General features: G+C 43.5%; 1 long non-coding RNA gene across 1 annotated transcript; it reads right to left on the reverse strand.

Annotated features, from left to right (window-relative positions):
- Positions 1-24,637: 24,637 nt before the first annotated feature.
- Positions 24,638-36,963, reverse strand: LOC146176343 (uncharacterized). The gene is made up of 3 exons (XR_014701176.1): positions 36,708-36,963; positions 30,964-31,048; positions 24,638-24,817 (listed from the first exon to the last, which is right to left on the reverse strand). It is a non-coding gene; the product is annotated as an uncharacterized LOC146176343 (long non-coding RNA).
- Positions 36,964-61,220: the final 24,257 nt, after the last annotated feature.

The raw sequence follows: 61,220 nt of genomic DNA on the forward strand, positions 1-61,220 counted from the left end.
CCGCAATACAAGAATAAGGATATATATTCAGGACCAACCCCGTATTAGGAAAGGTATACTGATACTTCTGTTATTGATTTACTTTCTCTCCAAAACTTTCCTTTCATTTTATGGCAACTTGCAGTTGTGCCTTTGATTCTGTGTGTGGTTTGCACAGAATGGTAGCTGAGCCTTTGATTCTGAGCATGGTTCGCACGGCCTCCCATTGATGTCCAGCGAATGTAAACGAGACCGGGGTGATAGTCTGAATTTTAGGCCCTTTTATTGTGACTCAGAGCTCGTACTTTAGCTAAGCAGCCCCAATGATCTCAATGCAGACCATGCATTGAACGAGCGTGGTGAAATGAGCTGTGGCCGTTATAGCAGCATGTACCCATTTAGCAAAGTAATCATTATGCTTTTCTCCCAACCGCTTCCTCTGCATCAGGTTCGCAACAGTGGGCCATATTGTGATTCACAAATCGCAGCTATTAAACGACAAACTCAGGTGTGGAGAGGTGATAACCTGTTCTCTTTCAGTACAGTCTGGTGGATTAAGTATTCTTCGCTTGTTCAAACACGAGATAGTTTCGCTTTTTCCTTCTTTTGTTTTTAATTGGCGAATCATTGGGCATATTAGTTGTCTTAGTCCTCACTTACCTTATCTATTCGCACCGACTGGACAGACGCATGAAGGGACTCTATGGCGATTTCTTATTGGCGTTGCGGATACCCTGAAAATCATCATTCTGCGTTTTTCTCTATATTACCTGTATAGCCTATCCAGAAGGTAGATAACCTTACTTAGTCTTTGTTCCCCACACCTTTGTATCGGGAACCTTATCAGAACTTTCTTAACACTAGCGGTTTCAAGCGTGTTAGGCGCATGTATACATTCAGCCTGTTGCAAAAACATTCTTTTTTAAACTGCGCACATCAACGTTTCCTGATAAGGCATGGCCTCACACCAATCACACGTTTGCGTCGTGGACGCTGAATTGCCGCCTGTGTATCTAAGATGCCAGGGACCATTCACCACAACTTAATTGAGTAACGTTATGCTGTGTTTAGTTTGCTTTGGTAAAACTTTAGTTCCCACAGTAGGGGTGCTGAAGGACACTCGGCTAGGCGCCAGGTGTACAGGGCAGCTCCCACGTCGGCACAGAGAGTCCGAAGCTCTCCGCCGCCGCGCGGGCCTCCTGCAGAGTTCTTTCTCTAGGACATATTAAAGCGGGTGCTAAAGAAGGACACCGAAATCATATAGTAATCGTTTTCACCCGTTCGAAGGAACTTTGATGTGCCTTATGATTTGTTTATGTTGATAGGGTAATTAGTTTATGGAAAAATTGAAAAACTGAATGATGGACCGTCATGCTGAACCACCGCGATCATCGAAGTCTTTATACCGAGAGCAGTGCGATTTGGGGCGGGAAGTGTTTGTCGCCCAAGAAGAGCCGCCTAGCTGGCTGCCCCATCTCGATGCTCGCGTGTGCCCCCCTGAATTTTGATGTTTGTTACGGTACAGAATTATTGGTTTATAACGGGCTTGCATTATGCAGCCCGGTGGTTTGAAGCGTGATCTGTTTGTTACTGTTCCTCTTATAAGTTTTCCAATGCAATGAACAAAAAAAAGTCTTGGGGGCACTTTGGATTACTAAACTGTGATGCGAAAAAAGCCTCTATCACGTAGTGGTCCGAAGCCCTCAACTACGGCACCTCTTTCTCTCTGTTTTTACTCCTACCTTCGCGATGACGCGATAGCGTAAGATACCAGACAACATAGAAAGCCCCGCTTTAACCGAGCCGTATGAACGTGCCTGCGTGGCCTAGGGATAGCGTGAAAGCAAGGGTGTTGGCAGGCTGATTCTGATATCACTCTCCTATATAAAAGGAGAGGTCAGAGTTGTCGGCTCCCGCCAAAAGTATTGTCAGGAAGCCCTACGTCCAGTTAGTGCTGGACCATGTCAGCTGCTAGCTACCACCTTCCACGGCGACGAATTCGCATTGCGCCGTTCCGCGACTGCGAGTGATTAAAGGCTTTCGTCTTTAAAAAGCTGCTGCGACCGCTCCTATATTCCGTACTTGCGTTTCACGACAAATTCCAGAGTTTGAATTCTTTGCGCTACAACGGTTATTTTTTTCTTTAGTGTGAAAATATTACAAGAATACACGAGCAGTTGACGATTGCTGAAACCTGCGAAGTAGAGCTTTCGCACTAAAAAGGCCGAAACTTGCGGCTGAAAAATGTGGCTGGAAAAGATTTGCGCTCTATCAAGACCTCTATTCGGCTTTTCTTAAAATGGCCATCTCTTTGTGTTGGTCACAGGCTGGAACACTGGCTCAGTTTTCCTTATACTTAAGCTTGCACTGCAGATAAATAAAGTACAGCTTCCGGTGATCTACTCTAGCCTGCGCAGATCTATCTAATCTGCGCCGTCGTTGTCCACTTCTCCCCTTTGTCTCGTCTCTGTTGCGCACGTATATTACGATCTACTCTACGCTCACCAGAACAGCGCTCAAAGGATTTCCTACATAGCCCGAAAAAGCGGCTGTATTATTCATTTTCCTGTCTTGAATCCTGCTTTCTCGGACTCTGCCGCCACGGAATAGCTTTTTCTTCCGCTTACAAGGAGAAACCCCCCAATACGGCGCGACAGCAAGGCAAAAATACAAATTTCGCCAAAATATATGATGTTTGTTTTGTGTACATTTGCTGATAGGAAGTGGAGAAGACACTGTGGACATGAGACGAGACGTGCTAGAGCTTCGAATAGGTTTGCCGCCTCCCATCCGAACCATTGCGTCTAAAGCTGGAGCAACAACGTTCTGTTTCACTTAACGTCAACGAGAGCAAAGGTAGGTTGGCGGCTGAGGTCATCAGCCCCTAGGGAAAACGCCTGCAAGCTCATTGTCGAATCTTTCCTTTCTTCACGTAGACCAGACAGCGTGATTACCCTAACTCTACCTAATGTCGCATAGCCTTATATTATTTCTGGGCAGGAGTAACTACCCCAGGCGACATGCGATAGAACGCTAAACAAGTTAGTCGACGAAAGTTGCCGTGCAGGCTTGACAACCCTAACGCATAATGCGCATTGTCGTTGAAGCTTCTTTTGCTAACCTTACAAGACAATGCCGAATCTACTGACGTCACATCACTGCAATTTTTATCACCCCAGGGAAGAAATGTAAGGTCGTTGGATGAGAAAGTCCGAGCTTATTGGTCGCCAGCAGTACAGAACGGTCTCCCGTGGAGAACATTGGCATGAATACTTCTTTCGGTCACAAATGACTAACCGGTGCCCAAAGAATTGAATATATATCAAGTGCTGGCTTGCATAGTTCGTGCGTATGTTTGACAAGAGTTGCCACACACAAAAAAAAAAAGGGCGTCTAATCTACTTCACAGCTAACAACAACTGTTTCTTCGAAGCATCGAATAACACATCGCTCTCGACAACACGCTCAATCAAGGCAATTTTAGCATGAAAAAAAAAAAAGGCTTAGAAAGGCAACAGCGTAGGTTCGCAAATAAGCACCGCAAATAAGGGAATGTTACTAATTTACTTTTCTCCTCACGTGAGACAGAAGAAAAAGCTGTGGTAGCTTCACGTTTTATTTGTAACGCGCATCAGTGTGCAAGTATTAATACTGTACATACCGCGTTTGCCAAAAGCGCAGATAACAAACGGGTTCCTTTTAAACCATGTAGCCTGGCGTCTCTCATAGCCTGAGTTGCTTTGGGACGTTAAACCCCACAAACCACCTAAACCATGTAGCCGGCCTCCTTCACGTCCATGCAAAGCCACGATTTGGGAGGACCGTACCTTCCCTCTACTCAAGAAAACGACAAACGCTGACAGTGCATAGCGAGCAATGTTGCATTGTTTGGAATAAAGAATTTCGAGCTCTTTACATAGGATATACGTTCACGGACGGGACGACAGAGATGCGAAGGCTCTCTTGAGCAAATGCAGCCGTAAAACTTCGCTTATTTTTAACGCTATGCTAATACTACCACCAGGAACACAGCTGTTTGTGCCAGTACAGGTGTTCTCATCACCGTCCACAATAAAGCGACATAAAATGCACATTTGTTCATTGCCCTTTGTTCAGACAACAAGTGAGGACTATACGCATTGAAAACATTCGTCCGAAATTGGAGTCCTCCATACTGAAGTGCGTCTTAATGAGGAGGCATGACCATACAGCGCAAGTGAACAAACGTTACGAGATCACGAAAACATGTTCACGCAATGTGAAGAGTTTACTAGCGGTATTTTGTCTCATGATCGGAGCAAGCTATTGAATGCAGTCACCACACGTGCTGAAAAGTAGTGAACATCACATGACTGGGGATATTTAAACCGGTAATCTGTACAAGATAGACTGATCATAAAGATTCTGAGCGGCCAGATGGGTTCTCACAGTCGACTATTCATACTTAATCTTTCTACTCAAACATCCTTCTGCATTTACACAAAGTATTTGACAGGGCTTCAAAAAAAAAAAAACACAGCTGCACATGAAAACCGAATTTCTCGTGCGCATGTGTTGAATGCATTACTAAGTAATATTGATAAAAACTGCAGTGTTGGCGCATTTCAGCGTACCCTACTTTGACCGAAGGGAATCAGCTTACCATTGAAATATTCAAAGACGCCGTGGCATCGCTGAAAGCTTTCACTGGTAGCATATGCATCGCTTTCGGCGCTTTCAGCGCTTTACATCCACGTCAGCAGGCCGCATTAATACTGCCTAGCTCCAATGTTGTATAACTCGACCCTGCTTAGACGCCTTTTATGTTATTACTCGCTTGGAGTCACGGATTAGAGCCAATACGTTCTGTCATCGTCGTAAATAAATTGCGCGTAATCTGAGCCGATTTCGATGTCAGTGTCTTCTCTCGTCGTCAAACTTAGCGAAGACTGCCTCAAATGTAAAAAGTGAAATTTTTGACGAAAAACAGAGAATAAGTTATCGCCACATGTTCTAGTGCAGTTCAAAGGATATTAGAGAAGGAAGTTAGATAAACAAGAAGATTTTCTTTCCTGTCTCATTCTTCAGAGCGAGAGATAAAAGACTGCTTTGTATCCTTACGGCTTAGTGAAGATACCCCGTTGGAGAAGTGATGCCCTGCACTTAGCGCCACTTTTTATTTTCATCTTTCTACATCTGGCTTGGCTGCTCTCTTCAGGCTTGCGTCTACTTCCATCGTTCCCTTGTTGTTCGTGTTTCCTATTTTCCAATTCGTTTTGGCACTGATCATGACAGACGGGATTTATGCGATAAACATAACCGCTATATAACCATAAACATAACGAAAGTTTGGAATCCTACAGCCCTTGGATTATTTAATTAGGACGAAAACAGGCTCAGGATTCCAGAACGCTCTTTGAAGCAAATGGGGAAGAGAGAGAAAGCGATTTTTTTTCCTGTTCCTTGTCATGGGCACCATCCCAGGTAGGAGAGACTTTTTTTTTTTTTTTGTACTCAAGCTTGCCATAAGGCATATTATAGAAACGCATGTAAATGGCTTTCCTTGAGGAACCGAAGCAGGCTCCCGCTCTTAGCTTTGTCGGTGAGCCATCTAGAAAAGTCCTCTTCCCTTGTTGTGGTTAGTCTCACTTTGCGCAGAATCTGTGTCCTTGATGCCCTTGTCCCTGCACAAGTCCATAGCAGGTGGCGAACATCCACTTCTGCAGCTGGTGTGGAACAAGTCGGAGAGTCGTTCTCTCATTTCGCCCAACATTCGGCCGATGCGAGCCATGAGCAATGGTCGTAATACTGGCCAGTTAGAAGGAGAGGTCGTCTATTCTTCTTACAAATATGTTACGCATGGGGTTAAGATACGCGACTGTGCAGTGATTGTGCAGAGCAAAATGAAGCAAAAGCGCATAGGAGGCGCAATCTTGATTGCAGATTCACGCGAAATTCTCACAGAAAATGATACGCGTAAAACACAAATACATACGATGTCCTCACCGGGCTAGAAATAATCGATCAAGTGAACTGAGCGGAAAATCGCGTCACGTTTTCGAAAAGCATAATCTTCATTCTTCCGAAACGAACGTGTTTTTTTTTAACCTTGATGATGAAACTACCGGGAACTTCAAAAAGGAAATTGTTACCAGTTAAAAGAGCAAATAACCGTAATAGAGGTTTTTGTGAAGTGAGTATCTATTGCGGCGGAGAGATCTGCCTGCACCATCTGAAGACTAACGCATATGTGACCGTTCTGTAAACACACTTAGCCTAGAAGACATTGGTGCACAAAGCGATGGTTGTAGTTACTGCGATCAATGCTTAGGCGCATTCCTAGAAGAACATTTCGCAAGGTTACCATTGTGAAAAAAAAAAAGGAAACCTCACTGTTTAAGTCAACACAAGGAACAAAGACAGAAAATCAGCGTGGGCGTGTTGGGTACCAATTTGTGACGAAGCAGCGCTGAACAAAAGGATATAAAAACAGAGAAGTAATGTCACAAAGAGCAGAGAATAATGAAGAACGATAAATTTGCACGAAACTAGACTATTTTAAATGATGAAATGTGACAACAACAGCCAGCTCAGATGAATGCCGCGAATAAAACATCGTTGACCCGACTTCAGTCCGTCGCTAGTTCTGGAACGCTTAGCTTTATTCACGCAAATCCCTTCAGCTGTTTCCACAGGGGAGACAACAAAGCTACTTCGAATAACAATGTATTTGCCCTCCTTCCCTCATGTCACCCTCTGAAACGTACGTCACACGATCGTCGGTCACATACGTTTATTGTTGGTATCTAAGGCTTGCTATCAGAAGGTTTTTTTATCGACAATTTTGTGATTAATATCTAATCATAGGCAAAAGTGTCCCCGAGTTGACACGAACCAAAATTTGAAACCTCTTATAAAGCTCTAATTTCATCACGATCTGACTTATGCATTGTTGCTGAATATGGCGAGCCGACCATTGTTAGGCCCAAAATATGGGTTTTGTTTGAACCGCTAAATATGTTCTTCTCATGCAGTCATAGGGAACCACGAATCATAGAGCACTAGACTTAATGCGAGTACATCACCCACGCTAGTTACTGAGCTTGCTGTTCGAAACCCGCAAGCGATCTCTGGGACATAGCACCATCCACATACCGCACAGAGCCTGAATGCTCACCATTTGAGCCTATTATTCCGATATCTCTAACAATCTTTATGCTGGCAGAAGCACAAAATGGCTGCATAAAAGCCTAAAGACAAATACAACCAAAATGTCCAAAGAGTTTATGGGCGCAGACGAACGAAAATATAAACAAACCTAAAGCAGCACAGACCGAAGTCAAAGAATTGAAAGGCATATGCCACAAAAACAAATTACCTGTTTCACCGACTAAATTAAGGAAACGTTTTGGTGACATGTTCCGCTTTCAAGACCTTAGAAAGCATAATATCATAAGTATTCAAGTTTTTCTTTTAAAAAAAATATTTAAAACATTGTAGTAACATACACAGCATGTACTGCTAATGTGCTCTATACAATGCATGCAAGCATAGTATTTACTTTAGGGCAAATACACACTATGCAACATTCGTTTTGGTCCAAACCTCGGGTAAAAGGTTTCTTTAAAACATGCAAACAGAATGATTAAAAAGCGTGGTATAATATATCTTAATAGATGAACTGCGGCACACTGCCCAATTTATCTCTTTCGAAAAATACAGACATCATATCTTCAAGTTTCATTTTTTGAAAGCTTTTTCGGAATCGTCAGTTAAAGAACAGGTCGCTTTTAAGTGCACCAGAAAAAAAAAACTATTTTATAAATGAGACATTTTCAGAAATTCCTCTATAACATGTAGTTAAATGTACCCATTACATCTGTCTTTCAAGCATAAACAAATTCTTACATTTACCATTCCATTACACGACGAATAATTTCACTCCGCTAAATTGATAAAAAAAAGCATATACAAAGTCAGAAAACGTATAACCGTCCCGATAAAAACCAAAGTAAAGACGCCGTACTTACACGGTTCTAAGCGCCCCCTTTTATTCAAGATCTCGATGCCCCATAGTTTGTACGACTCGTGGAAGGAGAGAGGGGGGGGGGGGGGGGGGGGCTGCTTAGATTCAAAAAATATAAAGGGGAACTCCCCCGCATACATTACTTCTAACAGCGTATCTCGACAAGACAGATGCAAAAAATAAGGATTTATTTCGCAAATATCTTCAGCAAACGCCATTACACTTGGCTTAGACTTCATACGCGTATCGACTTCCGCAACGGGTCTCAAACAACTAGCACAAAACCAAAAAAAGCGTGCCCGCGTGCCCCTTCAAACCTGCCGGGCTCAGCCCTGGCCCACCTGACAACACGCAAATAGACATGGAGTTGCTTGTTTCCTCCAACCAAATAGAGTTACCAGGGCAGCTTTCGGCCGGCTTTTGGCTTTCCGTGCTGCCATCTGTCGTGTAGCGTAGCAACACATGAAGCCAGAGATGACGCCGCGGACGTCACACCACCTCGGGACTTGGACACATCCGGTTCGAAGTTGGACGGAGAAAAGACCTTGGTTGCCTCAAACAGAGGTCTTACTTAAAACAAAGGGAGTTCCTTTTTTGTTTTTTTGTTTTTTTTTTAGTGGCAATTCTGCGTGCTGCAGGAGGTGCTTCTCATTCTGCTATAGAAATAACTTGCCATGGTAGCAACCGCTTTGACCCAATCCCCTTCCCGAAGAACACTACCTTATCCCTTCTTTTTTCTTCCCTTGGAACCAATCGAGTTTGTCTGCGCGACCGCCAGCCGAAACGCACTGGGCTGGCAAACTCGCTTCGGCGATCCGGTGGGTTCGCAACGGAAGGCGTCAATATTTGCTCGGGCGTCCTGCAAAGAGAATGCAATACTCTCGTGTCACCGCTTCTCGCCGCAGCGCAAGTATTTTTCCTATTCAAACCTTGTTTCCTACAATGACGCCATTTCGAAGCAATAGAAAAAGATCGCCTCGTTGTTTACCCTTTCCCGGACGCGTCAGATGAAGAGCTGTGTAAAGAAGATTAAAGGAGGGCAGAGCCAGAGCGAAACGAGAGTCAAAGCTACGGGTGCAAAACGAGATCACACTATGGAAAACTTTCTCGGAAGTCTTTCGAGATTTTTTGATGCTCCGTTTGCCGTTCCCATTAAGAAAAGTTTCTGCCTCTCACGCCCTGGAAAAAAAGTTTCTACGGAAGAAGGCCTGCCGTTTGAGCAGAACCAAAAACCCAATTGTGGTGACGATCAAACGTATTTGATCATGTTGACGCAGAAAAAAAAAACACGACTGGGGCTAAAAGTTTTCGAACTGCATGTACTACGATCAGGTGTTTCCCACAGCAGAACGTTTTTTCGTTTTTTGCTTCTACATATATAAGGTTATAGTTTGAAGTATTAGAGCGATTCTGCACTCATTTAGTAGGTTGAAGTCAATCGACAACTCTGTTCATTCCTTTGTTAACTTTTACGTAATAGTAAGCTGCAAATGTGTTTTCGACATAAGCGCGCAATGCAATTTTTGCTGAGGTATAAATAGTGTGGCCCCCTTCATGGATCACTGCCTTGTCGTGGCGGAGGGGCTTGCGAAACTCGATGAAGTCGTGAGCTCTGCTGTGTAGGGCCACCCAAGGTAGACAGGTCACGGCAGAGAGTTCTGACAAAATGTGATTCACTGGAGAAGGTAATGGCAACCCACTCCAGTATTTCCTGAAAAGAAAACCCTATGGCCAGTCACAATACCATTAATGATATGGCGCCGGAAGATGAGCCCCCCATGTTGGAAGGCGTCACACATGTTACTGGGGATGAACAAATGGCGATTCCTAGTAGCTCCAGGACGAATGAAGCGGCTGGGCTAAAGCCAAAAGGACGCTCAGTTGTGTATGTGTCGGGAAGCGACCGGAAAGTCCGATGTTGCAAGGAGATGTATCACATAGCAACATGGAATGTAAGATCTATGACGCAAGGTAAACTGGGTATCGTCAAGCGAGAAATGGACAGATTGAACGTTGATATCTTGGGTATCAGCGAGCTCAAGTGGACCGGAATGGGATAATTTAACTCCGGCGACCATTATGTCTTTTATTGTGGGCACGAATCCAAGAGAAGGAATGGGGTCGCTCTCATAGTAAACAGAAGAATGGGCAAAGCAGTTCTAGGGTACAACCCCAAAAACGACCGAATGATTTCACTTCGGATCCAAGGTCACCCTTTCAACATAACAGTTATCCAGGTCTATGCACCGACCACTACTGCTCAAGAAGCTGACGTTGAGAGATTTTATGCGGATCTACAATGCCTTTTAGACCGCACCCCATCATCAGACGTCGTTTTTCTCATAGGAGACTGGAATGCTAAGGTAGGGAGGGAAGAAATATCCGGAATTACAGGCAAGTTCGGTCTTGGTGAGCCAAATGAAGCTGGGCAGAGGCTAGTAGAGTTTTGTCAAGAAAACAACCTGACCATAGCGAATACTCATTTTCAACAGCACAAGAGGCGCCTGTGCAAATGGACTTCACCGGCCAGTCTGTACAGGAATCAGATCGATTATATTATTTGCCGGCAGAGATGGAGAAGCGCTATACAAGCAGTAAAAACAAGGCCTGGGGCGGATTGTGGCACCGATCATCAGCTTCTTGTTCCCAAGATTAAGCTTTGATTGAGGAAAACGCAGAAAACTAGAAGGCCTTTCAGGTATAATCTGGATCAAGTTCCATTAGAATATGCTGTGGAAGTGAGGAATCGATTTCAAGAATTAGATCTAGAAGACAATGAGCCCGAAGAGATGTGGACAGATGTTCGTGATATAATACAAGAAGTTGCTACTAAGGTAGTTCCAAAGCAAAAGAAATGCAAGAAAGCAAACTGGTTATCTGAAGAGGCTTTGCAAAAAGCTGAGGAAAGGAGGATGGCAAAAGTTATGGGGGAAAGAGAAAGATACAAGGTTCTCAATGCGGATTTTCAGAAAATAGCAAGGAGAGATAAGAATGCCTTCCTGAACATACAGCGCCAAGCAGTTGAGGACAACAGCCAATTAAGGAACACAAGAGCTCTGTATAAGACAATCAAAGATATCAAAGGAAGCTTTTGTGCTAAGCTGGGCGTGATAAAGGACAAACGAGGGAAGGACCTCACTGAAGCCGCAGAGATAAAGAAGAGGTGGCAGGAATACACAGAAGAACTGTACAAGAAGGACCCGAATGTGCAAACCCAACATAAGACGGTTGTGATCACTGATCTCGAGCCGGGCATCCTGAAGAGTGAAGTTGAATGGGCCTTAGCCAGCCTTGCTAAGAACAAAGCAAGCGGAATTGATGGCATTCCTGCTGAGTTGCTTCAAAACCTCAACCATGACGCTGTTAACATTCTGCATACATTATGTCAGAAGATTTGGACAACCCTGCAGTGGCCACAGTATTGGAGGAGGTCAGTTTGCATCCCCATTCCAAAGAAAGGCAGAGCCAAAGATTGTTCCAACTACCGCACGATCGCGCTTATTTCCCATGCTAGCAAGGTGATGTTGAAAATCCTCCAAGGTATGATGCAGCAGTATGTGGATCGGGAGCTTCCGGACGTGCAAGCTGGGTTTCGCAAGGGCAGAGGAACTAGAGACCAAGTTGCCAACCTTCGCTGGATCATGGAAAAAGCAAGAGAGCTCCAGAAACCCATCTACTTCTGCTTTATTGATTATGCGAAAGCGTTGGACTGCATAGATCACAGCAGATTGTGGCAAGCTCTCCAAGAGATGGGAGTTCCAATTCACCTCATCTGTCTCCTCAGGAACCTGTATGAAGGGCAAGAGGTCACAGTCAGAACTGGGCATGGTCTTACTGATTGGTTTCCGATTGAGAAAGGAGTGAGGCAAGGCTGCATACTGTCGCCCTGCCTATTTAACCTATATGCAGAGTGCATTATGAGGAAGGCGTGTCTAGACGAGTTTTCAGCTGGAGTGAAGATTGCTGGAAAACGTATCAACAACCTTAGATATGCGGATGATACCACTTTAATGGCAGAAAGTGAAGCGGAACTCAAGAGACTTCTGATGCACGTACAAGAAGAGAGTGAGAAGTTTGGGCTTAAACTGAACATTAAAAAGACAAAGATCATGGCGTCTTGCCCTATCAAGTCCTGGAGCATCAAGGGACAAGAAGTGGAAGCTGTGACAGATTTTCTCTTCTTGGGCTCCAAGATTACCTCGGAAGGAGACTGCAGCCATGAAATTAGGAGACGCCTGCTTCCGGGAAAGAGAACAATGGTTAGCCTTAACCGCCTAGTAAAGAGCAGAGACATTAGTCTGCCAACCAAGATCCGTATAACTCGTGCTATGGTATTTCCAGTTGTGATGTATGGATGCGAGAGTTGGACTGTGAAAAAGGCTGACCGCCGAAGAATTGACGCGTTTGAATTGTGGTGCTGGCGAAGACTCTTGAGAGTTCCTTGGACTGCCAGAAGATCAAATCAGTCAATATTGTCGACCATAAACTCTGACTGCTCATTGGAGGGTCAAATTCTAAAGTTAAAGCTCAGCTACTTTGGTCATCTGATGAGAAGAGAGGAGTCGCTGGAGAAAGATTTGATGTTGGGAAAGGTTGAGGGTCGCCGGAGAAGGGGTAGGCAGCGAACGCGATGGTTAGATGGCATCCTCGAGGCACTGCAGATGAAGTTATGTGATGTTAGGAAGATAGTGAGAGACCGGAAAGCGTGGCGTGACATGGTCAATAGGGTCACGAAGAGTCGGACACGACTGAACGACTGAACTGAATTGAACAAATAGTGTGGCAGGAGCTCAAAAGCGTGTAGAGAGAGTATTGAATGAGGGCGCAGTATCATGCCAATTTGGCGTTTTTGTTTCCTGTAAAGGAGACATCTCCTACCTATTAATAATCAAGTTGAAGCCAAGTTTAACCATGCCCAGCCTAAAAATGGGGAGATTAACAGGAAAAAAGTATTATACCTGCCAACCTGCTTTAAGGTAGTAAGTAAATGCGAACATTGTCAGACATTCGCACTCAGAATTGTGGTTGCGGCATTTTGCGATTTCGTTTGCTTGTGTCAATTCCTTGCGCTATGTTGGCGCTCCTTTCTTTTATAACATGTACGAACTATCCCAACAAAACATTATACATACATACCATACAAGTTTGTAGAAGTGTGTTTTATTAAAGGAAATGAAAAACAAAATATTACTATTCTCTCCAATTTGGAGCACTGATGAATAGAATCTTAAGCTTCCCAATTCGAGTATAACGCGACTGTATTATCAGCTTACGTCTGCAGCGCCTCTTATTAATCGTCGTTCGCGTGCACGCCCTTGGCGGCTAGCTTAAGAAATTATACCTTAATTTGTGGCTCTGTTATGTAACAGATAGCCATCCAAATACCCTTGTAAGCTGCCAATATGTGAAGCACCACCCGACAATAAGTCCCGCTTTAACCAAGCCCTTATGTATTTACCTGCGCAGAGAAAAGTAGCGTACCTGACTTGGCATTCAACGGTCCTGGTACGTTCGATCTCCGTCTATCCTTCACACCTCAAAGGAGTTACCAGAGTTTGCAACTCCTGCCAACTCTGCTATATCGTGTGGTCTCATGCTCCCACGCAGTCCGCCGGCCAATCAGTGCATGGTTATGCCACTTGCCAAATACTACCTCACGGATTCACGCTCTTGATTTGTTGGTCGTCATCACGCCGTCTACAAGACCGATACCGATGATTTCGCTGAACAGCAGCCTAAATCTCCCGCTTTGATAAATTACACATCAATCGGCGCAAACAGAGCGCGATCCCTCTTTGACTTCAGTACCTTGCCCTTCCCCTCTTCTTACACTTTTCAGCTTAAGATCCAACCTATTCCTCTTCTGCCATTAACCTGTTCACCCTAAGGCTTCATACCACTCCTCCACATTTATCAGCGTCCTTCAATGTTGTTCATTTTTACAAGTTTCGCCGTAGCCTCTACCTTAAACTGTAGCCGCCCTCTGAGTTAGTAATCATGGCAGCGACGTCCTGACTAAGCATTTTCCTCTCTCACCACGCAACCCAAACGAGTGAGCCAATCATTTTCTCTGTCCGCATCCTATCCCAAAACATTGCGTAACGGTATTTCTATAATGGTCATCTTTCCGCGATGCCACATTCTGGCCGTGGCAAGCGGCGTATCTCAGCTAATGCGTGATACTGCTGGCAGGTGACTTTCAATGCCGACTGAATCGAAGGTTGTGCCTGCTATACTAACGAAAAGGACGAGCAATCCAGAAACCAGCGCCTACGATATGCGCTGTATAAGAAAATGGTGCGAAGGGCTCTGTTCGAGAGCAGTTAATGGAACGACGCCCAGTCCATTGGCGTTACTGTATCATTTTGCAGTTTTCCTGGAAATCGCCAAGGCTAGCCTGGGCAACATCCAAACCATGTGGTGTAGGAAGTAAAAAAAGCGCAAGGAAGACAAAAAGGGCGAAAGAAACCATGAGGAAGGTACAATCAAAGCCAAGAGAGGGAAGAAGGAATAAAAGAAACAAGAATAGGAAGAGAAAAGAAGAATTAAAAGAGTAAGGCAGTCATCCTTGAGAGAGGAGGAAACGAAAAGAGAAAAAATTACGAGGGACTTTAGCAACTGAAGTAGTGAAAGGCGAAAGCCTGATTGCCACATTGTGCTACGCAACTGGCACAAATTAGTTATTTAGTAATTCTTTAAATAATTAGTATTTGAGTCGGTAAAGAATTATTTACCTAATTATTATTTATTGATTGTTTAAATAAGGAACTGCTTATTAGTCATACATTAGCAATTAGATAATTAAATCATCGATTAGTCGTTAAATAATCATGGATCATTGATTGACATATGGCCATATAAGGCACACATCGCGCATACTGTGATGGTTCTCTGTTGTTGGTCGAGACCTCTATGACGTCTTCCCACCTCGGCCAATCAGAGCTGCCGCAAAAGCGGGACACAATTTGTCCACGACAGCATGAACCATTAAAGGCTTTCGCCTTAAAATATAAACTAGGAAGCGGCAAAATATTGCGGCTGCGGGAAAATGCTTCGACAGACAAAGCTTCAGACAAAAAGAGGGCGCTTTCTCTAAGAATCAAGCCGGCGGAGTCTATGGTCCGCTGGACAATGACGTTACAAAGCCTCCTGCGCCGTCATAGTTCAGTGTCACATAGCGACGCAAGAGTATCCCTTCTCTTCCGCAAACATTTTTCCCTCAGTATAATCGTTCACACCTACGCCCTTTAATGTGGTGAATCGTTACCCCCTGCAGATTTAAGAACCTAAACAAACAGAAAAGCATTCAATAAGTATCGTTTAAAGCAAAGCTTCAAAGAAAACACGGAGGCCTCGGTCATGCTGAAACATGAACCATGGAAAAGCACAGTATAAAGATGGGTATGGTGTAGCGTAATTACCAGAAAAATTGTCGTAAACAATATCTCCGTAGGCCATTCATCCTTTGTGGGCGTCAGAGGAATAAAATATTGCTTGCCATTTAAGGTCGTCTAGCTTTCGTTGAAAAGAAGGAAGAAGTGCCCGGAGGGCTAGGCTTAAGCCATCCACGTAGAGCGACTTTAAATTATGCGCGTGAATGGAGCCCCTTTTGCGATGCCTAGATATTACATTTATGGCCACTCCGCCGCTCTGTACGATGTCGACCGCCTTTGCAACTGTTTTGGCTTACAGCAGGGGTACATCCTTGCCTATATAAAAAAAAAACAAAAAAAAAACATCCGCCTTGCCTCGCCCGCATCGCTTCCGTTCTATTACTTGTACGGTTGTCTGCCGCAAATGTTTTTCGCTGTGCATTTTCTTGTGCCTGCTAATCTCCCTCTCACCACTTTTGCGGCGAGGTGGTATTAAATACTGTTCTCCTCGCCTCCGGAAGGTACGCCCAAGATTCACTCAGCCCCTAACGCAGTTTGGACATTTTCTTGAAACTTGCGCAAAGCCTTCTGGTGCAATCCTTCACGCCGCGTACCCCCAGTAATAACCTGCTGTGTCGAAAGGGCGGCGCTGTGCACGTCCTAGCAGAGTGCCTGTCTTCCAAATTTTTTTATTATTTAGGTCGCTGAAATCATTGTTTTCGAGTTTAATGCGGAAAATACAGAAAGCGCAGTGAAAACTACAATTTTGTATTCATTCAGTAAGTTTGCGCGAATACCTGTTGAAGTAAAATGTACTTTTGCGCCCTGTTAATACTACCGTTATCGCTGCCTGTACCTACTGCGCGGCTCTAATTTACACCAAAGTCTGTCAAAGGCAAATTACTGCCTAGATGTGCAGGATCAGCGTTGTTTTTGGACGCGGTGTTTGGAGTTCCTATGCAATTCTTCTTGGTGGTACATATAGGTAGAGGGAGATCGGTGGCTGTTGAGTAACTCTTGTAGAGGGAGATCGGTGGCTGTTGAGTAACTCTTTCCAACAGGATGTTCCACGGTCTGTCCACTTCGTAGTAAAACAACTGCTGACCCAATAAATTGCACCTGAACTTGAAAACGTAGAAATAGCAAGGTGACCCACGTGTTTACTGGAAGGAGAGGCACTTTTCTAAATGTAGTGGAATCATTTATTATTTTCGCAAATCACCTAATTGGGCACGCGTGGTTATAACTGTCCCTGTGAAATGTGTTATTCAGACATGCTTAGGCATTTGCGCAGTGTTTCAAATGATACCTTTTTCAGTTCAGCTGGAGTTCAGGTCCACGCTTTAAAGCCACTGCTTCCGACCGGTGCTGGTTTATATTTGCAAGCTCAGACCAGGGCGAATCTTTAACTATGAAGCTTCTACGAGAGCTGCATATCTCTTGTTTGTGGCCATATGACTACTGTATGGAAGACTCTTTTGAGTAATTACTTGTTATTTAAAAATATCTTCCGCCACAGAAAAATGTATTGAACAATAAAATAATTCCTTACGCAGCTCTCGTAGATTATAAAAGAATTATTGTTGCTTTTTTCCTCGTCCAGAGTCGATGAATACATGTTATGCATTCAAAGAAGGTTGTACTGCGTCTATAGGGCCGTTCACAGAGACTGGAAGCCAGCCAACACTGTTAGCTAGCTCACTGGTTAACACCTTTTTTAATTCAAGCATTCTCACACTTGTTCAAGGTTAGACATCGTGCTCGTCTTCATTTGTCACTCTTTGTGTTTTGTTGTGCACCGAGAGCATCCGAATTTTGTTTTGTTTACTATTTTGCGTGTGCGCAGTTATTCGCAGCCTTTGCTCTGACTAGCTATAGGGCTTCATTACCCTTCAGAGGGCTCAGAAACTTTTCACGTAGCAGAATGCACGGATAAGTTGATGAAGACGAAGACGTCAAACGCAAATGCGAGATTATCATTTATTATTTATGCCTGGATTATCTATGGTGTCGTGGAAATAAGGTTTTCTGTGTGCCGCGCGGATATTTAGAACCCTGCTCAAGACAGGTGCATGATAACGTTCTACACCGAAATATATTAAACCCAGCTTTGCACGCCTGGTAAGGCCCTAGGCCATCCACATATGGTTCCTTGGCCTCATATTGATGGTTCTGGAACGTTGCATAGGTAAGGGGCTATTACATGACCAGTGCCGTCATCGCGATGGCCATCAGGCGTATGACCGCGTGCCATTTCATTTCATTTATCAGTACCCTCCGAGCTACTGGCATTACAAAGGGGAGTAAGTAAATACAAAGAAAAACAGAAACAAAAACGCAGCAAGCGAATAAAATACAAAATTATATGTTCAAATTATACAATGTTAGCTAAAACATTTTTAAAGCGTTCGTGATCTTCAAGGGCAGCTGCGAGTCAGGGAAGGTGGTTCCAATCCCGAGATGTGCGTGGAATAAGTTGTTTCGGAAAAGGCATCAGTACGGGAAGAGGTAATTCCAACTTTGTGAATGCGGTAGATGTGACCTGAATATTAAGATAGATTAGAGATTAGTTCACTCTGCAGTTGTGTTCTGGGAAAGTATATTTTCTGAAATAGGCAGAGACAAAACAAGCGACGGCGAGACGGGAGGGACGGTAGACCTCGGGTTTGTTTCATGGTGGTAATGCTGAAAGTCCAATTGTATTTGTGCAAAATGAATCGAGTGGAATTATTTTGAACAAGTTCGACTTAGTTTGTCAGCTTGGCAGTACTCGGGTCCCAAACGGCGGAGGCGTATTCACGTTTGGTGCGGACTAAAGTTTTGTAACAAAATTCTTATAAAGAAAGGTGTTAGACACGATCTCTCCAGTACTATTCCCAGCTCGCTTAGAAGAAGTATTCAGAGACTTGGAATGGGAGCAGTTAGGGATAAGGGTACATGAAGAATACTTCGGTAATTTGCAATTTTCTGATGACATTGCTTTGCTAACTAACTCAGGGGATGAACTGCAGAACATGAATGAAGACCTAGACAGGAAAAGTAGAAAGGTAGGCTTGAAAATCAATATGCGGAAGACTAAGGTAATGTTCAACAGCCTAGGCAACGAACAGCAGTTTACGTTGGGTAGCGAAGCACTGGAAGTAGTAGGCGAATATGTCTACTCAGGATAGGTAGTAACCGCAGATCCGCACCATGAAAGGGAAATAACAAGGAGAATAAGATTGGCAGGAAGCGCATTTGGCAAGCACTCGCAGATTATGACTAGCAGCTTACCGGTATCGCTCAAGAGGAATATACAACAGTTGCATCTTACCTGCACTTAACTATGGGGCTGAAACGTGGAAGCTAAAAAGGAGAGTTTGTCTTAAGTTGAGAACAACGCAAAGGGCTGTGGAAAGAAAAATAGTAGGGGTAACATTAAGAGATAGAAAACGTGCAGATTGGGTCACAGAAATAGCTCTAGTTACTGACATTCTAGTGGAAATCAAGGAGAAGAAAGGGGCATGGGCAGGAATGTAGTGCGAAGAGACGATAACCTATGGTTGCTTAGGGTAACAAACTGGATTCCAAAGTAAGGAAGGCTAGCAAGGGGCGGCGGAAAGTTATGTGGGCGGATGAGGTAAGAAATTCGCAGGGGTCAAGTGGATGCAGCTGGCACAGGACGGGGTAATTGGGGAATATGGGAGAGGTCTTCACCTTGCAGTAGGTATAGTCGGGCTGATGATGATGATAAGAATAAAAGTTTTGTAAAGAAGCATTTTTAATGAAGTGGAGACGGAAAAAAATTACGTCGCAAGTATCCGAGCATTTGATTAGGTAGCTTTGTTAATTAGTCACTTAATGAAGTGACTAATATAAAGGGACCAAGTAAGATTTGACGTTATATGTACTCTAAGGTAACGGTAGGATGTTAATGACTTAAGCATAGTATTATCAAGATGTTAGATTGCTGGGCGTGAGATAGAGTGCGATACACGTAATACTTTGCAAACTTTGTAACCATGGTCATAAGCGTGTGGTTGTACCAATAAATGATAGCGTTAATATCTGTATTCAATGTGTTAACGTCTAGGTCACTAGTGATCTTTCTAAACACTACACAGTCATCAGCGAACGTATAAATGTTAAAGGTGACATGCTGGGGTAGGTTTTAATGTAGATTAGGAAAACAGACGACCCGAGACAGAGCCTTGACACACTTCATTGTTGACTGAAGACCTAGCTGAAGTATGATTGTTAAATTTTACAAACTGAGAACGGTGACAAATGAAGTGTTCAAGCCAAGTTAGGATTTTAGTATCAAGGTTACCTTGCCCTAATTTTAAAAGCAGAAGCTTGTGGCATACTTTGAAATGCTCTGGAAAAGTCTAAAAAATGCAGTCGTCAAGCGAATGGTGGTCAAGGATTAGATGGAGCTTATGCTAAACGCAATTAGCTGTGTGTCACAGCAGACTGTCCTTTAGGATGCCGTGCTGCGGATGTGAGAAAAATGAATATGACTCAAGAAAATTGAAAATTTCAGGGTCTAGAATGTACTCTAAGATTTTACATGGAATTCCGCGACCGTAAAATGTTGACGTAGACTTCTACCAAGTGTGTAGGTCTTGGTCATTAGTGTTTAGCCATTACCAAGGGACAAACACTAGCAAGAGAGACTTCGCTCGGAGTACGACCTGGGCCCAGATGAACTGCGACACAGAACAGGTGGGATCCACATCAACACTCATCCTCATTTTCATGACGCAGGTCATGTTGGTCCCAGCCACGTGATTCCCTTTCGACACAACGATAAGAAATTTCAGCCAGATGCTCTAAACATCCCAGTCTGCGGATGTTTTCTAAAATTCGTTGAAGCTGATGCAGCTAGCACCAGGATGAACTACAGCCCTACTGAAAAACCATAAGTTCTACGGGGCAATAACCTCATAAAATCTCATTTAATCGCATAGAGTCTCATACGGTGCACATCATTAACATAAAATATCGTACATAATTTTTGATAATGTACAAGAAACTATGAGAACTTATGCAATTATATGCAACTTTTACGTGATTTCTTATGTGAATTGAGGGAGATTGCGTGAGAAAATGTGAGGTTATTGCCCCTTACAGTTTTTTCAGTAGGGAGGTTTCTAACCTCCGCCAAGTATTCAGGCGTTAATGCCTTTCTTAACGTGTAAAGAATTCTTTGTGATTTTATGTAATATTTAGGACTCGTTAAACATGGCACGTAACGACGTCCACACTGTAGAGCAATTTCAAATTTTTATTATATTATCGGCAAGAAACGCAATCACGCAATCGTCCTTGCGGACTCAACGCCACAGCGGTACCAGCGCCGCTGTCAGCTCAAAATTTAATGCTAACTAAGAAAAGGCAAATCAAGAGTCAGTTGCGAGGGAGTGAGTTAAGCAAGAAAGATAGTTGATGCACGAAATACTTGAGCTGTCAGTTTTATCAACAGCGTTCAGCATCTTTGGAACAATGCAATTTAGTATAAATTCATCGGAGAAGGTTTGAAAGAAGAGCTGGCCCCTCTAAATGCTTGAAAGGTAAATTCGACTGCACCATTCGCTCCGCTGATCTGGGGAGGAGTGATGCGAAAGCAATATTTAGCTGCTATATTTTTTTCCTTACTACAGCTGATATTGTCCCACGTCCGCCCTCCTGTGTTTCTCCGCCATTTACAGCGGCGAATTTCTAGATAGCGTAGAAAAATGCCGCAATGCAATGGTTATTATTCAGATAATTTATTTGTTGGCGAATATTAAAGTGATATTATTACCAGCGTAAAATGTCATCGCCAAGAGGTGCCTGAACAAGTAGTTGCTTTTTAACTTCTACGTTGAATAAAAGATAAAGAGAAAAAGGTACTGCACATGCTTAAGAAGAGGGGCTGTCGACCATCCCAAAGCGGAATGCTTTCTGCTTTGTAAAAGTACTCTGGGCCATAGGCGGCATAACAATGATGCGGTATGTTAGGTGCAATGCGAAGTCACAATCCAAGGCTCAGCGTACTGCGTTAGCGGTTGAAAAACCGTTCCTGTTCCACGTTGCTGATGCGGACTCCTGCGGCAGCTTACAAAGCCCGGTCGCCGCTTTCTCTTGTGATGAAGAAGGTATGCCGCTGCGGGCAAGTCGGGCAGTTTAGTTCGTCCAATGCTTTAATGAATATTGAGCAGCTTCATTCGTATGGTGCTTTTTTTTTTTTTTTTTTTTTGCAATGCAGCAGTGTCCTGGAAGCCAATAAAAGAGGGTATCTTGACTTTCTGCGATTTCGAAACGAATTGCACAAGCGAATTGCGGTGCAATGCAGCTTACAGACAGCTACGGACTTCTCTGTAATCACTGAAAAGAAACCATTCCTGTGCGGCTTATTAGTTCAGGATCACGACACTTGCACGGAGCAGGAGGAATGCACTGAAAAGCTCCATGACATGTATGCATTGCGACCAATGTGCAAGAACATGAAACGCAATAGAGAGAAAACAAAGATAACACTAAGACAGGATGGCTTGAAAGCAACTCAGCAAGGGTAATACCGCAGGGAGCTCCATTCAGAGGAGAAAATGCATGGGACGAGAGGTGTCCGGGAAGCAACACCACCCAAATGTCACGTCCGGCGCCTCAAACGAGGTGCTCGGACCAGACTGTGATGAAGGAGCCACTGGTAGCGAACGTGCCATTCTCTTGCTACCTCTGGGCAAAGAGAGGCACACGCACGCGTGCGTTAAAGGTGTAAGCAATAAATCGATGGGTGGGGTGTCGGTCAAGTCCTGAGAGTCCGAAATGCCATGGGGTTCGCATCGGGTCACTGATGAAGCTACCTAGTTGCTCGTGTTTTTTGTCCGAGGGTGGCACTGCTTCTTGCTCCAAGAAGGTATGCTTCAGCTGCTTGGAAAGCGCCGTTCTCAGAGAAAGGTCTTGTTTTTCGCTCACTTTTATCATTTCCTTATCACAGTAGCAGTGAACGTGAAAGATGAAAGCGACGGCCAGGCATAACATTCGCAGAAAGTGAGAACACCAACATGTCTTGAGGCAATGAAACGACCGTTTGATTTTAAGGTACTATTACCGCGTGCTATAACCACCGATCTGTCACAGTAAATGGCGTGTACAAAGTCCTTTAGCTCGAATAAAGCAAATAAAAAACGAGACTTACGTTATAAAAATAGTGGTCACTCTAACAAAAACTGTAACCTTACTTGATACAATGCAGCTGAAATAAAATATCTACTTTATTGCTTTCCAGTGGAGCAACTTGTGTCTTCAAAGCCACTAAAGAGTACAGATTTACGCAAAAGCATCCTCAAAATGTTGTTACGATCATAGACGTGGCAGAGGCAGGGATACTTGCGCACATTTAAGACCTCATTGAGTAAGGCAGAAGGAAGACTACGCAGAAGGTTGTAACGATACTTTACTTGTATAACATCAGAGGCCAATACCAGTAAAATAACACTTTACTTAATGTTTGCTATTCAAGAGTACAGGAAGAGCGTTTCAGGGAAAGGATAAAGGTGACCTCTTCCTCAGTCACTGGGCTCAACACGCAAAGGCGCTGTTGAGAGGACGGAGAAGCGAATAAAAAACAGTGTTCAACTATAATTCCTATCGTGAAAGAAGATAACATTCTGAAGAGGCTGTATATAAATTTAAACACTGTGTACCTCGCATCCTAACTCTGATGTGGGAAGTTTGATCGAATACCACTGCGTATGCCCTTCCGACTGCGTATGCACTTTTCTTTTTGTATGCGCCCCGCACTGAGATTTATACAATATGGGAATTTTTATACTGCCGCTTTAAACATTTAACTCGGCATTTTATGGCCTTAAGCTCAGGAAGAATGCTGAGTGTGATTCATATTTATCGGGAGTTGCCAGCATGCTGAATTTTGCAGAGCTTTCGCTTGATGAAATCTGAATAATATATATCCCACAAGGCGGCAAAAAATCGAATGACGTGAAAAAGAAAAGTTAAAGCGTAGTTGATCCCTTGCCTTCATAAGTTTGCCGCCAATACTCGCACACATTCCGGGAAATTGCAAACAGGCATTATTTTTCTGTACCCGCATTTTCCACTTATCTGTCAACACTAGCACTTCAAAGCTTCGATGCGACATGGTGCAAACGATCTCAGCGCTTTCAAACCGGGCACCCTCGTCCCCCTCTTTCTCAGAAGAATTCACACCAGCCTACAATTTCAGACAAATTACGCAGCTGTACCAAAACACACACAATCTTTACAGCCATCCGTGTAAAGGGTTACCAAGAGCGAAGGAACGCGTGTTTCTTCACCTCTTTACGAACGCCATGATGTGCCAGGAGTCGCTTAAACACTTTGACAGTGCCTTCTCCGGGGAGTGCCCGCACTGTGGCGAAATGTTTTCGGACCTCTTCCACATGTTGTGGGCGTGCCCCTCCGACCCTGCATTTGCACCTAACCCAAACCCCACCCGGGAGGACTGGGAGGCGACCCTACTCGCCTGCTCCGATCTGAACGCCCAAAAGGCGTTGATCAAACGAGCAATGGCTGCAGCGGAAGCTACTGAGGTCACGGGACTCCACCTAGTGTTTTTGAGGGGAAGGGCACTAAGCCTGACCCCAGAGCAACCTCCATGTAACTATTTTAATAAACGTTTTCACCACCACAACCATACACATCTTCCGAGACCAATTGGGCGATGGGTTAGTAGGTTGTTTCATCCTTTGAAAAACAATAAGAAGGGTTCTTCTACGTCTTCTTCTTTTTTGCGGCTGTTCAAGGTCATTCGTGACTGCGGCCACGGACTACGCGATGTGCCGAAACCTGGCGTAATATTGATAAAACACTAAACTGCTGAGAATTTCAACCTAGTTATTCTGTGATGCGCGCCCACATGATAGTTTTACAGGGCCTACCATAACCTTTGCAGTTAATATCTTTGCATTGGAAAAGCTTGCACTAAATACGTCTCGCTGAATGATCTTTTAAGCACATGAAAGCACAACGGGAAGCGAAACACGAACGGAAAAAGACAGTGGTCGGAAACATGCCGACGAAGGGAAACTGCGGAGCCCCGAAAACTGCTTCGCTCACCCTCCTCCCTCCATGCTCCCCGAGAGCAAGAAAAGGAATGAAAGCGAAAAAAGAAAATAACATCAAGATGAATGAAAAGAGCCAAATATAAAACTGGCCTAGTTCTGGCAGCGTAGTGGCTTCCTAACACTACTTCCCTGCGTCACCCGGCGTCCACTGACGTTAAACCCCACCGAAAAGCGTGGTCTCTTGCCTGAGGGTTATTGGTATTCCACAGGGACTCCGCCGAGTGCTTCTCGGAAACTCGCTTTGATGTATCTTCCTCTTTTGGTTTTTCAATCTGCGATCCCCCTTGCTTTTTGGATTATTTTTTTATTTGAACAGGTTTCTTGCAATTTGCTTCTCGCCTTCGTTCAACGTTCTACCATGCCTGGAGGTTCTGCAGAGGAAAAGGTGCATTGAATTCCAAGAAAAAAAGAAGGAGTGGATAAAGGAAAGAAGAGTGCTTTGCTTTTCTGGGGGTGGTTCCCAGTAGACCATTCGCGAGAGCATTGGCCGCGGCGTTGTTTTTAAACCAAACTGAGAGGCATGTGAAGGGATCTAGCGCAGAAAGAAAGAGAGAAAGAGTTGCCTACGTGGCTTACCCAGAAATTTGATTACCTCTGACTGAATGCATTCTCTGCAGCACAGTCTACCGTCTATCACAACAGACGTTCGGTAAACAAACGAGTTGTCAGTTGGGAAGCGGCAGAGGGAGTTAAGTTCCGTTTCTCCGCTCAATTTGTCGCATGTCTTGCATGAAGAGTGTCGTGACTTGCAGCCACGATAGTGTCAAAAAAAAAAAGAAAAAAGGCAAAGTGCTCACATTCAGAAGACAAAAAGTGATGTAAGCGTATTTCTTAGGTTCCAGTTACAACAGGGTCAGGTGGCTATTTATGCCAGCTACAATATGTGCAGCCATCAAGAACGAGAAAGAGTATATATATGGACGCTCCCCGTATAACTAGCAACTACGGACAGGTGCAGATAAACAAAACAGACCACGTCACTACCATCTAATCGTTTTCATGGCTAGCCTAATTTGAATTGGCAACTACTGTCTACACATCCTGATTGTGAAATTTAGTGTGCTATCTGAAATGCGAACATTTGTCGTTTGACTTTTATCGACTAGACCTGATAGTACTTAAGACACAATAACATCCTGTGTTTACTGTAAGCCGGAGCAGTTGGTTTTTATTCGCGTTCATTCGGTTTACTGACCTCTACAAACTTGTTCAAATTAGTAGAGGGATTGCCCGGTACATATGGTGGCCCCTGGTTCGGTCTTTGAGCGGGACGAATTTTTGTCAGCTACGCACGAAGTTTGGCTAAAATGTGCCAGCTTTCCTCTAACTGAGAAGCTGGTCAATCATTTCTTGATTTAAAAATGAATATCAATGTTGAGTCCCTTTTTATCTTCCTTGGAAGACAGTGTGTCAGATCACCGTGTCCAGACCAAACAACCAAGTGCGTTGCAAGGAATTCAAGCATGGCGTCACTCTACTCTTAGTTATCAGCCTAGAATAGTGAATATTCCTCTTTTTTTTTTGTCCGCTTAATTTCTCCACTTAATTTTACGGATCATGCGAATGGTACACAATCCAGGAACGGGCCATTAAAAGCTGTCCAAAGCCTCCCATGGAGCAAATTCTGCAGAAACTCTTAAAAGAGATGCACTACATATACGCAGCTGTGACAAGTTGTCGTTCATGGCTGCACGGACTAGCCGACCGCGCGTTATACCACTAACTCTCAGTGCCGGAATACTTGGCTTCGCACTGGGGTGAAAAGGCTCGTATTTCAGGAGGTGGATTTAAGTGCTTCATATCTTGGCTTGATTGCACGCCGTAAGAATTCTAAACTGCTAATGTTTTGTGCTACTACCGCTTCTATAATGGCTCGAATGTTTACGTTGGTTTACTTTATATTCAAGGATAATACAAATAGAAATAGGTAATATTTTACCTAGCCATTGACCCCATTATTCCAAGAATAAAAGGAAGCATAGAAAGTTTGTGCGCAATTTAGCATTTCACTTTCGTGACTTACCTTCGCTTCTGCCTTCTACGCTTCTTCGTCTTCCGACGTGTATACGCTTAAAGCAGTATAGTTGCAGATATTAAGTTTGAGCGGAAGTATGAGCGGAAGTCAATGAAGAAGCTCTTTTTTTTTGCGATATCTATTTCCTTATGGCATAAAAAGAATGTTATTAAGGATAAAGGGTGTGGTCAAATAAATGCAAAACGGTTGGCTGATGTAGTGAATTCGAGAAGGGAACGATGATGCGGTCCCTGCATCCAGTGAACATATGACGATTGATTATAGGGGGAGAGGCTAGCTGCCACTAGGTGCCGGATTCGCGTCAGCTTCAGCGCTAGACATTCCCATATCAGGTGGTCCATGTCGGCTTCTACATATCTGGACTTGCAGACGAGGCACCCAGGGTTGGGATACAAATATCGAAATTGAGGCCATTTTCGAATCACGGCAGGTGTTAGGGCAACACTAGCTCGAATCCTCCGTAGCGCCACCTGCTCTGCACGGGTTAGACCGCAGGGGAGGCTTACCGTACACAGCGTCGGAGGTGCTCTTTTCTTGTTAAAGGTAGGGTAGCGTTATCCAAGTTTAGCAGGCTCGTTTTATAACCACAGTAGGCCATCTGTGCAATGTAACACGAGCACGTTTTGTTTTCACAAAAATTTTATCAAATCCTTGGTAGTATCTTCATTGTCTTTTTTTACGCCTAGACCCCTTCGTTTGGAAGAGAGCTCAAAGCTTCAGTCGCAAGCTTCGAGTACGCAAAAGCAATATTCTGTTTTATTAATGGCAACAAACAAGGGAAGTAAGCCCCACAAATATTGTCTTCCTTTCTGTTATACTTCCATGGTCCTGCACTTTTTCTTTTTGAACTGTTTCCGGCTGTCTTAAGAATTTCTGGCTTCCACACCTTAAGCTCTCCTTAAACTTTTCTATGTTTGTCCCTTCCTTCAATTTAGCTACGAGACCCAAACAAGGCGGAAGCGTCGTACTCCTTCTGAGGGCATGGCTAAGCTGGGCACGTCGATCTCTTGCTCATTACTGTTTTTCTCTCCCTCTAAGCGCTTGGTTAGACTTACTGGCACTGAGCACTCGCTTGCTTGTATCGACTGGTCGTCCATTCCTTCCACATTCCTTCTTTGCTACCGCCTCAAGCCTTCTCTCGTAAAACGGATTTCTCGGGGATAGGCTTAATTGCGAAGAAAGTCTTAGCGACTGTAAACAGCCAGAGTAGCGGTGATCCATTTTAGCGAATGAGCCGTAAGCTCCTTTCTAGTGTGAGCCACCGCTCACACAAGGTTTCCTTTTACAATTTGAGGAATTGTTTTGTGCATGGTTCCAGCGTAGTGTTTTTTTTTTTGTTTTTTTTTCATCTCAGCAGCTTTTCACCGCTGCCGGCTTATAAAGCGGGTCAACTCAACAGTTAATGTTTTTATTTATTCAGGTCCTCCGGCCTCTTGTAGCCGTTTCTTTACCTTCGTGTAGTACGTGTGTTTGTTGATAAATTTGGGCGGGTATATATTCGCGCATTTCTGTCGTTTTTTGAGAAACTACCATCCGGTGGAATGTCCTTCATCTACCATGTTTTCAATAGTAACATGTCCTATTTTGTACATAATTTAAGTTTCTCCGAACTGTCAGGCAAATTATAAATAGAATTTTTCGCGTTTTGTGGATAACATAAAGGTTCCTCGCATCGCAATTATATGACGAAACCATATCACTAGTAATGGGCTGTTAAAATACTCTACTTACTGGCCATGTCATATTACAGAGGTTTCTGAGTTTAAAACCTGAAGTAACGTATTTCTGCGGGTATAGCTCTATTATAAATGCGCAGCTGGACTCAGAAACAGCGCATGTCAAGCAAGATTTGCGCCGGAGTTACATTTACTGTTAATAAGTGAATCTTATTGAATTGAATACAGTAGATGGATAGATGGGTGGCTAAAAGTCCGATTTTATATGCATTAACGATATGTTTCTGATCAGATGAAACTGCGATTTTAATTTCTCACTTGTTTAATAGTTCATGATTGCTATGAAGGGGCTCCCGACGAAACGAAAAACGCATGCTAAATTTCCGGACGAATGAGTGTAATGTACATTACCATTTTTTCGAACCTGTGGATGAAAAAAAATATTAGTAATATCAGAAGTTTGGTCCAAAATTAGTGGGTATTTGGCGGCAGCACGAATCGAACCCAGTACCTGGCAAATTTTAGAGGAACGCTGGGCCAACCTGAAAGCATACTATTAGTCTTCGATTTCATAAATGCAATATGAAAATTTGAAGAAACGTTATGAGATATAATAACGAGAAAACATTTGCCTCCTGACATAAGATCAATATTCACATTGTTACCGGTTTTATTTGCATGCGACCCACTCATCGAGTGACCGGTGCATCATTGCGGAGATACCTAACTTCTACCACCGTCTTCCTCTCTTGTTCGTTTTAGGGCGTTGGAGGTTACCACGTGCAAATAATAAAGTACTTCACATTTGTCAGCTTGTTCCAGTTACATGCATGCATGGCACTTGCATGCGTTTCTTCCGCCTTAAACGACTGAAGGCTGAGACGGTTCGTCTATTTGAATCTGCTATTATGCCCACGTATAGGTAGCATTTTTTTTTGCTTTGTTTCTTTATTTACATACGTCCATCGCTATAGGAATATTGTGGCAGGGCAGCCATTCCAAACAACATCGCCAGGTGGGAGATAAGTGAAAACCATATGTGTACAGAAAAAACGCGAGTGAAAAGAAAGAGGAAGAATGCAGCAGCACTGAGACGTATTCAGGGCAATAACACGCGTAATTTAGCCCATCAGGAATTCAAGGCCCACAAAATTCAAGAGCACTTCGTCGCATATGGTTGACCATGAGTAAAGACACAGGCGAGGAGGTGATAACATGGTGATATGCTAATATGGCAACTTTAAATATAATATCTATTTAAGCTCGCAACATGTTCTCATTTGCATAATTCTTACGGGACGCCCATTCAACAGTGCACAAGAGGCGAAAAAAATGTGTTCCGCAAAAGCGAAGCGCTACAGCGTATTTATAAAAGTTTAAAATCATGATCACATCGCTTAGAGATGAAGCGGAATGAAAGGTGTACACATCCTTGTTTATCACAGGGAAACCAGAGTGTATCTATAAAATGAATTCCAGGTGGGCGTTTAACCGAGGACGCAATAATATTTTCCATCTCAGATTTTCTTTATTATTGTCCCGCTGCAGCGGAAGTCATAACTGCGAAAGAGCAAGTTTGGCACCGCGGTTATGAATACGTTGGAGGTCTTTTACATGATACGATGCCTACACGATGCGAAACTGACTGTAGCTTCTTTAGTATGCAGCATACAGGTGGCGTTTCTTACCTCTTTCAGGACCGTCCCATCGGCCATCGTTCATATATGCCCGAATATGACAATGAATTTCGCGCTCTGCTAAGCTCACATTTTCGTGCCCTGGAGCCCCTCTTGCAATTTAGAAGCTGGTTTCAGATCTAAATTTCCGGTTTTAGACAGCTTGCTTTGTTTTTCTCAACAGGTGGGGACGCGTAAGCGGGTTTTATCTGGAGTGCGGTTGAAGCTGAGGAGAAAAAAATTAGGGCAACGGTCAACCTTCGCCTTAAGCGTCGACGCAAAGCGCCTTTGATCCCGTATTTTATTTTATTTATTTATTTATTTATTTATTTATTTATTTATTTATTTATTTATTTATTTATTTATTTATTTATTTATTTATTTATTTATTTATTTATTTATTTATTTATTTATTTATTTATTTATTTATTTATTTATTTATTTATTTATTTATTTATTTATTCATTCATTCATTCCTCTTTTTACAACAGAAAAATACAATGCCTGACGCAGAAACATTTTATTTCACTTCGTTGGGGGAAGGAACGCAAAGTATCTGTCTCAGCGCTTTTGACGCCGCCTATTTGTTCCGCGAATACATTAATGCTTTCTGTTTAAGTTTCTTTTGGCCGAACGGAAGCTGATGTACCTCACTTCTCAGTGAGCACCTACCCTTGCAAGAGGTGCATAGATTGTCGGTTCGAATCCATGTCGAAGACTAGCCTGCAACTTCGATAGAAGATCGGTGTTAAATGAAAAGCGAAATAGTATGACACCACCGTGACCGCTGTTCAAAGCACGGTTGAGTAATAATTTATGTACGAAATAACTTGCGTATTTTCTGCGACACCATTTATCTGAATTTTCATTACAGCGACAGCAAAGACAAAGGCGATGACTTCTTGACCGAAAGACGTACTCCGCGTAAAACTGCCGCGAAGCTCGCGTCAGGCCCAGGAGCATGTATAAGTTAGGTTAGTAACCTAACTTATGTGCACCTGGGCAAAGATACAGACTTAGCTGTCAGAACCGAATCAAGCAAACTTCTACCGGTACAGAAATTTCTTTTCACTCTTGTTTTTCCTTCGGCCAATGTATGGCAAGTGATTGGTGAAAACACAAGCACCTACCGTCGCTTCGGCAGAGATGGGAAGAACATGAGGCTCACCTGCCTCGAGGATACACTGTTATATTCGTAGATGCAAGCCTTCAACGCTGCGAAGAAAGAACAGCAGTCTACTGTCCGTGCAGATCTGGTCTTGGTCAAACTTCCATGTTCCAATTTACGGAACCACGTACTTAATTTTGAGCTGAACTCGTTGCAGTTCAAGATACACGCTGCTCCGTAGCCGCCACAACTGTGCCTCCTGTGGCCCATGTTATAATCCATACTGATGCCCACGAAATCAATACGGTTACTCTCACGTGTCAGCTGCTCCTCATTAACTTGTCTGGATATCCACCAGTTCGCGTCACGCACCCCGTAGTCTATACGTATGAGTAGGTCCGACGGGACATAGTACCTTCTCAAACCTATGCAGCTTTAGCGACCCGACAAGGACTGCAGGCTCATCATTGCATCAGCCCATTAAATTGGACTATACTACTCTACTTTTAACAAGACATGAACACCTCTAGTGCCGCACGCGTGCTCTTATCCGTCCATGTGAGGAAAACCTTCAGAGGACACTGGCAGAGATTACCGTCACTCCAGTTGTCACTGGGATGTGGTCTCATTTACGTCACTTATATCCCCGCCCAGAGTGTCCGATATGCAAATACGAAAACATTAAAGCCTACATTCACCCATTACTGTGGGATTGCCTAGCACTGAAACCTACCAGAATCCGACATCTGGCGGCCGCAGCAGGCCTTTCAACGAGGCTCTTCAGCTTCATATATTGACTGGACGCTGGGACCATATCATTGCGTACTCCTAGTATCAGACGGGTATCATTAGATACCCGTCTGATTCCCTGGAGCAATTAAGGTAAGGAAACACGTATGCTTGGACTCGGACGACGGGTCTTCGGATTCGAAGTGCACTCCAAGTGAAATGCTCAAAATCATAGGCCTCGCAATCTTCATGGGTACTGTGCCGATGTGCAGGCTCAAATTGCATTGAAGTGTGCGAAACATATACCGCGAGGTATTATTTCCATAGTGGTGACGCGTCGAAGGCGTTTCATTGTATTGCCGGTGTTTGTTAAGTTGCAGAGAGAGACGATGCGAACCAGCCGTCACAAGGAACTCTTAGTTATACTTAGCGGCATGTTTAGATGTCCTTTCTGGCACAGTCAGCCTAGTCTGATAACCTAGCTGTCACAGAAGAGCTTCTGGAGCTGGGGGTCAATAGTGATAGCAACCAAACCCAAAATAGCCGCCCTTCACCAAACATCTCTGCCATAAACCACGCAAAGTTCGAAGACACGAAAATTGTACTATGTGCTTTGAAAACAAGACCGATCGAGAAAGGAATGTTCTTGGTAAATTAATAATGTTGTTATGAGAGCAGCGCGTCTTCCCAATGGCTTTACGACATCATTATTCATGTACCAGAATATTTTGGTTCATAACATTTATTGATGCATTTCGGAAACATGGCACATCAGAGTCGCTGCAGTCCCTTCGGAGCTGGGTGGTGACCACTGGTACTTAATGACGCACGCACGCACGCACGCACGCACGCACGCACACGCACACGCACACACACACACACACACACACACACACACACACACACACACACACACACACACACACACACACACACACACACACACACACACACACACACACACACACACACACAAATACACTTACAGATCAGTATGGCAAATTTTAGAACTAAAATATTTCAGCGGAGCGCATATCATATATTCTGATTTATTCTTATCGCGGCTTTTTATCAGCCTAATCATGTATTTTTTATTTGTGTAATATTTTGGCAAGCTCGCAGATATTGTTTTGAGATTTAATGTATAGGTTGAAAGTTATTAATTTGTGCGTTTATTAAAGCACTCCTCTTAAGTTAGATTGTAGTATATGCTGTAGCAGGATATCGTCAATTTTTGGTTATTGAGAAATTTTTTCCAGGTCCCATTAGACCCACCTTGTTTTTCTATGGCTACAGAAGACTTAACACACACAAAAAAAGAAATTATAGATACCTGAATTATATTTCCAAAAGGAAGGAAAGAAAGTATTCACTTACAGTTTGATTTATTATGACGTTTTCGCATTCGCAAGTTTAATATAGCGCAGTAAGGAGTTTTGTGGTTGTCTACCAGGGACTCGCAGAGTCAATTAACTGTTCCTAATTCTTTCAGACATTTAGTATTTGGAAGCCCGAGAACCAAAATATCGTTGACAGTTTGTAATGCTTCCTACTATTAGCAGTTCGCTGGAAAATGTCAAACATGAAGAGAACTCCGAAGTTTTCGAGATAGAAAATAATTTTTATATTTAGTATAATAGTTACTTACATTGTTTTGTTGCCAATTTACGACCGACACCAACTTTTGAAAAATTTTAGCACTCCTGTTTGAAGGCACTTTCATCCAATGGCTGCTTAATTTCACGTCTCCCCTTGGGCACTCTTGTACTGGCTCCCATCTTTTAAAATCTTCCGCAGAGGAGTGTAATTATAAGTGATTTAAACAACTAGGAAGAAAGCCTCAATAATTTAAAGAAATACTTAAGAGAACGTTTATTGCAGCATAATCCTCCTCGCCATACTGTTATCCCCTGATATTAATCTGAAATTCTTTTAGCAATAGATGACGAAAGGTTTTCACCGCAGGATCTCCCGTGCTGCACTTCTATACCGCATCTAAGCTTAGCCTCTGCCGATCGATAACTCGCTCTACCTGAAGCATAGAAGAGGCAGGTGATTATGCAAGAAGCCCGTCTTTTCATAATGGCAGTTTTCAGGACAAAGGCGGCCGCAATACGGCGCTTTTGAAACCGCGCTGTTTCTAATGAAAGCATTGCTCTACTCTCCACCCTAGAGACGAAAGGAAGGCATTTAAAAGCATCTCTATTCAAATTAACTCACGAACAAAGCAGAGGTTAAAGCCCATGCAGGTCACAGAGTTTAAAAGAGGTGCAGCGCTCTGTTTTCATCTGCAGGCGTCTCCTTCGGAGCGCCTTGAATAAGTTAGCCGCCTTAATTACGAAAGCTCCCGGCTGCTTTCACCGCGTCAAAAACGTGCAATCTTTTATGTATGGTTCGAGCGCCTCGGTTCTTTGTAATGCGCTGATGGCCTGCCCGAGGCACTAATGAGCGACGTGTCCAAGTACCAAGCTCCTCTAGTAGTTTATTAATCACAGAAAATCTGGGCTAACCTTCCCCTCCTATTGGTGTAGCACGCTTAAAGTACTAGCGCTGTTCCCAGCTCGTGGAAACTGACACGGACCTACAGCCGCACTCCAGAGTCGTCACGAATTCACGTTTTATCTGGCTGAACTAAATGGTGCTCTCACAGAGACATGCTAATGGAACCGTGTGATGCAATAAGCATGTGTACGGAGAAGTGCTCTTTAATGAAAGGAAACTTTCCATGACTTACTGTGGAATGAGCGCAAATTTATCATGCAAAAATTGAGTCTTTTCCAGTGCCAAATATGAGCAGGGCACGAACGTTCCGGCGTTTTCGTTGGACCACCCGACCATAACACACAATTTTGAAACTGCAGTCTATGTATAGCCAAGGCGTTTTTAAACGCGAACAATTCGCCACAGACACTTACGCCTGTTGTCGTCTATGAAATTAAAAGTATTAAATGTTCGTGTGCAATCGGTATGAGTACTTTGTTATTGATAGTCCGGATAGCGACGCCCTATTCCCATTTGCGCAATGACATCATGTCGTCCCATGATACGATTCTCTCTTCCCTCGCACGACATCCGGCTCAATCTGTGTTCGCTTCCCTATCCTAGCCGGAAAGCCGAAGCAACTGCAAGCACGCATTCCAGCCTGGCCTGGTTTCCCATTCTACGTTGCTATATTCCTCATGACTGTCATGACATGCGTTTATGCATAGTGTATACGAGGTGTTCAATACATTCACTCTGCCATGGTCGTATATCGATGTAAGCCTATTTCATGACTCATGACTCGAAGGTTAATATGATGTTGCACGTTTCTTCTTCGCCTGCGTCTATTCCTTCGCCTACATCATCATGTAGTCACATAATAACCACGGCTGTCATTATCTGTTACAGTGTTACTTTCGGCATATATTGCTGCTTCTATGCGTTATGACATCATCCGATGACATGATACTGTTATCTGATATTTGGTGTCACTGTTCATGGAGACATAACAGGTATTTAGTACAGATACAAAGATACACACAAGAAAGATGACACCAAGAACGTACGTGTGCTTCTTGTGTGCGTCTCTATTTCGCTAAATACCCTGTTGTTATATCTGCCAATCAACTAGCTCAGCAGTTGACCCTCTTAAAGTTCACGTAGAAAGGCCACCGAGGCCTGCTTTTGTGTTAATGAGGCGTAGGCAATGTTTTTTTCTCGATATTGATATATGTTAGTGATGGACATCCCAACACTATATTTTTAGCAGGCACACTGCACAAAAAAAAAAAAGAATAAAATGCACAAGGAAGTAGAAGCCATGTGTCGTTCCTTATATGTGTCATAGTTCTTGATGAGTATTGCTAATTACTTCCAATGGTTCGGATATCTAAAAAACCTCGATAAGTATATATACAGAAGCTGTTTTTTCACCACAAGGCTAATCAGTTTCACAACACAGGTTTAGCGGACTTGACTTGGAACCCGGTTCCGAGTAGACTTTCCACTCTGGCGTTAGCTTCCGTCCTGTAAACTTCCAATCTTTGTTATATTTCTCAGTGGGGAAGCATCGAACAGAACCATAAGTCGCTATCGTCTCGTACACTTAAGGCGGACTCTCAGTTTCTCACTAATTTTTGATGCAGCTGCGATAGTTGCGTCACCTAGAAACCGAGAAACGAAATAAATAGAGAGAGAAAGAAAAAGCCCCGAAATGTTTGTGTGGCAATATTGCTGCTTGTCTACCGCAGTCTGTGGGGGTGTGCAGGGGTGCAACACTGGCGCATGCTTCAACTATATTCGCGCCAGGAATCTGTACCCAGAAATAACTTCAAAAGGAAGGTTAGCTCTCCCCCTCGCTATCTTATTTTTCTCGAGGCCCAGGACAACAGCTGTTAAGGCAGCTTCTCATTCATTGCCATTTTGTGTCTAACACTTGGTTCATGAATATTCCATCTCTCCTTTATAATAAATAATTGACCTCAGGGCACATTCTTCAAATATTGAGGGCCAAGGCTACACGTTATTACATTCTGCAAGACCACAAAACACGGCCCAGACAAGAAACATTGGTTGAAAAAAAGGGGGGGCTATGACAGCGTCGAAAGAAGATTGAGAAAATAGAGGACATAAGGAAGGCGTGGCCGCACTGTAATGTAATTACCCGCGAAATCGCTGTAAAACCGTTTTTCGTGGGACTATCAATTTTGTGTGGCCATCAAGGGGAATAAAACTTGTTCTGTTCTGAAGCACCTTTTTCTTCTACTTATATGGGTGTTAAATCAACGTTGAGCTGACCGCGCCAAAGCAGCAAAACCCTCCTGCACTCTTTGGGTATGAGGGCAAGCCTCTGCAATAGGTCGGAAGGAAATTTCAAGGTAGAATTAAAGTTCTATTTTAGGAGCCTCGTCGACTGTCTCTGCCCTGTGTTGAGCTTGGTGGACGCGTATTTTGACTCCTTAAAGGGAGAGGTCGTGTCGCGCTGTCCTACATCGTTTCTGTCAATTTCAAGCAAGCTATTCTTCCACGACGCATTACAGGAGTCAATTTACTTACGTCCTTTCAGAGCCGAAGATCACTCGTTCCTTCTTAGCCATGCAGCCGAGAGGAGCAAACTCAGTTTGCTGGTGTATACAAAGTTTCTTGAATATAGTCCGTAATTACAAGCGACGCGTTGGGGCTGCCGAAGTATCGATCGACACACTCAAACTATAGAATACTGTCCATGCCGGGCGTTTCCACTGTGACGAATGTATCTTTTTTTTTTTAGTTTTTTGTTGTTTTATTACAAAAGGTACCTCTTAGCAGGCTCTCAATTTCAGAGTCAAAAGCCAGGGAACTTAGAAGCCTTATATAAGGCCTGATATTCTCTCATATATTAGGCGATGCATAATTTTTGTTGAAGAAGCAATCGTTGCTGGTAATCATGGCTGTGTCTACAAGAACATTCAAGACAATGCATTGTGTCTGATCAGTGTCGATAATGAACAGACGGTTTGACTCTGCCACCAGCAATGTATTATCATACGAAATCGACCAAATCGCAGCTGTCCGTCGGCGTTCAAGAATTTTCCAGCCTAATTTGGGGGCAGGTGAAACAAAGTCATTCAGGAGTGTGCAAAGACTATTTGGGGCTAGGCCAACTCGGTATCGAACATGAGTCAAGTCAATTATAGAACTTGAATTTTCAATGCAATAGCGCTGCATTTGAATCCATTTTACGCTGAAGGAAGTAAACGAGGGTGGCAGTATTCACACTTTGAGATTCGGTTGCGGTTAGTTAACCGCTTCATGTATGTACGTTCTTTGCGCATCGAGCGAATACTTGCCTGTGAGCACATTAGGCTTAGAGACGGCACAAACATGTTGCGAAGGTGTTTAATTTGACAATATTATCATAAAAATGACGACAGTGGATGATGAGCCTACTGCTTGTTTCGTAATTTATTCTTGACAAGGAAAAATGGTAAATACTGTATATGGACGTAGAATTGCACCTTCCGCGTACAAAAATATTCTAATTTTGATTTTTTTCCCATATGCACTTATTTTCAATTTTTTAATTTTTTTTTGGAAAAAGGTTAAGTGAGGTACAAAACAGCTTCCGCCTTAAACGTATGTGATAGATCACTGCACCTAAATTCGATCATGACAATATATTTAATTTTAACGTTGTTATACCAAGGAATGCTACTATATTTATCGCTGTGGCCGCAATGCAAAGCGACGCTAGCTAGCGCTGGCCTCCTAGCTCCTGGTAACAATATCCTCGCAAACTCTCGAAAATGGAGAACAAAAAATGAGGCCATGGGAGCAAGATTAAAGCTGCAAAGAAGTTGGCGCTGTCCGTGAAAGCGTTAGCCTAGATTCATTCGGGATTTCTCTTACGAATCACTCTCTTGGAAGCACCACATATTTTACGTAATTCTCAGAGTGACCCTTTCACGGAAGCCCGAAGTGAGAACGCTTTTCCTTTCTCGTCGAGACTCCCCTTCAATTTTTCCTGTTAGCCCGACGCTCGTGACCTCAATGTCACCCTCATACAACTCTCCGCCCTGTGTCGCCTAAATGTCAACCTATCGTTCTTCCAGATGCGCGCTCACACAAAGCACAAATGCACATGCCGCACCTCCGCCCTGTCCGTCCTATCGCATATCGCGCTATTGATGGTACTCGGAAGCGGATATGTCAAAACGTGGCGCCCGGCCTATTTTGTAGCCTTCATGTCTTCGTCCTGCTCTCCCATGGAGCATTTTGCTTATCTCTTTATACAAAAGGATAGCGATTCGTTTTGTCGCCGCTCTGTCTCTGACGATTTATACGCAAAGATGCGCAAAGACGACTCCATGTCTCCAGCGTTTCCTGCGATTCGGTTCCGCATCCGTCTTCCATTCATGGCCTCAAACGGGAAAGCAATGTTTGCCTTTGGAGCAGAAATCGCAGGGCTACTGACCGGCCTTTATTTCGTATGTTGCAGTAGAGTTAATAAAACTATAGAAGATAAAGGAAATTTTCTTTCCTTATGGTCACCGAGATTTCTGGAAACGCATAAGTAGCTGGGGCAAGTTAGGTAAGCGTCACCGCCGAGCATCTGCGTCCATCGGGATGGTGTGTAGCGCGAACTTATGTTTAGCTCCTATTCGTATTCTATCTTATTACTCATCCGTGGCAATACTAACACATGTACCATCGTCTTACAGAACATTTCGCGTGCCAACCATTAAAATACATTGACCAATTATTGTCATGCATGGAATCTTGACCTGCAAGCCTACGTAGCCCGAGGCGTTTTGACTTATATATTGCTCAAACACGATGATGGGTTTTTCAAGTCTGGGGTTCATTGACAATATTCCTTCAGGGTAAGGTTAAAACGTCAATTTGCCAAATAAAAGTTTTTATCTATCACTTATCCCAGCACAACCGATATTCTGTAAAGTTGCAACATCTATAGTTATGGCCGACAAATAATTCGAACAGCCTCTTATTGCATCAGTGAACCTTCAGAATGCTGTTTAGTTGAGGTCTGTTTTGAATGATGTTCAGGTGGTACCGTACACACTTCAAAATAAATGAAAAGGAGTGGAAACAGATTTCGCACCCGACCTGCACGTCTGATGATGATGATTGGTTCACGGGAAGCGAAAGGCGCAGTATATGTCACACTTGTTTCTGCGGACACCTGAACCGCGCCGTAAGGAAATGGAGGAAGGTGGGAGTGAAAGTGAATAGAGAGAAATAGGAGCCGTAGTGGAGGGCTACGGAGTAATTTCGACCACCTGGGGATCTTTAACGTGCGCTGACATCGCACAGCACACGAACGCCTCTTCGTTTCGCCTCCATCGAAACGCTGAACAATGAAACCGGCTACGTAATTTTTGCAGTAGCCTATAATTACTCAGGCTATTTTAATCGTTTCTCTCAAATGAAAAATTCAGTTGGTTTAATTACTCGATATATCAGGAATTGACTGCAGATCCTCAGTTAGATACGCAAAGTCATAAAATGCCTTCCCAAAACATCTCAATAAACTATTTTCTGCACTGTATTATAAAACAGCCAACTAGGAAGGGCTGAGAGCCAGCCCTCTCCAGCTCGGACCTGGAGGCCTACCGCGCGATGGTCCAGAAAGCTCGGGCAGCGGCGGCGGCCAATGGCATCCCGGAGTAGTGTCTGCCACTCAGCTCCACAATCATACGCACCTCCCTTCCCAAATTATTTCATTTTACATTAATGTTTTCTCCTCCTCCTCCTCTCACGTGGTCATTTTCCCCGTTACATAAAAAGTCCCAAATGAGAATATAGTAATAATAATAATAATAATAATAATAATAATATTAATAATAATAATAATAATAATAATAATAATAATAATAATAATAATAATAATAATAATAATAATAATAATAATAATAATAATAATAACAACTAGGTTCACTGGAAGGGAAAGGCGCGGTAACTGTCTCACTTCTTTTCTGTGGACACCTCAACCGCGCCGTAAGGGAAGGTAGGAAGGTGGGAGTGAAAGTTGAAAGAGAGAAAGAGTAGCCGTAGTGGAGGGCTACGGAGTAATTTCGACCACCTGGGGATCTTTAACGTGCGCTGACATCGCACAGCACATGGACGCCTCTTCGTTTCGCCTCCATCGAATCGCAGCCGCCGAGGTCGGATTCGAACCCGGGTGCTCCGGCAATGTAGTCGGGCGTCTTACCACTGCACCACCCCGGCGGGGCACTTATTCACGTCGAGCACCCCGCACATTCGGAGAGGTTTGCGGGCGTGCCGGTCAGGTCGCAGCTGCTTTTTCTATGCTTCGGGAGGAGACATAGCTTCAAAATATAAATCTTAATGATACGTTTAGCTTCAGCAAATATGACACTATAAACTTTCACTCATCGAAAGAAAGTCAGATATAACAAGCTTAGAATTTGACGGGAATGAGTGATAACTGAAGAAAAGGGCTGCGTTGTGGGAATGTGAGTTTTCCTCAGGGCTGCTGCGGAAAAGAGCTGAGTTCGTTCATTGAAATCCGGGTTAAGAGCAGCACAATTGTGGCGCACGAATGCACCAGTCACGTGATATCTTCTTTTGTATTTCGCGGACTTCCTTTAGAGCTCGGAAAAACGATACACGTGAGGCTTTTTTTTATTGGAAATAAATGGAATGCGAGTTTTAGAAGGTGCTCTCCAACTTTGCATATTCATTTAAGTCTTACATCAATAGTGAGTAAATTAGGAAAATTATTTTAATTACTAATTAGTCGCAAAACAAAAGATTATTTTTCGTGCGCCATATCCCTGGCAGTTGCGTACATGTGGTGTCTCTGGTTACCTCAAATGTTTCCTTTTTAACCATTGGCTAAAGATACCTTGGATAGTCTGTATATATATGCGTGTGTGTATGTATTCCCGCCGTGCTGGTGCAGTGGTTAGGGCACTCGAGAGAAATGTGTTCAAGGATGCGGGAGCGAATGCCGGCCGCGACAGCCACTTTTCGGTGGAGGCGAAAAGCAAGGCGCCCGTGGGCTCCGTGATGTAAGTGTACGTTAAAGAACCCCAGGTGGTTGAAATTTTCGGAGCCCTCCACTACGGAGTCTCATAACCTGAGTCGCTTTGGGACAATAAACCCAAAAAAAAACAAACATGTATGTATGTATGTATGTATGTATGTATGTATGTATGTATGTATGTATGTATGTATGTATGTATGTATGTATGTATGTATGTATGTATGTATGTATGTATGTATGTATGTATGTATGTATGTATGCATGCATGTATGTATGTATGTATGTATGTATGTATGTATGTATGTATGTATGTATGTATGTATGTATGTATGTATGTATGTATGTATGTATGTATGTATGTATGTATGTATGTATGTATGTATGCATGTATGTATGAATTCATTGTTGGTTTTGATTAATGGGGTTTAACGTCTCAAAGCAACTCAGGCTGTGCGAGAGGCCATAGCGGAGGGCTCGAAAAATTTCGACCAACTGGGGTTTTTTTACTATAAGGAGGCTGACATCACATACACACGGACGCCTTCTTTTTCGCCTGTATAGAAAAGAGGCCGCCGCGGCAGGGTTTAGATCACGCAACCTCAGGCATAGCATTCAAGCGCCCTAACCATTGCCGCACCCCATGGCAGGGCGTATTTATTCAATGTTGTCTTAAAGTTAAAGAATCAGCCGAAAATGGCATTCAAGAACAATTTCTTAGATATTGTCAGAAATTTTCGGGTATGCATAAAAACCGCTAATATACAATGCTAATATATTGTTGGAATATCAGGAAAAAATACACATTTTCAAGTACGTATCACTCAAGTGCCTTTTTAGGTAAATATAGTAGGCGAACCATTGTAAATGATGAATTTTTAGCTATAAAGTTTCCGAGAAAACAGCATGGCGTTTTTTTTTTTTTTCAGCCATATTCCTGCGCTTGGGCTATGGATAGTAATGAGTAATTACTACCTTTGCAAATCTCTTTCGCCTTCGGGGATGCGCCTAAATGTTGGACCACACTTTCTAGAGACATTGTTAGGTTATTCAAGGTCATGCTTTGTGGCCAACATTTCTCTAAATTGAGGTTAAGGAACAACACTGCTTCTTAAGGCTGAACTGCGTCTTTATTTAAAACAAGACCAAGTGGCTCGACCAATTGAACGAAGCCGGAAATTACAACCACCTTATCGCAGTTTATAGGTAGGTTGATTAGTTGAATTAAGAGCTGGAACTATGGTATTTTAGTACTACCACCGTAAAGTATCCTAGCACTCTGTGGCAGGCTGTACAGTAGTGCTGTTTGTAGTAAGCAGAGTAAATCTATACAGTGAGTAGATATATACAGAGAGTCGAGAGACAGAACCAGTTACGGAAGGTGCTGCAACTGAACTGCCACGTGTATGTTAAAACATATTGATTTTGCCCGCCTTACGTAATTCCTACGGTCCACAAACTGGCGTGACACTGTCAAAATAATTTTGTCGGAGCTAGGGGCAGGAGAGAATCCACTCCGACAGTATTGCAGTTTGAACTGATTTGTTTTTGTTGTGCCCGCCGCACTTCAGCACCTCGTGTCAGCTTCTCTGTATGGAGCCATTCCGTGGCTTGCGTCCAGAGAGAAGCGTGAGAGACGCTACTGTTTCCTGTTTCCAAATATTTTCTGTAGGGAATTTAAATGGCTATATCTATGCAATGTGTTTCAGTTCTTCAATATGCATGCAACTGGCATTCGATTCGCAAATTGAGCTAAAATATTGTGTAGTGTTGATTCTTTATTTTTATTTATGTGCCCCTTCTGTAAAGGCCCGTGTTTGAGTTCATTCCTAGCTTTCGCGTTCAAGAGCGAGCGGTGTCCCCGACAGCAATGATAAAAATGGGACCGGCATAAATCATCGAAGCTGTCCATTTCGGCATCACCGCCCACTTCACCAGAGCCAGTAGACGCAACAAGCAATTTTAAACGTCGCATGCTTCAATTTTTAGTTCATGTCTGAACCAGACACTATGGCAACACATGTCACGCCTACCCACGAAACAACTCAGAGAAAAGTTTTAAAATGAAAGCTTTTCTACGCCATCTTCACCGAGTCATTCTCCTTGACCTCAGCCACCTTTGGTCCCTCCGGAGCTGCGCCGACTAGGCCACGTAACCCACCGCGGTGGTTCCACCGCCGCAGCTGCAGCCGCCGCGCATGCGCTCTCCCTATGTCAGACCACGTGACTCTTCGCGCGCTTGGCTGCAGTTTAAGGAGGAACGCACCGCTCAGCTGGCCAATGCGCACTTCGCGAAGCTGGGCCATCTCGGAACGCTACGCAGAGGACCTTGCAATTTCGTCGGCAAGCTATGTACTTCCACGTTCCTTAAGTAGGTTTAAAGCATTATTAAGGTTTAAAAGCAAGTTCTCAGCTATTTTCCGAATACAGATTGCTCCACGCAGCTGAGCAAAGGTTTTAAAAATGAAACCGGCTACGCAATTTTTGCAGTAGCCTATAATTACTCAGGTTATTTTAATCGTTTCTCTCAAATGAAAAATTCAGTTGGTTTAATTCCTCGATATATCAGGAATTGACTACAGACCCTCAGTTAGATACGCAAAGTCATAAAATGCCTTCACAAAACATCTCAATAAACTATTTTCTGCAATATATCATAAACTAGCCAAGTAGGAAGGGCTGGGAGCCAGCCCTGTCTAGCTTGGACCTGGAGTGCCACCGCGCGATAGTCCAGACAGCTCGGGCAGCAGCGGCGGTTAATGGCGTCCCGGAATAGGGTCTGCCACTCAGCTCCACAATCATACGCACCTCCCTTCCCAAATCATTTCATAGTACATAATCGTTTTCTCCTCCTCCTGCCCCGCCGGGGTGGTGCAGTGGTAAAACGCCCGACTACTGTGCCGGAGTACCCGGGTTCGAACCCGACCTCGGCTGCTGCGTTTCGATGGAGGCGAAACGAAGAGGTGTCCGTGTGCTGTGCGATGTCAGCGCACGAAGATCCCCAGGTGGTCGAAAATTACCCCGTAGCCCTCCACTACGGCTCCTCTTTCTATCTTTCCACTTTCACTCCCATCTTCCTCCCTTCCCTTACGGCGCGGTTGCGGTGTCCACAGAACACAAGTGAGACAGTTACCGCGCTTTTCCCTTCCTATAAATAAATCAGTTTTTTTTCTCTCCTCCTCCTCTCACGTAGTGATTTTTCCCCGCTACATAAAAAGTCCGAAATGAGAACATAAAGACGCCATGTGACTATAGGCGCTTCGATAACCCTACAGTGCTTATCTGAAACGTGCTCTCAATGTTGATTCTCTCGGACTGCCTGGAAAAGAAAATGTTCTTATTCGTGTCCAGGTAGACGCTCCCAAATACATCGCATTACATTTGCATCAAAGATAGTATGAATGCTTCACATGTGTCATTTTCGTTTTCTTCCGTGTTTTATTCCTTGCCTTGCTTTTTTGCTTTCCATATATCCAGAAGTTTAATATTCCGGAACCAAGTAAGCTGCTTGACTCAGGAATGGCCTTTTTTTCGATGAACGTCTCCTTTCATCTGAGGGGTTTATTGCGCTTTGCCTTACTTCCCCTTTTTTTTTCACTAATATTTCAGAAGAAACCCTCATCGCAGAATACTAAGGCGATTACTGATTTCTCACAGGTTTCCATGCTTCTGCGCGCTCCCACAAGGACTAATGGATAAGCTCAACTTAAATACGAGCTTAGATGAATTGAATTTAGCCACTGTTACTTCAGCCATAAAAATCCATACCTTGGCAATCCCTGGAAACTTCGAAATTAATCGATGAAACATTTGCGAAACTTGCTCCAACCTTTACACGCGTTTGAGCACATGGTAATTACTTAAATTGGAGAGAAACACGCGACGTGCTTGGGTAACGCTCCAGCTGGCTCCTAATACAATGTTTTCACAATAAAATGCAAATCAGAAATTGTGCGTTTCTCGTTCCTTCGAAGCTATCTCGTTCTGCCGAGAAATTAACATTTGTGGGAAAATTAGTTTTTGAAGGCCACCACACTTTGGAAAGCCTCAGAGTGTTCGTAGCAACAGAAAATACAAGTGAGACTTCTGTAAACTAAAACTAGAAGCAGGCGGTATTTTCTTTTCGAAATCATGAAGAAGGAATGATTTTATTGAAATGGCTAAAATGTTTTATTGAGTACCGCTACATAAACAAAGAACGATCTCCTTGACGTTACCGGACTTTAGCAGGGCATTTGAAAATGCATATGAAATAAATTATATATTCTGACAATGATAATTAAGTCCCGGGTGTCTGTTGTGGCAACTGCGACACATAGTCAGAAGCCTATATGCCGCGGCCTAAAAGCCTGGACATAATTTTTAAACGTTCCTAAATTTCGCGTCTTCACCTTCATTATGAGGTCTCAGAATGGCGTCAATGTTAGCTAAGAATACGAGATAAAACTTATGTGGTTAAAATAAAGAAATTCCTTTTTCCTTTTCCCGTGCTTTATTCCTAGTCATGCGATGTTATGTTGGATTATGTTGCATGTGTGGAGATATGTAGTAAAGGAAAATGCGAGGAGCCTTTGCGTGACGAAAACTCTTAATCTAGCTTCCATGCACAAATATAGAAGAGGCGTTAAATGAGTGGCGTACACCAAGACAATAAAATCTGGGAGTACTTGTAATGCTAATTCCGAACAATAAGGCAAAAAAATAAACGACGGAATGCACACGATAGTAAAGAATTATAAGGGTTTAGGCCAAGTGAAATTGAAGACAACTTCGAGAGACATTTTTTAAAACCTTCTAATTTTTATAAGTTGAGAAAAATAATGCTTTTGCCGAGTCGAAAAAAAAAACTATAGAAGAGAGTAAGAAACACGACAAAAGATTCTGTAATTTGGTTGTAACCTTAGAGTTATCTGCAGTATTTTAGTCTTTAGACACTGTCTAGTTCTGTAGTAGATTTCATGTATAACTACAATTCTATTATTATTACAGAAATGGCTGTTGTCTCAACATGCCCACAACCAAAAACTGCGCAGACGTATTGTTGTCGCAATAATAAAGTTACTGTGGGGTTTCTTTTTTTGTTGACGCTGACTGGACATCTAAAACATATTTCCAAGGGAGGGAAATAATTAATCTCTTAAGCTGCAGGTACTACCGACACAAATATGTAGTATTCTCCCTTAGAGACGGCTAAGAAACTAATTTTCTATTCTATTTTGCGTACTTTTCCTTTGCAGCGTCTGTATTCATATAGTGGAGGTGCCATTTCCAAAGCCTGCACAAGGGTGCATAGCACCAGACCATATTTAGAATGCGTCGTTGCAAAGTATACTCGCATTTTGTGTAAGCGTCCTCATTCCAGCTTTAAGATAATGCCTCGTACTGACGTCGACGTCAGTCCCAAGGACTTATAGTATTTGAGCTTTCCCTTCACCGTCCTCTACAACACGACATAATAGGATAATACGAAAACGGCAGGCTAATGAAAGAAACATGGGGGATAATTATTCATCTTTCCGGTGCGCTAACAATCTCTGCGCTTTTGCATGTTAATATAGGGAACGTAGTACGTAGTGAATAAAACGAAATAACATCTTGTCTCACGCAGGTAATTTCTCCTACTGATTGCATTTGAAGCACCATGTAAAAAAAAATAATAATAAATAAAACTGGCCAGCTTGTTCAAATGGTGCGTTGCCCGCTTCAAGCACTCATTATGGCTAGAGCCCACAAAGATAAATTAACTACGTAGCCTTAGTTTGCTATTTTGAAGCCGCAGTTCTGAAGGAAACCAAGTGGTACCGACGACCCCCTTTCGTAAAAATGGTTTGGTTTGGTTTGTGGGGTTTAACGTCCCAAAACAACTCAGGCTATGAGAGACGTCGTAGTGGAGGACTCCGGAAATTTCGACCACCTGGGGTTCTTTAACGTGCACTGACATCGCACAGCCCACGGGCGTCTTGCTCTTCGCCTCCATCGAAAAGCTACCGCCGAGGCCGCGATTCGATCCCGCGTCCTTGGAAAGAGTCGAGCGCCGTAACCACTGCACCACCCTGGCGGGGGCCTTTCGTAAAAATGGTCAAGAGGTTAAGGTTGACACAAAATGCTCAAGATTTTAGTGCGTCTGTTCGACTCTTCGAAATGAAACTGCCAAGGTCATTCACTTGCGCCTTTCATCTTGAGCCGAGGGGTGTTGTAATGGGGAGCTCCGGACATTTAGACCACCTGGGGTTATTTAACGTGCACTAATCACGTGACTAGGAGGGGGCTTTAACAACTAAGTCGCAGACATGTGGCTACTCATTCTCGCAATGGTTGAAATTCGTACCGGTCCACACATCAACGCTTCGGCGGAGAAATCAGCTTGATGTAGCCATGCTTAACAGAGCTGACGCCTGGGTAACTAGGTTTAGCGAGAATAAACATCCTTAATTATTTTCTACCGCATGCTACTCATATATCTCTACGATTACATAATCATATCACTTTGGTTCAATATTTTTTTTTATAGAGTTTACGTCCCAAAGCGACTCATGACTGAGGAGTGGCTAAAGGTGTGATAAACCGTCCCAATTTTTATGACTCTCTGGCAATTGCTCAAACCCGCTCATATTTGCCTTGGCAAATCACGCCAGGCTGTTAAAGTTTGGGCACATTCATTACCTCTTAAGAAATATTACCCTCACTAGGAGCCGCCGAAAGTAGCAGCAGCAAAGTAAAATGGCAAGCAGCAGCAGTATCAAGAGCAGCTAACAGTAGCGAAAATATTAAACAAACAGTAACAGCAAAAAGCAGTAGTGAGCAGCGTAGCAGCGTAGCAGCGTAGCAGCATGCAGCAGCAAGATCCACATACTGGCAGCAGCGAGAAATAGCACCGGCAGGAAGAAGCAGCAACAAACCAGCAGCACCAGCCTGCTAACGTATACCCCAAAAGCACAGAACCGAGAGTGGTAACGGTACAACATTGCTAGTAGATCACTATGCATGCATCTCAGTAGCATTTGTTTCTTGCGGCACCCCTCGCTCCCGTTATAACCAAACATAGCAGTAATCGGTCTAACCTTCAGTCTTCACGAAACAAGCACCATCGACTACATGCTAATTTGACGCTTAACCAGCTTCAGCGGTATTTTGTAGACTTGTGCCATACGTAAATGAGTCTTCTGTGTTTTGTTCTAGTGGAGAGCGCTAGCTTTCAACAAGCCCTGCCCAAACCAGCATGGCATACCAACTAGAGACAGTTTCCGGTATTTTTTACTTTCGCTAAGCTTATGTCGTCTACAACTCTGTTCTCATCACGTGCTGCGAACAGGCAAGTCAACAGATCACTTTCGTTCAGGCAATAATATCTACAGCAAATATTACCCTGTCATCAAATCTGGGTTTAATTTTGTCATTTTGTTTGACTTTGTTTTCTCGATAACTTCTGCCCGAAGGTGCCGTCGAAATCGGAGATTGTATCTATTCACGGTGCGCTTTTCCTTTCTGGACCATTTGTTTTTCTGTCTTCTGCCACTGGCAACGTTCCTACAGCTGTCAAATGTCTGCGGGATGCGGCCGCGCCATTCGCACGCTGGCCACAGAGCGCCAATAATTAGCCGATGCTCGCGGAAAGTAGAGATTCGATACTTTATAGTTTTTATATGATCTGATCTGCTTTGCACCTTGCACGTCAAAAGTGATGCCACAGATCGGATGCCTAAGCCATAGCAAACGGGAGGTAAACAGCTCTTTGCCCGGGAACTCAATACAGCTTTGTATATAGGACTGGAAATAAACAAATAGCAGAATGTACTTGATTCGATTTTATTCGTCCACATTTATCGCCGTCTGCACGACTAATAGGTATTGAATGCCCCAAGGTTTTCCTATATCAACTCCTTACTCGGTTTGTTTTTACACACAGTGCATAGCCCAAAATTCTGGGAGTTTTCGAGTACGGCGGAAAAGCTACCATAAAATGTGTAAGCCTCTGTAGCGAATTCGTATTTTCCTGACACGCTCGAGCACATCTGGCCTACTTTCCATGAACCCACGTGTAATCTCCTCAGTAGAATCATCAGCCTTGCGTCTCTGTCACACTGTTACGTTTTCTTTTAACCCACTACTGTACTGTTTCAATTTAATCTCCTGGGAGCACTCTCATTGTGCCACTGGCGGTGTACCGACGTGCGTGACCCGTGACGAATGGGGCGTGTTTTATGTCTGTGTTTCAAAAATGTATCTGGGTCATCCACGTGCGCCTCGTGCCAAACGATAAGGCCGGAACAACAAGGCCTCGTCGCAGCATGTTATGACCACTATAACACACGCTTGATTGTTAATGGGCACCTCTCGGAGTTTGTGCAAATTCGATGATCCCTGAAGCAAGGCTGTCCTATGTCACCGCTACTATTTGCCCTCTACCTAGAGCCACTTTGTTTGAGTGTACGGAGACACAACATCTGTGGTTATGTTGCCTTTGGTAATGAAGTCAAAGTGCTTACTTACGCCGATGATATGGCGTTTTTCTGCACTCACAAACCCAGTGTCGACAAAACTAGAACCACTATTGAGCATTTTGGCATTCTCTCTGGCGCCCAAATGAATAGGTCTAAAGGTTCGGATCTTCGGTTTGGTTCATGGAGATAAATGCGGACTCATTATGTAGGAATTGAATGGTCTTGTGTCCCCCCTAAATACCTTAGAGATCCCTTTCATCAATTCAAGTCTAGTGAGCGCTACTAAAGAGAGCGGGTCCCGGCCCTTCAAAGCTATGCTCACACTTTTGTTCCACACCGCCTATCAATTTCTGGTCGAGCGCAGGCCTACAACATGTTTCTGGCAACAGAAACGTATTATGTTTTGCATGCACTTTATTGCGCAAGGCACTACAATCGAAGCTTTCATTGAATGTATAAGGTCATCCAGTTTTGAGCTGATGCGACGCGATTACCTATACAGGCCTGCTTCTGCTGGCGGACAAGATTTGATACATCTCTATGTCAGACAGTGAGTTGCTCGTTTCTCCTTTTTCCGCAATAGCTTTCTAAACCTTCTTTCCAACTAAGTAGTCTCTTTCAATTTTACCAATCGACCCATATTATGTGGTGTTATGCAAGGTATAGTTTTATGAGAGAAATTTACTATTCAGTTCGTTTTCTGGCTGCTCGCTTTTCCTATGAGTATTTATTCTCTAGTTCAAGAAAAAACGTATACAAAGAACTGATATCTATGCTGTTTCCGCCTAAATTATATTATTCTCTCTACTCTAATTGTATGGGGCATGATGTGTTGAGAAGAGTACGCAAAATGCCGATCTCGTCTTGTACTAAAACGTTTTATTTTTAAACTTCATGCCGAAATTCTACCTGTTAAACTGTGGCTTCACAAAAAAAAAATATTTTTGTTTCTTCTGTTAATTGTCGGTCATGGGATACACCTGAAACAAGTGAACACTGTTTCAATGCCTGCAAATATGCAATATTGTTTAGGGATTTTCTACAAAACTCTGAAGAAAGGCTTTATTTTGAATTCTCACAGTGTGCGTTACCTAACTGTCTCCCAACATGCCCATGAATCCTTTGATATAATTTTTCTGCTTGGACTGCACAGCCTATGGAAAATGCATATGTTAGACCAGAATGCTGAGCCTCTCGTTTACCACTGCATTCATTTCGGCCAGATAGTGTACCAGCTGAGAGTCGCTTACGAAGATAGTGACCATCGATCGGACTAGCTCTCATCCTTGATGTGTTGTCCTTCATTGCCACAGTTTCAGTGAAGTTGTGCTAGCACGTGTTTTAGTTGTGTGGTTTGGGTCGTATATTTCAACTGCACTTGTTCGGCTATAGGCCGACACTAAACTTAAAACTGATACTCATGCTACAAGCGCATTTGTAGCCGGCAGAATAGGCAGTAATAATTAAGACCCTTCACAAAGCAAACGTTAAGCTGGATAAATGAAATAAATGGGCTTATGCAAACGGTCGACATACACATGCTCAAAACAATGGCGATGTTTTTCCAAACCAAAAATAAAATTATTGCAGCAAATCAACCAACATTATTAAATTTAATGACAGTTAAAATGGTATCTATGTTTAAGGCACTTGTGTTTTCTTTCAATCAAATCTCTCCTGGGACGCGCACGCCAATGATAGGCAACTAAGCTTCCTCAGATGACAGGACTAGTTGACCGTCATCGATGCATACTGCCGCAAACATCATAATGTTAATATATACTGCACTATTTCTCTCTAGCTTAATTACTGACATTTAGTTTGGGTTCACAACTGAAGGAAACATTCAAAAATATCTTTCTGTGACAAAAGAAGGTTTTCAAGAATTGTTAGAAACTTGCCGACCTGCTTTTAGACCAAGGAATTGTTCATGAAATACGAAGTACGAAGTAATGTCAGCTGCAAAGCTACAGAAATCTAGGATTCGTAGGATACTCACACAAGATTTAAATATTTAGCTTTTTTTGCAACACTAGCGAATTTGCAAATAACTGACCCTATTCACAGAGCTCGGTATAGCGGACCATGGCAAGTAAAAACATCTAGAACTACATATATGGACAGGAAATGTAATAAAACAGAAAGCTACTAATGCGCTTGGCAGTCAGAACATTCACATTAATGCAACCAGCTTCAAATTAATACGTGCCGATATTAGCAATCACTGCAACAATGACATTAAAATACACTGTTACTTTGCTTGCTTTGCTTTTTTTTTCTACCTGTCTACGTTAATGTTCTGTAAGTTGCTTATTTGTGTTTTCGATCATTTTGGTCTGGTTGGCCTCATTCTTTGTGTTTGAATCTCTTGCGCTCTATGCGGACATACATCGAGAATGGATAAATACTGCCATGGCTGCTTTTTATTGGTATCTGTGTTGTTGAGCTGCTTTGTAACTGTTGCGTGACGCCACTAGGGGAGCCTCGAGTTTTGGCAAGGTGCCCTTGAGACACCTTTTCCCTCGAGCTTATAATGTGATATGCACATTGTATGTGATATGATGCAAATAAACTTCAATTCAATCCAAACGCTTTCAGACTAAGAGCTTCGCGGTGGTGGCTTAGCGGCACTTCACTATTTTCATCTGACATGGCGGGTTCAATCAATCTGCGCCGACATAGTTTTGATGAAGGCTAACCACAAGGCGCCTGAGTAGTGTGCGACGTCGGAGTTAAACATTGGAGTTTCTCGTAGCTCGAGTCGACATAAGACACTAAACCAAATAAACCCAGCGGAACCTTTGAGCAGAACGAATAAAGGTGAATTAGACAAAATGATAATCATCAGTAGGGTCCGCTGAAATATTATCCAGCTTCACCCACTCGCTAAGCAATCCAAAACGACTATTGTATTAAACAAAGAGTGAATATACAAAGGAGAGTATCACATGGCACGCGCCTTGGAGAAGTATAACGAGGGACTTTAGCGACTAAAATAGTGAAAGGCGAAAGCCTGAGGGCCGCATTCTGCTACGCAACTGGCACTAATCAGTACTTAATTATGTATTTATTCCTTTTGTCAATTATTATTTAGTATATAGTTATTCAGTTATTACGCAGTTATGTAAACAGCTAATAGGTCATTTAGTTAATTATTGAATTACTAATTAGTGATTAACTAGTAATTTAGCATTTATTGCCTAATAGTCATATAAGGCACGCATTGGCGCATACTGTGGTGGTGCTCTGTGATTGGTCGAGACTTTTATGACGTCCTCCCGCCTCGGCCAATCAGAGCCGCCACAAAAGCGAGACACATTTTGTCAACGACAGCATGAGCCATTAAAGGCTTCCGCCTTAAACCGTGCAATCTGAGCTGGCGGTCGACTGCAATTCACTTCCACGGAGGCATGAATAGACAAACATATGCCCGTGTAGAATTCAGGTACCAGGACAACGACGTCGTAACTCAAGAACGTAGCGATAGTAGCGCTAGGAGAGGAGAACGAGAGGCGCGTTAAATATCTTGAAAGGGACCCCCGGCCATAATAAGAATTTAAAGGACGGGAAAGTCGGAGATGTTACCCGTGTGGATTTGCTTTCTTACGTCGAAGGTTCCAAAGGTTCACCCACCTGCTTCTTTGAAATCAGGTTTTGTGAGACCGGACAAGAATCGAAGAAAAGATAAAATTGGCCGGCATGGGCTTCAAGAAGCTGATGACTCTCCTTAGCCGTTGAACGAAGGGCGGTAACCGTAAATATCAGAAAACGACGAAATGTTACAGTCCTTCACCGTAACAAACCCGGATAATAAGAGGATCAACCCCGAATATGCAGCTCCCATGTACAATAAAGAAGATTTCACCTGACCCTTCACTGCAGCGGGGATTTATAAGCAGCCTTCATGGACAGGCCACCTCGTAACCAAGAAATGATGGTGATGAGAACATCTTGCGTGCCAAAGGTGTATCAATTTTCTAGCCACACCCATGAGAACAGTACGGGTTCAGCCAGTTTCCGAGCCTGCCATAGCTCATCGAGACTTACGGCTAATAAAGAGCGACTGCCTTCATCTCACAATTAATAAGGGGCCGTGATGGGCGCAGAAGTGCAGAAGCCGCTGCAACTTGCTGGAAACGACGACACAGTCTTCCCTGCCACTGCTACAGAAAACAACTTTTCATTTCGAGAAAAAAAAAGATACGGTCCATTTTTTATATCGTTTTGCTTTTTTACGGTCGCATAGAGATACAAATGTAGCAGGGAGAGCAGAAAGTAAGGTGTGCTGAAGAGAGTGGGATAATTCTATGAAAAAGGTGGCTGCGAATAGCACAGGTCCACCAGCGCCACATATAAAATGTCATCTCAGATCCCGAGTATAATGGGTTTCATCGGCGCACGCGATAACTGGCGCCGAAACAAAAAAGCAAGAAGCCTCCCTTTTATTTAAGCGAAACACGCACTCATTTTGAAGTAAGTAGCGAACAATTACGACATTCAACGTTAAAGCTTCAACTGGGGACGGCCTTTTTGAGAGGCGTTAAAAGGATGAAAAAAGCAGCTTATAACAAGAACGCATCGTAAACAGAATCGAAGTCTCTCGATAGCCAGTGTGAGCGCCTAGAAAAAGTTTGATATTCATTACGGTCTCAGAGGAGAGCTTTTTCCGTGTGCTTGGTTCTTTTCTCAGCTTTAGCGACACTCTTTTTTTTTTGCGTATTCAGGGCGTACTTCAATAGTATATTTGTTTAAAATAGCCTTGGTGTTTTCAGCTAGATCGTGCCAAGCGCTAATTATGAAAACATTTTTGTTTCTTTCAATGTTGCTAACTTATCGGAAATGACTGCACAGCGCTAACAAATGCGATCGGAGGGATGACGGACGCTGGCGTCGTTTACTCCTTTCAGTGAATTTGGCTCTTTAGCCTTGACTCAATGAATCAATCAGGCTGCACCCTGCATCTTCTTGAAAACCAATTCACGTGGATGTTTATTTAGCACGCGATACTAGTATTGGCGACATCTTTTTTTCACAATGAAGGAAAGACCACGAGTGGACGCACTAAGTCGAACACCGCACCTTCCACTGCTGTTGTGCGCTGATTTCCAGGCTATTAAGTTTCGCATTATCGTTACTATTCATTTATTTCCTATACAGTTCAGTCTGGGCCTGTTTAAGTTTACTTTGAGGTATTAAATCTATTCATTCCGAAAAAGAGTACTTCATCAAGTCATCATCATCATCAGCCTGGTTATACCCACTGCAGGGCGAAGGCATCTCCCATATTTCTCCACTTAACCCGGTTCTGTGCTAGCTGCATCCACTTGACCCCTGCGAACTTCTTAATCTCATCCGCCCACCTAACTTTCTGCCGCCCCCTGCTACGCTTTCCATCTCTTGGAATCCAGTTTGTTACCCTAAACGAGCTTCGGTTATCCTCTCTTCGCACTACATGTCCTGCCCATGTCCATTTCTTCTTCTTAATTTCTACTCGAATGTGGGTAACTTGAGTTATTTCTCTGACCCACTCTGCACGCTTTCTATCTCTTAATGTCAGCCATAAGCCTAAGCGTAGCCAGGCAAGTTGTTACTGTGACTACGGCGCACGCTGGCTCACGTTGTTGGTGCTGTTATGTAAATAACTGAACCTGCTACACAGCTAGTCAGAGGTCAGCGTTCATGTAACCTCAGCAACAAAAAGGTTTCTGTGAGATGAGCGGCGCTCTCAGGTGCCTGACAGAAGGTTAACGCATTCCGACACTTTGGGCAGATGAGACGCCGTGCTACTCCTACCTTAAACGTATTGGAGTAGGCAAGTGGGGCACTGAAGACGACCTGGAGTAAGTGTTCAATGCAGAAGTGCACAGGTCTGTTCTACCCTGCATATTGCTGCACACAAAGTGCGATCATTGACGCTCGGACTTCGGTCTGATGTCTTTTCTCGTGCAGAAAAGCTCTGCTGACCTGTAATGTTCCTGCTCATGTTTATTTATTTCTAGGTCATTTCAAATTACCACGTCAGTACTGCTGAAGCTGCCCAAGGCGATACTTGTCATGAATATTGTGGTGTGTGGTGGAAGGATGTTCTAGTTTGCTTCAGTGAAACATTTTTTTTTTTCGGTCGTGAATGCCTTCAGTGGGAAGACGTTTGCGCCCTCCCTGTTTTTGGACGAACCTTCCTTACTCTGGGAAGGTAATTCTGCTCGAAGAAGGCAGCATATTTTCCCTAATTCCCGCTGTCAGCCTTCATTACCTTCACAGGTAGTAAGCCCAAAAAAGTACATACTCGCGTCGGTCCATCAGCCGCTTCTCACTGAAGTGTTTAGCGTCGTATTCAGGGACTAAACTTTGCTCGCTGAATTGCTCTCTGTGCTCGTAAGAATGATAGCTGGTTTTATTTCCCAGTCGCAGCTTATCCCGGGTTACGTTTTGGTGGGAATTGAAGCCTCTACCGAGTTCTCTGAGGTACAGTGCGAGGGTGGCTGAACGGGCTTAGGAATAAATAATGTCTACTAAAAACGCCAGGACATTAGAACACGGCCGACAGAAATACTGAACACTGACTACAGCTTGTACTGGATACCTTCGACCTGTACAAAAATCGCGGTGTAAAAGTTTGTGTATACTGAAGTGTTTCGTTATGGGTTACGTTATGACCAGAGGTGTTGGTTGTGGGAGGCGCCTGCAAATGCTCGCGAAATAAAACAGTACAGAGAGAACGTGATTCGGAGAAAGTTATCAACGCACATTCAAAGTATCGTAACCATCGTCTTAAGCGCTATTTCATTGCATCCACTGCTCCTTCGGCACCCCTGGTCGCACGATGTAAACTAGGGTTCAAAAATTATCCGGCATTCTCGAGCATAAAATACTTCCTAGAGGGAATAAGAAAACAAGTTGATGCAATAGTCAAACCCAAGTGAGACCGCCCCAAAATTGCCTTGCCATATTATATATATCGTTAGACGAGCACGTTCCTCCAGGTTCAAGCAAAAAGGCCAACACACTAAAAAAACTCCAGGCTAGAAAGAAAACTGCCACCAGGAACATTCAGCAAGCCACTATTTTGTTGTGAGCACCACAAAATTATGAGATACAGGGAGTAAATGATGGCGATATCGACAGAAATAGCCCATAGACCCCGTAAATCAAAACCACTAACAGTCTCTTTCCGCCAGTATACGCCCTCCAATTTTTTGTCCTGTAATACTTTACAAAAAAGAAAAGCATAGATTCGCTTTTTGAAAAGACAGGGCTGCCTCTTTTGGTTTGCCTCAGGTCTCCGGGTTAAGGTATAAAACATGACAGCAGAGCTCGCCAGACCATGCGGTTTTTTTTTTTTTAAGAGGTACAAAGCGGTGCTAGCAATCTTGGTTTACGTGATACTAAAATTGAAACTCAAACAGTCAGTGCACGGCAAAGCATCTTGTACGTACGCTGGAACCCGAGTCGGCGTTCAACAGGCGTTTCATTTTCTTCTGTCTTGCGACTGGCCGAGGGCCTCTCAGTATAGGGGCCGCTCTAAGCCGCAGCGGAGCTCAATTTATCTCGGTGCGCACGTTCGCAAACGATTAATAACCTTGCTATACATAGTATCGAGAAATTAACGGCAGATAATTACGTTTTAGTATGGGTACGCCTTTGTTAGGCGCTCTGTTTTTTGGCGGCTGTTCCGCGCCAAGCGTCGCCTTATTTAAATTTTTCATTCATCGTAAGCAGAGCCTCTTGTCTGAATTTTAACAGTTCTGAAACAACCGAACTACGCCCGTTTACAGTGTTGCATCAGAACTAAGAAAAAAAGAACACGTAAACAGCGGCGGTAATGAAAACGACAGTGTAGAATGTTTGAAAGAAGAAACTTAGCAGTACGTGTTGGTAGATCTCTTGGTTCCCAGTTCATAAAATAAAACGGAAACGCAAGCTGAAGACCAACTCCGAGCAGACGCGCTCAGTGATAGTCAAATCAAAGTGATTCGCGTTAGATTACTATGCCCTGGAATGAGAACCGATGAAACGACGCAACTAGCAAACTAAATATCCTATTTCAATTATTTATAACGTCGAACTTTGATAATTATAAGTTACCACACACACACCCGTACCTGCTCCTATCTTGTTCTTAACCTCATTGTACGAGGGACCTCAACAAGACTTCCGGTGTCCTCCCTTGAACCGTTGACTTCTACTTTCGCTACCAGCCTTCTTCGAATAAAGATACTACAATCAGGACACCGAACTGGGCTAGTGGGACGGGATTCATGTTCAAATAAAGCCATTGCGAAAAACGCGGACTTTAAGAAATAAGGGAAAAAGCGAGCTTGAAGAGCATTGTTCGCCTTCTACTCTCAAAATCCGTGCTTTTCTTCCTCATTTTTTGCGAATGCCAATACGTAAAACACTTGGTGCCAGAAATGTATACAGCTAGAGTGATTTGCAATACACAGTATTCAAGTGCAGGAAGTGACCACAATAGGACGAAGAAGAATTACTAATGAATTGAAACAGAGCTTCGTATGTAAATACAAAATTTCTATTTCACCACTCACATCTTTCCAAGCTCGAATATCGCCGCCTGGTGCATCCAGTGACCTTTGCAGCTTGAAGGTAAAAACAAGCCTGACAACACCTCTCCTCTAGTGTGACATTGTGGAATCTAAGACAAAAGATGCGAAGGTGATATTAGGGTTAGATCTAAAGAAGAGGGATTTCTTGAGAGAAAGGAGAGCCCAGATAGCGCTTCAGGAGTACACTTCGGAAGTGACTCAGCTAGGAAGTAGGGGGACACCGCTGGCGGCGGCCCTGTCGTTCCTACTGTTTAATATGGCCATGAGGAAGTTGCCAGGACAGCTAAATGCGCTTGGTATACCCCTAATCTTCAATTCAGAATGCATGCAGATGACATTAATTTATGGATAGATAAGGGCAGTGATGGAGATATTGAGCAACCTCTCCAGGTGGCAGCCGACTGTATTGTAGCATACGAGGGGGAAATAGAACGGAGAGATGATGCTCGATGACAGTGAGATAACGTTTAATAAATGTTGGCGGGCCTAGCGCGAGCACTCTCTCTCTCTCTCTCTCTCTCTCTCTCTCTCTCTATATATATATATATATATATATATATATATATATATATATATATATATATATATATATATATATATATATATATATATATATATATATATATATGTATATATATATATATATATATATTTTTTTTTTCGATCGTTTTAGCTTAGTCGCACGTAAGCCATAGAGTATAAAGAGCTGACACTCGAGCCGTTTCGCGGCCAAGCGCGTAAGGGTCTGTCAACCCGCGAGGTGGCGCACCGATGTGCGCTTACACTTCACCTCAAAGCTAGACAGCTTATCATACATACACCGGGTTGCATCTAAGCATCCTTTTTTACAAATAAACATTGATGCGGCGACGGTCATGTACCGTCGGGTATGCCCACCTCACCCCGCTTTTAAATGCGTCGCTTCGTTTTGGGGGTTAACTTGCTTCACTTTGTAGAACTAAATTTGTGTTTCTTGAGCTCAGAACGCTGTTAGCAAGTGGTTGGTTGTGCTGTGTGTACACATTTTGCACGCGTAACAGAATACGAGCCGTAACGCACTTTTATCGTGGAGCCAGTGTTTAGTTTTGGGTCGTGTTTTTATGAAGAATATATGCATTCCTTCCAGTGCGTAAATTTCTAAATGTCACTCACAACACCTACGGTTTAAAACACAGCATTTATCGGTGGCTCACCCGTACCATAGCCCAAGCATTTATCTGTCATGACAAGAACAGTGTATTGCGCATTTGTGATCGTTGTGTCAGTTAAGTTTACCTCACTGTATGCACAATGCCGGTTGGGAAGTGCCATTTTTACATGACGCGTTCCTTGTCGTGGCTAAAACATTCTTGTTGTGGTCGAGAAAGCGCTGCTGCGTGTCGTGGTTTGTTTTTTGATGACATATGCTATTGGGCGCGTAGAGTAGGCTCTTTGTATTACCTTCGTCCCACAGGCAGCAGCACATACTCTTACGTATTCTGTGTTGTGTTTACATTTCTTAACAGCCTATCACTCAAGGCTGCTGATGCACAGAAATTCCGCGTGGGCTGTACGTGCAACTTTTTCGCCTTACTTGCGTGTAACCGTTGAGGGATGCTTTTCTGTTCTTCTCACGGGTGATGTACAAGAAAAACACGTAGCGGGTACGCACAATTTTTACTATTCTTCGTCACACTATGCAATTTGTTTTACCATACTTTCGTTCTTGCTATTTTTGTACAGGGTAGTAAACCGGTTGCTTTTAGGGGTAACCTCCCTGCCTTTTCACCTCCTCCTCCTCCTCCTCCTCCTCCTCCTCCTCCTCCTGTAATATGATACATTTTATAAACAGTGTGATCGATTATTAGCTCTGTGCAACTCAATATGTAAACAAGAAAAATGTAACATAAACAAACACACAATATCATCGTGGACTAGCCAATGACAATCAGGAAGTGTGACAAATACTGTGGCTTTCCTTTCCTATAAAGAAGCCGTTGATCTTTAGGAGTATGTTGTGCTTTCTGTTCCCCAAAACATCCAACTACTCAAAGTGTAACCTTGCGAATCATGTTGATGTCGCACCACAATATCAGGGCCTTTTAAACTTTGAGCTGAGGAGAGAATATAAGGGGTGGAGCATGGGATTAATTACTTGGGTCACATATTATTGCGCCATCGCACAATTTAAACAGTCATGACATCAATCGATGGATTCAAGAACGAGGAGCAACCGCGCCTCGACTTAGAGCAAGCCATGGGCGCCAGTGGCGATGATGTAGGGTGCCTCGATGTTGCCCGCGTGCCACCCCATCGAGGCGCCCTAGTGATGATGCTGCGCCTCGATGCCAAATAAATCAGGCTATACAAATTCGCAGTGGCTTAGCTCAGCTATTCCAGGATATACATAGCAAAATACGCGTTATACTGGCTGAGTTTGTTGTGGCCATTCATACTTAGCAATGAGAGACAGCTTAATTTATGTCATAGGGGGCACTTTGAACCTCTAAAGTGTGACGAGGCGAAAGCCTGGTTGGTCTTGTCTTGGGTTTAACGTCCCAAAGTGACTCAGGACTACTGTGCCGGAGTTCCCGGGTTCGAACCCGACCGCGGCGGCTGCGTTTCGATGGAGGCGAAACGGAGTGGCGTCCGTGTGCTGTGCGATGTCAGCGCACGTTAAAGATCCCCAGGTGGTCGAAATTACTCCGTAGCCCTCCACTACGGCTCCTCTTTCTCTCTTTCCACTTTCATTCCCACCTCCCTCCCTTCCCTTACGGCGCGGTTCGGGTGTCCACAGAGCAAGTGTGACAGTTACTGCGTCTTTCCCTTCCTGTGAACCAATTTAACTTAACTGAGAGACGCCGTAGTGAAGGACTCCGTAAATTTCGACCACCTATGGTTCTTTAACTTGCACTGACATCGCACAGCACACGGGCGCCTAGCTTTTCGCCTCCACCGAAAAGCGGCTGCCGAGGCCGGGATTCCATCCCGCGTCCTTGGGCACAGTAGTCGGGCGCCCTAACCACTGCGCCACCCCGGCCAGGCGAAAGCGTTTGTTGCGCAGTGGTCTGAAGACCAT

This window comes from Amblyomma maculatum, chromosome 10 (genome assembly GCF_055883805.1).
Source record: "Amblyomma maculatum isolate TAMU_Amacu chromosome 10, ASM5588380v1, whole genome shotgun sequence".
NCBI classification, from domain to species: domain Eukaryota; kingdom Metazoa; phylum Arthropoda; class Arachnida; order Ixodida; family Ixodidae; genus Amblyomma; species Amblyomma maculatum.